This window comes from Dipteris shenzhenensis, chromosome 2 (genome assembly GCF_047967505.1).
Source record: "Dipteris shenzhenensis isolate YYH24624 ecotype China chromosome 2, Dip_SZ_1.0, whole genome shotgun sequence".
Taxonomy (NCBI): domain Eukaryota; kingdom Viridiplantae; phylum Streptophyta; class Polypodiopsida; order Gleicheniales; family Dipteridaceae; genus Dipteris; species Dipteris shenzhenensis.
This window is the reverse complement of record NC_141597.1, coordinates 13,807,697-13,879,785: the sequence shown is the minus strand read 5'-3', so window position 1 is coordinate 13,879,785 and position 72,089 is coordinate 13,807,697. Positions and strand designations below refer to the sequence as shown.

Sequence of the window (72,089 nt, the reverse complement as noted above, 5' to 3'; positions counted from 1 at the left end):
TTCAACGATTTTCCTATAATGGCGACGAGCAGACGCAATGATTCATCGATTCCTTGCAGCCAGGAGTTCGCCCCAACTAGGTGGATCTTCAGCTGGAAGGGCGTGGGAAATGAGTGAGAATTGGAGGAGAACAAGCTTAAGCAAGTTTTTGGAAGAAGAGGGAGAGATGGTGAAGAAGAAGAAGAAGAAGATGATGATGATGTGGCAAAAATGGGCTCAAGGGGGATCAAATGGCTCTGATACCATGTTGGAACATTGAAAGGAAAGAGTAGAGTTGACACAAAATCAGAATACTTGCTTATAGAATGAAGAAGAAAGAGGTCCTTAAGTAGGCACCTCATACAAGGTCACTGACATCACTGATGACCTCAAAGCTCCATAATCATCTCCTCAATCTGCTCCTAGATTCATTCAATCATCCTATGTGGCTTTTCCACCACCTAACTGTGCTTGTGGGCACCTAACTGTGCCTCTAGCACTCACACATAGAAACATAAGGTGTGCCTGAGGCATACACCTTGAGATATCCCAACAGAGAAGGGTGTGGACTTTGATGAGATATTTTCTCCGGTTGTGAAGATGACCACACTTAGATGCATGCTTGGACTAGTGGCAGTAGAGGATATGGAGCTTATGCAGATGGATGTCAAGACAGCTTTCTTGCATGGGGATTCGCATAAGGAAATTTACATGGTGCAGCCGAAAGGCTTTGAAGAAAAGGGCAAAGAGCATTTAGTTTGCAAGTTGAAGAAGAGTCTCTATGGTCTTAAGCAAGCACCTAGAGAATGGTATCAGAAGTTTGATGCTTTCATTCGGTCTTAGGGTTTTAGAAGGAGTGAAATTGATCACTGCCTCTATACTAAAAGGGCTAAGGATAATAGCCTGATAATCTTGGCACTATATGTGGATGATATGCTATTGGCTAGCAAGAATACTTATGAGCTAGATGCATTAAAGGCCAAGTTGCATGAAGCCTTTGATATGAAGGATTTGGGATTTGCAGGTCATATTCTTGGTATGCGCATCACGCGTGATCAGAGAAGGAAACTCCTTTGGCTTTCACAAAAAGAGTATGTTACAAAAGTATTGCAGCGTTTCAATATGGAGGGGGGGAAGGCATTGAGTACTCCATTGCCTCCATATGTGAAACTGAGTCATACAGATAGTCCCAAATCAAATGAGGAGAGAGCCATGATGGCCAAGGTTCCTTATGCATCAGCAGTTGGGAGTCTTATGTATGCTATGATAGCTACTAGACCAGACATTGCATTTGCAATGGGAGTTGTTAGCCGGTATATGGCTAATCCAGGAAAGAGGCATTGGGAGGCAATTAAGTGCATCATGAGGTACATGAAGGGTACCAAGGAGACGTGCATCTGCTTTGGTAAAGGAGACATGCGTGTACTTAGGTACACAGATTCAGACTATGTAGGGCATGTGGATAGTAGGAGATCCACTTTTGGTTATGTGTTCACCTTTGCAGGTGGTGCAGTGTCGTAAATGTCTCGCGCACAGAAGTGCGTTGCTTTGTCTACCACAGAGGCTGAGTATGTTGCAGCCACAGAGGGCTGCAAGGAGGCTATATGGCTTGATCGGCTAGTGGGAGATTTGGGGATTCATACAGGTGTACCGACATTGCATAGTGATTCCATGAGTGCTATTCAGCTAGCACGGAATCCGGTCTTTCATGCAAAGACCAAACACATTGAGGTCAGGTACCATTTCATCAGGGAGGTACTTGAGGACAAGCGCATAGAGCTTGTCAAGGTTCATACAAATGATAACCCTGCAGATATGCTGACGAAGAGTCTACCTAGTCAGCGGTTTGAGTATTGTCGTGTATTGATGGGCATTGGATAGTATGCTCACTGGTTGTTCTCCCTTAAAGGCACATTGTGGGGGTTAAAGGTCACTGTGCCTTTACCCTAGTTATGTACAATACTCAAACACATATATAAATGAATGAAAAAAGATTAGGGTGGTTCTGCACCCACCAAAACTTGTGGCTCTTTGTCTCTCTCTCTCCTCCTTTCGTTCTTGCTTCCGTTGAGAGCACTCTCATAAGACACAATAGCATTGAGTCCTCCAAGTGCGAGCACCGCCACCAGTTGTGAGATCAACTGTCGACTTCTACTAATGTGGTCTTCATCATGGAGGAGTCTGAAGTCAACAACGAGTTTTGGAATATCGGCATGTATTGGATGGACTGTGTGCAGTCTAGATATATGCAAAGGATCTTTAGAAAAGCAATAGAGGATCGAGCACATAGAAGAGGCAAGCAGTAAAAGCAGGGGTGGCACAGAGCTCCTTGGACAAGTGGTGGTAAAAGGGCTCTGCAAACGGCAACTAATGCCCTTGGGAAAAGGCTAAGAGGTAGCGTGGAAGGCAGAGGAGGAGAACCACCCTCAAAAACATGTAGCCCATCATCAGATACAAATCTAACATCGTGATACTCACATAGATTGCTCAAGTTATCATAGTGGATGAAGGAGCAATTGATATAGGTGACCCATTTATAGCTTCAATTGAAGCTAGGCCGATCTAGTCGGTAAGTTAGAATGATTGGCGATTTGTATGCTTAGTCGATGAATTGACTTAGTCATTTCCATGCAATATACCATGGGCTAAAATGCTTGCATGGCATAAAGCCATAGATCTCAAAGCAATAGCTAGGGTTCACTTTTTTGTAAAACCCTTTGTCAAGGTTAAAGGGAGCTATTTATAGCTTACTTGCCTATGCTCCCTTTCATAATAGGTCACTAAGTTGGTATGTTGAACTAACCATTAGTTAAATCACCTATTAGCACAACCATGCCAAATCGCCACAAATGCTAGCAAAGGTCCACGTAAAGATGGTTCTTATAACCTTCATGAAGCATAAAGAAGGTCCTTTACAACCTTCATGAAGGACTTCATCATTTGTGCTAGTCAGTCTCTTGCATATAAGGGTTTTTCCAACAATGTCTTAATGGAAGATATATAAAAAATGAGTATAAATCCAATGTCTAACACGTTTCGACCATCATATGATTTTCAGAAAAAAAAGGATTAAAATGGCTTCATGACTTACAAAAATAATGCCGTCACAAGCGTGTGTGTGTGTGTGTGTGTGTGTGGAAGACTTTACAAAACCCCTTTGCATAGTGAAAAGACAAAATAGCGAAGCTAGACAATGAAATAGGACTAATTGCATTAACGGAAAAGTTTGTAGGTGAATCCCCGTTTATAAAGGAAACTAGTAGTGGGCACTTTTGTAAAAATGGCTTTGTGGTGGAAACTATATGGAATTTGAGCTTGGATAAGTCCTAGCAAGCATCACTTTTATTGAAGAGGGGAGTCTGCCTACCTGCCACCATCTAACAAGCAAAATAGTGAGAACTAGTTTTAACTTTGGTTGGGAAGACATGTGTGATCAACACCCCTCCCTTATTATTGGAGTCACAATAAAAATCAATGCTTTAGCCATCCGCTTATCAATCTTAAGTAGCAAAGATAATGAACTTTTGTAAAAAAAGGGTTTAGTTTAATACAGAGTAATGTTTAGCACGATCAGTCTAAAGGTTAAGAAGTAAAAATAATGCATCTTCGTATTGAAAAAAGAGGGGTTTATACAAATTGAAATAAGTGATGGGGGGAGAGAGAAAGGGATTAATTAAAAGGAATTAATGAAATAGGGGTGGTTTGAAGGGGTTAAGAAAGGAGGAAAAGGCCGTGTAAGCAAAGAGGGAGAAAAAAATAGAGAGCAAATAAAAGGTAAAAAAGAGAGGGGGTTGCTACAAGAGAGAGAGAGAGAGAGAGAGAGAGAGAGAGAGAGGGGTTTAATGCAAGGGGTCTTATGAGGGACCATAGATTAAAAAGCCAAAGAAATTAATGAGAATTAAGGTGCCATGGAATAACAAGAGGTAGAGAAGAACAAGGCATGGAGTTTTTAGTTATAATGAGAGGGGGGATAATGTCAAATATGGAGGGGGAATTTTATATAAAGAAAGAAGGGGGTATTAGATGTAATTATATAGAAGGGGCAATTTTAAAATTGAGAGGAGGGAAAGTTAAAAGTAAATAAATAGAAAGGGGGAAAAATAAGTAAATAGAAAGGGGAAATTTTAGATACAAATATTTAGAAGGGGGAGAAAAAATTAATTAAGAAGGGGGGACTTAGATGTCGATGTGGACTGTACTTATGGAGTTATAGAAAAATATAGGGGAGGGGGAGGGGAAAGGAGAGAGAGGGGGAAAGGGGGGGGGGAGAGGGGGAAAGAGAGAGAGGGGGAGGGGGGAGTAACCATGAAAGGACTTTGGAAAGGACTCAAACAAAATTAGAACCTGAGGAATCGAGTTCTCCAAGTCTCAAGAGGTCTATTAATACCGGGGGCACATGGACATTGTGTACTTATAAAGGAGCAGCAGTGCTGCAGCGGTGTGGAGGCGACGTAGTCGATGCACAACAATCGAGGCAAAGCTAGGTACTAGGACCCAGGGAGTATTATGCCACAGTAGCAGCAATACGGGAGTGTGTATATAGTTAAGGAGATCTTAGTTCATAGGGCAGCGAAAGCAACGAGCAAGACTAAGGGAACCATAGTGGCCGGGAGTAATCGTAGCTCTATGGAGACCATAGGAATTGCAATGTAGTGTAGCCACAGGGTCTTCTTAAATAGGCTATCCAAGTGAATAGTCAGGGAGTACACAGGCTCGAGAAGTGGGTATGTGTAGGTAGAATTAACCAATCTAATATAGGAGAAATTAGAAATTTATAAGGAAATTTAATACAAAGGTGTAAATAGTTTAAGGGAAGAAGGGGGGGGGAATTAAGGGAAATTTTATCAAGGAATTTAAGAGAAGAGTGTCGTGAAAGGATCTCTATTAGTTAAGGAAAAATAAAGAAAAATAAGGAAAATTTAAGGCACGTTAAGGAAAATGAGAAAAAAAAAGGAAGCAATAAGGAAAATAGAGACAATTAAGGAAAACAAGAAATAATTAGGGAAAATAAAGGGGGATTAAGGAAAAAAGGTAACAGGAGAAATGATTAAAAATAAGAAAATTTTAAAAAAGGAAAATCTTAGGGAAAATTATTTAAAAAGGGGGGAAATTAGGGAGAAATTAAGGGGAGAATAAAGGAGTTTGAGGGAAAAGAAATCAGGGAAATGAAGGGGGGTTGTCGAGAGGAGCTCTAATCAGCAAGTGGCCAAAACCAATGGAGGAAGGGATAGTAAGTGTGTGTGTGTTAATGAAAATATTAGTTAAAGAAGGGGGGTAATCCTCATCCCTAACTAGTACTTGAGGGCCAAACAAATTAAATGGATTAAAGATGGGGGGTACTCCACTCCCATGAGAGTTTAATTTAGGAAAAAATTAAAATTAAAGTAGATAAATTAAATATTGGAAGCTTTCATTGCAAAGAGAATCCACATGGAGTTTAATCCACATGGGTTACTCTACATTAAAAATGGGGGGTAATCCTTACCCATGGCAATTAACCAGCCAAATAAAAACCCATGTTTTAAAGAGTCTAAGCAATATGAGTGCTCATAAGTGAAACAAAAAATAGGTGTAATTAAAGTAGAATGACAAAGAGAAACCATGGTTCTTGATCCACAATTCAATGTATTTAAAAAATGTAATTGAATGATGCAATTGGCAAAAAGATAAGCAATTCTTTCTAGGAATAAAATTTTCAACAAATATAAGCAACTAAGCAATGAATACACTTTAAATCAATACATGTAGACAAATGTTACGAAATAGTAAGAAGAGTTGAATGACAAAGAAAACATTAGGAGGGGACAAGAAGGTTATTTAAGGGACCCTTATAATTTTTCAACAAAGAAACCAAATGTTAGTTAAGGGGGGATAATCATAACCTTAAATAATAAGTCAAAAGGGCCAAAAAAGGCAATATACCTTTAGGAACAAAAATTAAATTAGGATGGAAAAAGAGGTCAATTAGAAGTTGATTAGCGGTCTATATATATCAGAAGTTAGAAATTAGATAAGGATGGGAAAAAAACATTAGAAGTTAACTAGAAGTCTATCTATCTATATATCTGTCTATATAGGCTTATGTTAGTCTAGAAAGATAGTAATAATAAATATAAAGAGAGAACATGTAATTTTTTTAAAAATAAGAAACATAAAAAGAAATAATAACATACATAAATATATAAGACTCACTAGAACATTAGGAGTGAATAAAATTAAATGACTTTAAAGAAAATGTATGTGAGCTCTTTAAAGTAAGTGACTAAAGGTAGCAACATATAATAAACAAAATATATATATGTGTTAAAGAGTATAAGCAGCTAAAAGAGTGAAGAAAGGACCAATAAGAACAAACATTAGAGTAAGATTGTGTAGGTCTCGACAGTGACTTATGTGTCATGGGAATGTTGAAGAGATGCGCATGGAGCCTCCACTCCAAGCAACTCCTTGTGAGAGAAATGCAAGGCACAAGCCGTCCACAAGTGCCACTCAAGTAGCAGCCTCTGGATTGTTGCAATGTGTTTCCACGAGAGAAAGAGAGAATGGGGAGAGGGGAGAAGGGAAGGAGAAGGGAAGAGGAGAGTGAAGGGGGATGGAGTGGCGAACACAAGATCACTACAATGTAAACAAGGAAACACCCAAAACACTCTCATGGAAGAGAAGAGGGAGCTTGTATTTAAACTTGTGCAAACAACAATGAAGACCAAAGTTAACACTTTGGCCTTTTATACATGTCACCATTTGAAGGGAGGGCCAACCCTTTTCCTTTTAGCACTCTCCCTCTCTTTAGAAATTAAAGGCTCTTGGGTGTGTAGGGTGCCAAAGCATATTGCTATTCTTTCTATCTCTCCCCACTAGTGGAAATAGCACTTGTGCTAACCATATAAGAGTGCTTGGGACAAACCCGACATTAGGAGGTGTTCCTTATCAACCCCCAAATAGCAATTGTGTTAGCCTCGTGCCTCCAAGGCTTAGGCTATTTGGGGCTCAAAATCCCTGAGTGCCCTCAAGTCTTAAGCCATTTGTGGTTCAAACTACGAGGCTCAAAACCTGGAGTGGCAAGGCTTAACTCCCGTGAGACACCTAACCACAACTTGCAACTGGAACATACAACCTGGCAACTGGAACCTATAACTTGGTAGATAGAACATACGATTTGTACATGTTGCCTGTGATCTTTGGCCTTGGGGTATTTGGGGCTCAAACTCCCTGAGCTTGTACTGTACTCCTTCCATGGCTGTAACTGTTGAAGTAAATCATGAAGCCTAATCACCTCTAATCACTGATTACCCTGCATTTGGCAACTGTACTCTATGGATGTTAACATGCCCCCCTTCTTGTTGTTGCTGATCCACCCTCGGGTTAGCTACGCTAGAGGAGGTGTGTGGTGAGGACTGTCTGTAGGACTGCATAGTGGTCTAGCTATCATGGAGTGAGCCGAGTGAGGTACAAGTGATACTTCCAAAAATGGGTGGCATGCATATCCTCATACATGCGGATGTGGTGTCCATGGAGATTGCGGATGCGGAGGTCCTCAAATTACGTAGGACCGATGTCGAGATTGAAGACAATCTGTTGTGTCAAATTGTGTAGGCAATCATTGATCAGGTGACGATGGGCACGCAGATCACAGAGGAGTAAGAGGAGGTGGTAGTTGAAGTGGACCACTGCTATGATGGCAAGATAGGGTACTGAGCCATACGTGCCATTGAATGACTAGAGGCGGAAGCAAAATCCCTCCTAGGTCATCTCTTTGGGGAATTTGTACTTGGGAAAGTTGTACAACATATTGGGATACTTTTGCAGGATCTCTTAGAATTTTGCCCAAGTCCATCGATGTTCCATTGGCATATATAGGGGGTGGATTCGATGATCGACGTGGGCACTGTCGTAGTATCGTAAAAATTCTCTAGCTTTAAGAAGGGAAGGCGCCAGCATGGATGTAGACCAACATCTGCATCAGTCACTGGGACTGGATCATAGGTTGTATCCTCCTCTTTTTCATAGCGATGGAAGTGGGAGCCCTTGAGTTGACGCTTCCAATGGTACATAAGCGCACTATCCAGTAGCTCTTGAAATGACTACAAGTCGAGGCACCACTGGAAATTCTCTAGTAGGGAGGAAGGAGGAGCGGATGGAGCGTCATCATCTGCATGGGCTCCGGCTCTGCTGTGCCTGTCGGCATTATCTCTTCGGCCGCCTGCACAAAATTGGTTGCAGCACTAATGATGATGCATGTTCCTGTCACACATGCTTGCACTATGCTTGCTTACCACACTTAAGCCTATGTCTCTCACTAAAATACAACTCGAGGTCCTAAGCTACACTTATACACACTACAAACAACAACACTGATATATCTATAGGTGACAAAAAGCCTCGCAACTGTGCATACTAAGAATACCTTGCTCTTGCTATACAGAAGTCGTGGAAAAGAGCCAACATTTGGTGCCCACTGTCGGGGAGACTAATGTCTCAAGTAACAAGTAAACATACACAAGTATGTGTAAAAAACAAACTACTATGAACTTTCACGAACATAACACTCAAGGGCAAGGAGGGTAAAATTTTGAAGCAGGAAAGAACCACTATACTGACCACAGGCGAGGATCCCCAGTAGCGACGGCAAGGTTAGGAGATGCGTTTGGACATGGAGTGCAAGGAAGCATGGACACTTGAGACAATTGCTTGGAATACCAAAGTAGAACTCAACACAATGCCCCAAAGAGTGTGGGATTCATTCCATTATGGGGTATTTATAGAAGTTGGAGAGCTCTCTGCATGTAGGAATTGTAAGACATTCTCTCTCTACATGTAGAACTTGCATATAGAAGTTGCATGTATAACTCGCATGTAGAACATGCATGTAGGAATCGCATGTAGGACTTGCATGTAGGACTTGCATGTAGGAGTTGCAAGTAGAAGTCGCATGTAGAACATGCATGTAGGAATCACATGTAGGAGTTGCAAGTAGAAATTGCATGTTGAGGATTCCTAAGAGAGATTATTATTCCTAGCCTTATGCAAGTAGGACTTGCATGTAGGAGTTGCAAGTAGAACTTGCATGTTGAGGATTCCTAAGAGAAATTATTATTCCTAGCCTTATGCAAGTAGGACTTGCATGTAGGAGTTGCAAGTAGAACTTGCATGTTGAGGATTCCTAAGAGAGATTATTCCTAGCATTATGCAAGTACAAGCAGAGCTTTGCCACTACTCTACACCTTGCAACCCATCCTCTCCCTCTCCTCCTCCTCCTCCTCCTCCTCCTCCTCCTCCTCCTCCTCCCTCCTCCTTCCTCCTTCTCTCTCTTCTTTCCCCTCATGCTCTTACATATTCTTCCTCTCCCACTTCTATGCTCCCCCTAAACCCTTAGTTCCTCAACCCTTAACCTCCATGATCTACGAGGGAGACAAGTTGTCCACCATGTACTCTACCCTGAACCTTGGATCCTCCTTCTAACCCTTGAACCTCTTTTGAACTTTGGAACCTCTCTCTGAACCTTGGAACCTCCTTCTAAACCCTGAACCTCCCTCTAACCCTTAAACCCCTCCTAAACATTTCAACCCCCAATGAAGGCGAAAGCGTTCATCACCCCAACCATGATGATGCACGTTCTTTTCACACATGCATGCACTATGTTTGCTTACCACACTTAAGCCTATGTCTCTCACTGGAATACGACTCGAGGTCCTAAGCTACACTTATACTACAAACGATAACACCGATATATCTATAGGTGAAAAAAAGCACAAGTTGTTGTAGTATAGTGGTGAGTATCCCCGCTTGTCATGCAGGAGACCTAGGTTCGTTCCTTGGCAGTGGCACCAAATGTTGGCTCTTTTCCACAACTTCCACAGGAAGAGTAGGGTATTCTCAGTATGCAGGGTTCCGAGGCTTTTTATCACCTACAGATATATTGATGTTGTCTTTTGTAGTATAACTATAGCTTGGGACCTTCCTCCATCCACCACCCCTCCCCTCCACCCCCCTCCCCTCCATCCCCCCCCACCCCTCCCCTCCACCCCCCCCTCTTCACCACCACCCCCCCCTCTCCACCCCCCCCCCCCCCTCCACCACCTTCCCCCCCCCCCCACCCCCCCTCCATCCCTTCCCTCCCCCCCTTGCCCTCTTCTTCCTCTCTCCCTCTCTCTCTCTCTCTCTCTCTCTCTCTCTCTCTCTCTCTCTCTTCTCCCGCCTGATGGCTCCTCTCCCTACCCTAGATCTCTAAAGGGATTAAGCCCTTGCCTTGGCTAAGGGCTGCCTTGTAGCCCATCGATGCATGCAGTGCTCGCCAAGTGCGATGTAGCCAATTGCCAATGATGGTGTGACCGGCACCTGTGCCTCATCCCGCCTCCATTGCCCTTCCTCTCCTCCTCCACCCTCCATCTCCATCCCCTCCCTACCCTCCTCCAAAGTTAGGTTAGCATAGCTTCACCCCCCTCTCCGCTCGCGACCCTCCGTCTATATCTCCACCCCCCTCTCAATGGATGTCGCCCGATAGCTACACAGTTAGGTTACGTTAATCTAAAGTAGGTTAAGGTAACTGCCTTTGTAAATGGCAGTTCCTCTAACTACCAGTAAGGTCAACTGAGCTGGGTCAGTTACTCCCCCTCAATTAGACTTAAAGCCCATTCACACCAAACTTAAGACCAAGGACCCCCCCACACCAAAAAAACCCCATTTTACCCCTACTTCAACCCTTCATATCTTGCACATTTGGGACCCAAATTAGACCCCGTTTGAACCATGATTTCACACATGGAAACACACATTATGGGGCATTTTTCCATCCCATTGCACAACCTGTTGGCATTCCTAGCACTCATTAATTTGCACCCCCATATGGGCCTCTTTTTGCATAAAATTGCTTGTATATTTCTATTGTGACCTCCAATTAACGATCCATCTGCACTAGCACATTTCCCTACACATGTGCGAAAATCCTAGGCACATTGTTAACATGATGGTCCCTACAACACTAACACATCTCTAACCCTCCTAACACAATTACATCAACACCCGCACTTGCGACAGAGACACCCGTTGCACCCGCATGCAGCTACGCTCCACCGGCCAACACCTCCGACACCAACGCTTGCCAAATCCGCATATAACTCCATTGCAACGATTGCCTTTGACAATCCTCTATCCCTATTCCCCCATGAAATTCAAGAAATCCCTTTAACTCCTCCATGACACAACATGGCGCCATCATGATGATGGGGATCTTGACCTCGATGCGGAGGGGAACAATTTTTTTAATCACAACAATTTTGGCAACAATAATAACAATTAAGGCAGGCGACCCCTGGGTGAACTCAAACTTCCCAAATATAATGGTAGGGGCGATCTAGCCTGATTTCTCCAGCATTTTGATGCCCCATGCCAAGCGGGTGGCGATCAATCCAATGAAACTAAGGTCACCTGGTTCCCCATGGCCTTAATCGATGAAGCGTCAGAATGGTACCTAGACCTCCTAGTGGAAGAAAGAGCCACAAGGACCTGCTTCAAACATAATTCAAGAGGCCCTTTCAAATGGAGAGACTACAAGATGATCCCGCCCTCCAACTTAGCAAGATCAAATTAGGTTGTCGAGAAGAGTACACACGTTCTTGGGCAAGATGAAATGCTTAATTGCCAAATGTGACCCACTCCCTAATGCTAAGTACCTCACGGCCTGGTTCATTACAGGACTAAGGAAGAAAATCTGCAGACATGAAAAAGATAAGCAGTTATGAAATGTTCAGTGCTGCTCATGCGGCTGCCATTGTTGACATCGAGGATGGCATGACCGGCTCTAACACCAGCAGTGATGATGAAAGATCCAACGCACAAGATAAGTGCTCTAAAAAGGGCAAATCCAATTCCACTATCGACATGTCTAATGAAGATTTCCTAGAGGCCATGACCATGAAGCTAAAAGAAGAAATGATGCAAGCCATGGAACAAAAGCTTCACATGTCGCCACCTCAGCCTTATCCACCATGACGAGAAAATGTATGGTGCCCACGCTGCATGTCCAATCATACAACAAATGAATGCTTGATCTTAAGAGCCAAGATCACTGCACAAGCAAATCCATTGCCAAGGTTGTGGTGCCATATCTACGTAGTCGGTGGCAATGATGAAAATAGTTGCATCTTCAACATGCGCAACAACCTGCCTCAACCTCAACAATACCAACTGGCACCCATGCTAGTGTACATGCAATCAGCACTTGCACAAGCACCCCTAGCTTTGAGGCTGAATCCTATTCCCATTCGGACATAAGTCCCACTATTACTTAGGAATCCAAATCCACGACCATATCCAAGAGCACCAAATCCAACTCCTCAGGTAGTTCCAATACAACAACAACTATAAGCTAAAGAATTGGACTTACCATTTGAGTATGAAGCCGAGTACCCATTATACTATGTAGAAGGTGCAAAAGGTCTAATACCAGTCTATGCAAATCAAGTTCAACCCAATACATATCAAGTAGCTACGGTTGTGGAGAAAATCATTGGGTCACAAAGTGCCCTCATCATGGTAGCCCCACTACTTTCCAACCACTTTGCAGAGATTGTGGCATAGGCCATGCCTGTATGGATTGCCCCATGAAAAATAAGGTCCCACAACAAAGAGAGCTTAAGCTTGACGTCCCAATCGGCATTATTGTGGTGGACCATCAAAGTCTTGGGCCGGCAAGCGTAATCTCACAACTTGTGAATGTAATTACATGCTAGCAAAAAGAGGCCATCAAGGACCCTAATATTTCAATCCAACTAAGATGCCTTCTTAAGAAGACTGCACAAGTACCTCTACATCTGCCAAGCAATGTGCCAAGCTTATCCACAACAGCTCCCGAGCCTCAAATAAAAGAAGCTCCATACCCAAGTGCAGAAGTGGAGAAGGCTCATTTTCAAGCACTTCAACAATGGGTACAAAAGGAACAAGCTCAATTTGAGGCTGAGAAGCAAGCTCAACATCCAATCCATGACTTGGCCCCACAAAGTATTGATACTCTACTCAAGACTCTATTCCAACAACAGACTCTACAACATAATGTACCACCACATCAACTTGAAGGAGCTGCACTCTCTAGCATCCTAAATTGCCTTGTGTCAATTCCCATTGGAATCCTACTACAGAATTGTCCCAATCTCTGGGAGAGTTTCAAAGGCTAGATTGAACTGGCGAATCCCCCTCCACCTATGGAAGACATCGAAGATATCCCTGTGCGAATGGGTGAGAGAGATGACATATGCAACATCACTGTGCCTTTGATCCACACGGCATATAATGTAGTCCAAGCCATAGTGGATGGTGGAGCAAGTGTAAATGCCCTATCAAAGGAGCTCTACGATGAATGGGGTCTCCCACCAATGCAAAAGGCTAATTTTAACATACATCTTGCCGATGATTCATAAGGCAAAAACCTTGGGAATAGTGAATGGCATGTCAACAAAAGTTGCAAGAGTCCACTTTTCCCTTCAATTCACAATCTTGGATCTCCGGAAGAAATCCTATCAAATCTTACTGGACATTCTTGGTTGCAGGAGACATCACTCCTCCATGATTGAGGAATTGATAGACTGACAATCCAAAATCGCAACACTATAGTAAGGGTGAATGTGGGGATAGGAGCTATAAAACCAATTGTTCCTAGAGTGTTGGATGAAACCTCTTCAATGACGATCTCAAGCAAATCAGCTCCCTTGCAACAGCATGCCATAGCAGGCGATACACAAAGCAATGTCAATAATTGGATACAAACATTGGCAACCATTGACAACTACCATTCATTAGACCCCATCTTCACACAGATAGATGCTAAGGTGATACAAATAGATCCTCAACTCACACATGAAGAACCAATAGATCTAGAGGTGCCATTCTTTATGGTTGACCTCAAGTGGGATAATGAACCTGAAGAAGGTACACATACCAATGATGAATTAGATTTTCCTTGGGGCCTTCAAACTAAGGCTGAGAATGCTAAAATTGTAGATCAAATCTTTGACAATGACTTAGCCATTTTGCATGCTCTAATGGTGGTAGTCGACCTTCCAAAAGTTGAACCTCCAAAGTTGAATAACAATAAAAAGCTGATGCTAAATTTCTAGAAGTACAGCCTCTCCTTGCCAAGGGCACAATGTTCTAGAGGGATAGCATATTACTTCACACCATCATTAATCCTCACCTCAAGGAAGTAGCACAATTTTTATCTACAATCCTGGGGGTTAATTATGGCAAGAATCAATCCCTTCCACTCCCACATTTGTTTTGCTGAGTAGGAAACTAAAGCGAGACTGGATACAGCACTTAGTCATCTTCTTCACAAAAATACTAGATGGTTCATTGGGCCAAAAATATAAAATTCCACACTTATTGGCTGTAATCATCAAAAAAGAGCTATAGGAATGAGAAATGACTCTGCTCCAGTCACCAAAACCTATTGAGGAGTCGGGTGATATGCCTACCATATTGACTCACCTAGACCTGGACTCGATGATTATGAGGAATGCAGTGTGGATGAATGCCGTGCTACAGCATAGTGTGTTAAAAGCCACGTAGAGTAAGTGTTTAGCTTGTTTTTAACCTTGGATGCCAAAGGCACATTGGCATTGTGACTAGTTGTCACAGAATGGTCCATTATCATGGGGGAAGCAAGTTCTTGTGTGACCGCCCTTGGCGTAGACCCTTGCTTTCATGAGTAGAATGGTTATTATCGGAGATGGTAGGATCGTAGTTACCCTTGAGGGTTTGCCTTAGGGTTTGCCTTTGGATTTGGAGGGAGGTTCTTGTGTAACACCCCACAGGGGAGGGGTCGGTTCTTGTGTTGCTCCCTGGTTGCCTTTGGTGATATTTGTGTTGAGTTGGACTTTTCATGGCAATAGATCATGTCTAGGACTCTGGGGCTGGTATGCTGCACTTGGTTCATCAGTAGGTTCTTGTGGTTCTACATCTCGAGTCAACACAAGTTCTTGTGTTGCTACCTTCGAAACCTTCACTATTTCAACAATCATCTTTGGCATCCAAGCGATCTTCTTGCCTCGGTCTCCCAAGTGCTTGGTGGGGACATAGCGGTTGGGGGGATGTTGTAGTGGAGGAGGTGGATCGGAGCTTGGAGTTTGAAGCGTAGGATGGCAGTGTGTTCTTTTTTCGGGCATGGATGCTTTCGAGATAAACATCTTTGGAGTGATTAGGGACTTGTGTGTTGCTTGAACCCCCTCCGGTCATTGGCTCTGGTTGAAGTAGCATTGAGCACAGAGGATAGTCACTTGTACTTGTTGTTCATGAGTCTCCTGAGTGGAGGACTATAATGGCAGTGAAATGGGCAATGGCACTAGGTTGCTAGTGCAGCTGGCCTACTTCTCCCTTTGGGATTGGACTCTTGTCAGGGGATTGGATGTGGATGGGGCTTCTGATCTGCCCTCGTGTAACTTCATTATTGTGGGGCAGTGAGGGTGGACTTAAAGGAGCAGGACTTGGTCCACACAGTGGGAATATTGCCGTTCTACCACCATCTGTGAGCAAAGTAGTTTGGGCATGCTAGTTAATTCAACAATTCACAGTGTAGCACTAGGTTCTTCCCAATATGATATGTTCGTCAGTTGCTTCTATGGGGAGAACATAAAAGCGTATTTCTACTGCCTAGTGAACAATTGTTAGACTTAAATTCACAAAACCCAAGGTCTGTATGAGTTGGTCATTGATAGCTCTTTTGGAAGCAACGATGAGAGTTAAGGGTACCTATAGCTTTTCCCATACCTCTTGGGAGATGAAGTTGTGGCTCGCTCTCAAATCCACAAGTGCTCTAATACACATGCACGAGACTTCCAATTGAACAAGCAATCTAGTTGGTTCTACAATTAGCTCATCTGTTAGCTCCACTTGTTTAGTCGTTTCCTTAAGTAGTGTCATTTGCTTACGTTGTCTAAGCTTAGCATTACGGGCTCTGGCTTCTTCAATGGCCTGGCATTTCATCGTGGCTACCTCGGCCTTGAGTTATTTTTCTCTATGGATGGCTTGGAGGGTAGAGAGTGTGAGTGGCCCATAGTATCTTTTTAATTTGATCCCATTAAGGTAGCCATCCATTTCTATCCCCTCAAGGGTGGCTATTCGGCATGCCCCTTGTGGAGTGATCTCAACCACGCAATAGGGACCCATACCTTGGTATTTGAGCTTGCACTTGGTATTGTGGATGCTTTAGAGGAGTGCTAAATCTCCCTCTGCCAGGTCCTTGTTCTTGAGGTTGTGGTCGAGCCACTTTTTGCCTGCAACCTTGTCTCTTCTAACCTTTTGAGGTCAACTACCCATTCAGCTAACACATTCTCTATAAGTCTTTCCTGAACAGTAAGGTAGAGGCTAGGCACTACATACTCCATTGGCATCACTGCCTCCACCCCAAAGGCTAGGCTGAAGGGGGTATAGTGCATGGCCACTTTATAGGATGTTCTGTAGGCCCATAACACTACTATGAGCTTATGCTCCCAGTCGGTATGACTGGCCTCTATTGTACAGGTGATGATCTTACAACAAGTTTTATTGGAGCTCTCAGCCAAGCCATTTGCCCTAGGGTAGTATAGAGTTGACTTCCTATGTATGATCATAAACTCACTAGTCAGGATTGCTATTGTTTTGTTGAGGAAATGAATTCCTCGGTCATTGTTTGCGCTGAGTAACTCCAAGGGACATCCGAACCTCGTGATGACTTGTTCATATAAGAATTTGGCAGTGGATCTCGCATCGGCCTTCACAGTGGCTCTCCCTTCTACCCACTTGGTGAAGTAATAGGTGGCCAGGATGATGTATCTAGCCCCGGTTCCCTTAGCTACTAGGTTTATGGGTCCAATAAAATTGATGCCCCATTTCTCGAAGGACTGATCGGTTAAGATTACAATCAAGGGCATCATGTCCACCTTGTCTGGGATTTGGATACGCTAGTAGGGGTCGCACCTCTATTTGAATTTGGCCACATCTCCAAAGAGATTCAACCACGAAAGGCCAGCTTGCAGCACCTTACGTGCTGTAACATCAGCGGCAAAATGACCTCCTACAATTCCCAAGTGGGCTTCCTCAAACACATCGATGTATTCGTGCTCGCACGCACATCGTCACAAGATGCCATCCTTGCCTTTGCGGTATATTTGGCTTGCTATCAACTGATATGGTGCTGCGTCCTTAATGGATTTGTGGTCTCTATCCTTCTTAAGGCCTAGCCAAGGGGTAGGCCATTGGCCAGGTAGTGATCGATCTCAGTGGCCCATTCAAGGATGATGTCGAGGAAGAAGAGAGAGGCATCAGGGAGGTCATCTTCGACTCCCATTGGGGCTTCACCATTTGGGGTTCTTGATAAGTGGTCAGCCAGGACATGCGTTTTCCCTTTATGTACAACAACTATGAAGTAGAACTCCAAAAGGATTAGCATCCACCTAGTGATGCATCCCATCGTGCAGGGCTTGTTGACCAAGTATAACAATGCTTGGTGGTCCACGAAGAAGACAAACTTGTTAGCCAACAAGTAGTGCCTGAACTTCTTGACTGCATAGACCATGACTAGAACTTCCCTCTCAGTTGTGGTGTAGTTAACCTCAGCCTTGTTTAGTTGGCAGCCTTCAAAGTATATCGGGTAGTCCAGGTTATGCTCCCCTAGTTGTGGCTAACACACACCTGATAGCAAAGTTGGAGGTGTCAATATAGACATGGAATATTAGATTCTAGTCAGGTGATCTCAACACCGGTGTGGTGGCTAGAACTAGTTTGAGGGTTTCGAAGGACTTTTGGCATCCCTCGATCCACTCAAAGGATACTAGCAGTTTGTATAATGGGCAGGCGATGTTCGCATAGAATAAGATGAACCTCCTGTAATAGCCCATGTGGTTAGTAAATCATTGGACTCCCTTGGCGTTGGTGGGGGGTTGGTAACTCCAAGATGAGTATGATTTTGTTGTGGTTTGTAGAGATTCCATTCCAGGGCACTATGTGGCCAAGAATGACACCATGTTTGACCCAGAAGTGGCACTTAAGAGGATTCAAGGATATGCGGTATAAGTGGCACTTGTGGAGGATGAGCTTGAGGTACTTTAGGTGGTCATCCCACGTTGAGTTCACATAGATGTCATCCAAGAAGACTTCCACAATGTCTCTCAAATATTCTTTGAATATCGTGATCATCATTCGTTGGAAGGTGGCAGGGGCATTGGTTAATCCAAATATCATCACCCTAGCCACATACACACCCCACTCACTTTTGCAAAGGCCATTTTATGTTGGTCTTGCTGGGCAATAGACACTAAGTTGTGACCCGAAAATCCATCTAGGAAGCTATAGGCTTCTTTTGCGGCTAACCTTTATAGAACATGTTTTGTGAATGGCAAGGGGTAGTGGTCACATCTAGTGGCAGCGTTAACTTTTTTCAAATCCACGCATACTCTAATTTTTCCATTTTTCTTTAGGACTATCACGATCAGTGATACCCAGTCCGTATGCTCAATCTCATAGATGAATCTCGCATCTATGAGTTTATGGATTTACTCCCTTAATATGAGTACGTAGTGGGATTCATAGAGTAGGGGCGTTGATGTACTGGCTTGACATCGTCTAGTTTGGGGATTGTGTGATGCACTACTTTGGTAGGCACCCCTTTCATGTCGGTGTACTTCCAAGCCATGTAGTCTTTGTACTCTTGTAGGAGAGCTATTAAAGCATTCTCCTCATTGGGGGTGAGATCATCAATGATGAATACGGGTTGGGGGTCTTGCCCTTTCAAGGCTAGGTTTACCTCCTTGACTGGGGCTAGCCTGTCGCACTCTTGGGAGCACCCGTCTTCCCAAGAGCTTTTGGCCTGTTGGTATAAGATCTTGCAATCCTCAATCGTGTAGGCCTTGTAATGGCTTTGTGCCTGTCGTAGGTCCTCTTTTTCTTCAACCACCTCCTTTATTTCTATCAGAGCAGTGGTCCTTTTGGCCTTAGTTGAGCTTTTGGATATAGGGAGTTTTGGACCTAAAGGGGGCTCTTCCATGGCGCTTATAGAGCTGACGGGGAAGTAGGATTGATCACCATTAGGTGATCATGTAGCTTTGAGTCTACCAATCTGATGAGGAAGTGGGGCAACAGTTGTTCATTGCTCATCCGCTCATATGGTTCAGAGTGAGCATTGAGGTGCTTAATCCTAGCAATGTGATCCTTAAGGGATTCCTTGTTGTTCTGCTTTACCTCATACAATTGATTAATTGGGCTCCATCTATGGCTGCTAGGGGTGAACCCCACAATGAAGGCCTTTCTCAATGTCTCCCTGTTGACTTTCTCATCTTGGTTGAGAGCCCTATACCATTGGCCTGCTTTGCCATCCAAGCTGAGACCAAAGGCATTGGCCATTTCTAGGTCCCCGGGAGCACCAAAAGCTTTGCAAATTTGCTCAAATCACTCCAGGTGGGAGACCGGGTCTCCTTCTCCAAGGAATTTGGTCATGAACTTGGAGATAGCTATGGGTCAGCTCCTCGAGGGACTCGCAACCCCTACAGGAAACAGTGGGGTGGGTGGAGGTGGTGTGGCCCCCCTTCCTAGGGCGTTTACCAACATGCACATTGCCTCATTAGTTAACACTATTTGAGTAGTTGGTGGGGTTGGTGTTGCTGTGGGCCTAACGAGATGCAGGGTGGGCCTTAAGCCTGGCCCTCATGGTGGTATCCACATAGTTGCTGGTACCGGCATTAGAATGGATGTGCCAAGGCTTGCATTCATTGGTGCAATGGGTATGGATGGAAATGGACATACTATTGGAGGAGATGGGTCCTAGGGCATGGGAATGGTGGTTCCATGCAATTGGCGATAAGGTGGGAACTGTGGTGTCCCATAGTTCATGAAAGTTGGTGGCACATGGGCTATTGGGGGTTCATAAGGCACCCCTCCTTGGAAGTTCCTCGCATCCCCCCGGTTGGGATCTTGCCCTCAGAATTCCCTCATCCATGGATCTTCATCATCCATGCATTCCCATTGGGGAGGTCTTGCAAAGGACAGTCCTGGGTTTGCGAAGGTAGTTTTTGTCCTGGTCGATGGTTTGGGAGTTGGATGTTGCTGACCTTCCCTTCTTGCAAACATGCCAATGAAAGGGTTCTCCATGTTTGTCGACTCTATTCGGCCTAAATGCCCAAACATGTTGGAGAATGTATCTCTTAGCGTGGATGCAACAAAGGTGTGTGAGAGTTGGGAGAGGTCACACTAGTGAACTGGGCTTCGAAAGCCCTTGGACCTGAGGGTTCTTGCATTACTTGTTGAGATATCGAGCTCCACTTGTGATATGCCAGGGTGACCATTGTGCATTTATGTCACCAACTTGTTAGCTACAGATGCGGTTGGTACACCGCCCATGAATAATAGTTGTGGATGATAGCTATCTTTACATACTCTAGTTAGTGGCTCAATTAGTATGCCACCTTAGTTAGCTGAGTTTGGTTTGAGACCCACATATTAGGGTTCACCTATTACTTTTGTACTAAGAGAGAGAGTTCTTTTGGCTTTCACAACTAAGAAGAGGAAAACTATTTTCAGCCTCCACCTTTGTGTGTATTCCCCCATTGTGTATGTGAGAAAGCTTCAAGTGAGACTCCTTACTTCTCTCCCACTCTCTTCACATGGTATCAGAGCTTGGTTCGTGGTAACGAGCTCAAGGAAGCAAACCAAGTTCACGGTGTCTTGGTAAGAGGATCAGTGTTGCTTTCCTTTTTCGAGTTTGGGAGCAAATCTCTGCAGGTAGCACAGCTGGAAAGTGCAAGAGTGCACTGTCTCAGATTGGGATGCCCTTTGCAGTGCGGCGAGAGGGCAATATATACTACAAGAGTGGGCGAAGCCCTTGGTGACATTATTTTTTTGATTGGAGGCCATTTCAGGCACTCAAAAAGGTGCCCTATTTTTGCTGTGCAACCACTATTCCATAGGTCAGTGAAACGTTGACGCAGAAATTGCATCATATGCCTGTGCGCATAGATATTGGGAGTGACAGATTCATTCTTATTGCCTATTGATGCATAATCGTCACTAGGAAGTGACTGTGTGGTCAAATACCACTTTCGTCAGTTTTGCAGATTTGCCCTTGTGAGGCAGAAGTTGTGTTTTTTATAGTGACAGAATATTTTTGCAGTGTTATGTAATGGCGTCTGATGCTCTCTCACATATAGTCACTGAAAAGCTTGACAAGAACAACTTCCCAGCATGGAAGTTTAGAATGCTGAATTTCTTTACGAGAAAAGGCTATTGGGAGTTCATTACTGGAGCTGAACAAGAACTAGTTATTCCTAATGTTCCCAATCAACAAGAGTTATTCCTAATGTTCCCAATCAACAAGAGTTGCATTTAAAGGCTAGCATGAGAGAGCGAGGAAAGTTATGTACTGGCTCTCTATCAGTATTTCATATTCTATGATTGTGCATATTCAAGTGTAGAGAAATGGTGGTGCATCTTCTTCAGGAGGAACTTCAAAAGAAACTGTCTTCTACTCAAATGCTGGAAGAGGTACTGGCAGAGGTAGAGCAGGCCGATCTGGAGGCCATGGCAAAAATTAGAATATGTAGCAAATTCAAGAAAACCACTCCTATGGAGGAGGACATGGTAACTTTAGAGGCAGGGGGAGCCAAAGAGGTCGTGGTGCATGGCAGAGAGGCCAAAATGCAAACAGCAATGTTGAATGCTACTACTATGGTAAAATGGGTCATATGGCTAAAGACTACTACATAAAGTAGAATGATATCATGAATGGAAAATTGCAGCAAGGCAATTATCCATCCTCTAGTAGACAGGGTGATGACAGAAATGAGCATTTGTTTATGGTGCAGCACATGAACAATCCTGTGACAAGTGTAGAAGAAGGCAATGATGTGTGGTATGTTGACTCAGGTGCGTCAAACCACATGACAGGTCATGCAGAATGGATGCAGGATGCGAGGAAAATGGAAAGACCAAGATATGTGGAGACTGGTGATGATACTGCTCATCCTATTGTGCAGATTGGTAAAATTCCTTTGTCTATGTAGGATGGAAAAAAGAAATACCTGTCTAATGTATTTGATGTCCCGAATATCACCAAGAACCTGGTTTCTATTGGTGAAATGGTTGAATAAGGCCTACAGGTTAGATTTAATCCTCATGGATGCTTTGTTAAGGATATGAAAAATAAAGGTCGCTTGATAGCGAAAGGGAAGAAGAAGGGCAGGATGTTTACGTTAGATACGCACATGCCTGAATTGAGTGTAGCAATGTTTGCACATGGGACCGATGTAGTTGCAGATATTGATATCTCGCATAAACGCATTGGTCATGTTGATGTACAGTGACTTAAATTAATGCAGGCCCAAAATATTATTGCAAGATTGCCTAAGTTCAAGGTTGCAGAAATGCATAAGGTATGTGAAGCCTGTCAATTTGGAAAACAGTCAAGCAAACCATTTCCTAGACATGTTCAAGAGAGTAAGAGGCCATTGGAATTAATCCACTCTGATGTCTGGACTACTAAAGCTGCATCTATCGGAGGCTATCATTATTTTGTCACTTTTATTGATGACTACAACAAAAAAGTTTGAGTATATTTTATGAAAAAGAAAAGTGAAGTGTTTGTGCATTTCAAAGCTTTTAAAGCTATGGAGGGGGAGAGTACCTCTAAAATGAGTTTGCAAGGTTCCTGCAAGAGCATGGCATAAAGCATCAATATTCATGTAGTCATACCCCGTAGCAAAATGGACATGCAGAAAGGAAAAGACAGGCATATTGGAGAGGTATCTCGTGCCATGCTCAACAAAAAAGACCTGCCAGATTATTATTGGGTTGAAGCAGTTGCTACAGTAGTCTACATAATGAATAGGACTCCCACTGCAGCAATACATGGCATGATGCTAGAGGAGAGGTAAACTGGTAGGAAACTAGATATTTCTCATTTGAAAGTTTTTGGTTGCATTGCCTATGTTCATGTGCCAGATGAATTGAGATCCAAGTTGGATCCAAAAGCTGAGAAGTGCATCTTTATTGGTTATTTTCTGTAGCAAAAAGGGTAGAGATTCTATAACCCTTCTACTCGTAAGTTTAGAGTGAGCACAGATGTTGTTTTTGATGAGATGAGCAATTGGTATAAACTAGTAAATGTGATTGATGATGTAGATGCACAAAATGGTAATGTTGCATAGAATTCACAGCAGCAATCACAAAATATTAGTGGACTTGTACTGTCCTCTACGAGTGGTTCACATACTTCGCCATGGACAGGCAGATTGAGATCAGGAGGATCTCCTCAAAGCAATGCAGATAGTGGTATGCTAGTCTCACGAAAGGGAAAAGAGAAAGTAGATCAGCCCATGGTTGATGTGAATGCAGGTCACTCATATGTGGATGGTGAATCCAGTGGCTCAGAACAGAGCCTTGATGATGAGTTGGGTATTCCTTCTTCTATTACACTTGGAGTAAGGAAGACAAGGGATGTTTTGAGAGCACCTGGTAGTGAGCCTTTTTTGCACAGGTCTACTAGAGTTATCCTGTGGATAGGCTGAAATATGATGGATTTACAGCCATTCACTATGCCTATATGGTCAAAGTGATACATGGACCAAAACCCACTTCTTTTGAGCAAGCCATGGGAAAAGAAAAATGGGAGAAAGCCATGGATGAAGAAATGGATGCCTTGGAAGTAAATGCTACATGGGAATTGGTGCCTTTGCCTAAAGATAAGAATGCAATTGGTTGCAAGTGGGTTTATAAGGTGAAGCACAATGTAGATGGTTCTGTGAGTAGATACAAGGCAAGATTAGTTGCCAAGGGGTATACCTATACATATGGCATTGATTATGAAGAAACATTTAGTCCGGTTGTAAGGATGGCAACTATAAGAGAAGTCATTGCTAAGGCTGCATTAAAGGGATTGGCGGCCCAATGGAAGCAAGTGCATTTGCAATTGTCTTCACCTTCATGTGGTAGTCATTGATGCTCATATTTTCTCTCCACATTATGCAACTCCTGCTTGTGAGCTGCATTTTCTTGGCTTGTGTATTTGTGCCGTACATTTTTGTCAAAGTATCCCACGCCTCCTCCGGCGTGCTTGCATCCTGAATATGCACAATCATAGAATCTCAAATACTGATAGACAGCCAATACATAACTTTTCTAGCTCTCTCATGCCATCCTTTAAATGCCTGCAACTCTTGTTGATTGGGAACATTAGGAATAACTGGTTCTTGTTCAGCTCTAGTAATGAACTCCCAATAGCCTTTTCCCTTGAGGAAATTTGTCATTCTAAACTTCCATGCTTGGAAGTTGTTCTTGTTAAGCTTTTCAGTGACAATCTGTGAAAGAGCATCAGACGCCATTACAGAACACTACAAAATATTCTGTCACTGTAAAAAACACAACTTCGGCCTCACAAGGGCAAATTTGCAAAACTAACGAAAGTGATATTTGACCACATAGTCACTTCCTAGTGATGATTTTGCATCAACAGGCAATAAGAATGATTCTGTCACTCCCAATATCTCTGCGCATAGGCATACAATGCAATTTCTGCGTCAACTTTTCTCTAACCTGCGGAACAATGGCGGCACGGCAAAAACATGGCACTTTTTTGAGCGCCTACAGAAACTTCCGCCACCAAAATGGGCCTCGAAATGGCAGCATATACTGCCCTCTCGCCGCACCGCAAAGGGCATCCCAATCCAGTGCACTCTTGCACTTTCCAGCTATGCTACCTACAGAGATTTGCTCCCAAACTCGAAAAAGGAAAGCAACACTGATCCTCTTACCAAGACACCGTGAACTTGGTTTGCTTCCTTGAGCTCCTTACCACGAACCGAGCTTTGATACCATGTGAAGAGAGTGGGAGAGAAGTAAGGAGTCTTACTTGCAACTTTCTTGCATACAGAATGGGGCAATACACACAAAGGTGGAGGTTGAAAACAGTTTTCCTCTTCTTAGTTGTGAAAGCAAAAAGAACTCTCTCGTAGTACAAAAGGAATGGATGAACCCTATATGTGGGTCTCAAACCAAACTCAGCTAACCTAGGTGGCATACTAATTGAGCCACTAACTAGAGTACATAAAGATAGCTGTCATCCAGCTATTATTCATGGGCAGTGTACCAACCGCATCTGTAGCTGACAAGTTGGTGACATAAATGCACAACGGTCACCTTGGCATATCACAAGTGGAGCTCAATATCTCAACAAATACCTACCTTTAGCTAAAGGTCATAGAGGTCTAGGCAAAGTTTACAAACAAGGTCTCCCTTATTTTTGGAGAGTTTGTCAACAATGCAACCAATTGCAGGCCTTGGAAGAGGAGCCCCTATAACACCTAACAAAGTCCATTGGAGCTCTCTCAACTGATACCATAAAGAAGGATGATAAGGACCTCAATTTGGGAGTCCAATGGGCTTCAACAACAATGATGACCCAAGAGTATCACCAATTGAGACCAACCCCACATATAAACATTAATGAGCACTAAACCAAGCCAAGAAGGGGAATGTTAGAAGTAAAAAAATGCAGGCAACTAAGCCATTGAAGGAGTTGCTCATTGGGTAGCAATGAATTTTGAAGCTTGAAGAGCAAGAATCAAATTGGGTGATTGATCTTACAAAATAACCCTCGAGTAGGGGTAAAATTTTCAAGAAAATTTAATAAGACTCATGAAATTTTATATGCTCCTATAAAAATAAGAGCTTGGTACATTCTCCAAGGTTTGAAACCAAGTAGAAAAATAGAGGCTAAGCAACTAGGTAGAAAAAAAGAGGCTAAGCTTAGCCTAAAATTATATAAAGATCGCATGAAAATTTGTTGAAGTTTTATAGACTTAATATATTTTGTTCAAAATTTTCCCAATATAGAAAATTCAAGCATATAAAGATTTATAAATTTAAGCATAAAAAGAGACTTGCATGTATAAAAAAGACGTTCAATCTTTTTCCAATACCAATAGTAATATATGATCTTTTTCCACTCCACTAACATTTAAATCCCATCCCCACCAATGGTAGATATTGAGCTACTTGTAGTAAATATTAAAGACTTAAGGGTCAACTCTTCCAAGTTAGTCCTTAGTAGTTTGCACATAGGATTTTAGGGGCAAAAGTCTCTACAAAGGTGGCTTCTAATAACAGACTTGCTATTGACATAGTAGCTAGGTATAAGTTTGAAAATAAAACTAAGTTCTACATCCAAAGCATGCATCTACCATGCTAGAAGATACTAGTCTCAGCTCTATCCTCCTATTTCTCTCTTAGTTAGGTATAAGTTTGAAAATAAAACTAAGTTCTACATCCAAAGCATGCATCTACCATGCTAGAAGATATCAGTCTCTGAATCCCTTAAGCTCTATCCTCCTATTTCTCTTAGGCCAAAATCAGAGCACAAACTTCAAACTCTTCCATTGGGGAGTTTGCTTCGAACTATTGTCTTGAAGTACTACTCTCTTTTGCAAACTGTTGGAGCGTCTCAGTTTCGTATGTTATTTTTTGGAAAATAACCTAGGGTTATCGTGGAGCTACTCTTAGGAGTAGGATGTGTTTATAACTTATGCGGTTTCAAATAACAAAAGCAACCGATGTACATTTACAATGAATGGATGAATGCAAGTAAAGTGAAAAAGAAAAGACAATTGCTCAAGAGGAATGGATTGTGCTTAGCCTCCTCCTCTTCCTCCGCTCTTCTTTCTCAACCTCCCCGCCTCTCTTTTCCCCCAGTCTTCTCCCTCTTCCTCCGCTCTTCTCTCTTAGCTCCTCCTCTATCCCCCCCCCCTCCCCTTCACTCCCGGCTGCCCTACTTCTGTCAATGCTTGCCTTGCTCTTGCCGTGGTGCTAGGTGAAGGTTAGGTTATCTTAGTTAAGGTTTTACATTAGGTTAGATTAAGTTTGGATTATAGGTTATGTTGGGTACTTTTGTTAATCAATATTGCCCTAAGCTTAACAAAGCTCCACCTAGCCAATTATTTTTTTGGAAATTTAATGCGAATTAGTTGTTTAGCATGTGAACTTTCTACGCATAAAATTAAAACTATTGGTGTGTGAATCATGGTGAAAGAGTATTTTGGAAGTTATTGAGTATTTAGGAAACAGTAGCCCTTACAAACTAAATTCGAAGATAGACTTAAAAATCTTCAAAACATTGGTACATAATCATTCACGCAACAACTTATTTGTTGGGTACATGATTGTTCATGCTGCCATCCCCAAAAAAGTCATGGAAGTACTACATAACTGCTTGTTAATGAGGCTGATCATTTCCTTTTCTCTCTTGAATAACTCTTGTTAATGAGGCATGATCATATCCCTTTCTAATGAGTCATGAAGTACTATATAACTGCTTGTTAATGCCTTTCTCTTTTGCAATAAAATTTTGATTCCGAAAAAAAAAAAGACCCCGAATTATTTTATTAGTGTATCCCCGCCCCCCTTAAAACAAAAAAAGAGAGTAAATCTAAGCTAATACCCCAGCGAAGCCCCGTCTAAGAACCGTTCGAAGTGGCCCATGCATTTGCAGAGCGATTGATCGATCGAACCGCAAAAGAGCAACGAGAGTTTGCAAAGGAGCAACGAGAGTTTCTTGGGGCAGCGTTTGGCACTGATGCTTGGACGGCATTGATAAACACGGGCTTGTCTTTGCTGCAAATATAGGACAGGTCTGTTGCTGGTTTATAGGTAGCATTGTTGCTGATTGTCATATGCAAACGGTCGTGTTGGTAGTTGGGAAGCGTGGACAGCTAGAGGGATGCAAATTCGAGGAGTATAGACAAGTTCATCTATGAGCACATCATTGTCAGATTTGGTGCCATTAAGAGTGAATAAGCTGCTCAAGACAAACTTAACCTAATAGCAAGATCAAAGTCTAGGGCTGATATGATAGTAAACAACCCAAAAAGAAACAGCAGTTAACCAGGGAGAGCCGAGTAGTTTGATAGGGAACAATCTTTGCAATATCTCCCTATTGCCAAGCTGAGGTGTTATGGAAGCCTTGGAAGGTCATGAAAGGGATGGAGACCCACTTTCAAGAGTATGATAGATGACATAGTGGGTGAAAAAGGATGCAGATTCTTTCTGTACTTGATTTAACTAACAAAAGGATAACGTTATAGATGGTTTACAGTACCAATAAAGGTTGGACCATCAGGATGAGATAGTATCCGACGAGACTATTGAATCTTCAAAATCAGTCATGCTAAAGATGTGTCAAGTCAAATGTATGACATAAATTCTAACAAAGCTGAAGATTATCTGTGACAAGTCGGCTGCTATTGGCCTATGAATTCACTTTCCTTGATCGTTCTCAACAAGCTTTGATGGAGTATTTATGATGTTAATTAACACAAGGAAACAACGTGAAGTTTCAGCAGTTGAATTCTAAGCATTACATGAGGAGTTGTGCTTGGGGGGGGGGCGAAGAGAGAGAGAGAGAGAGAGAGAGAGAGAGAGAGAGAGAGGTAGGTCTGCCATTTAATGTGTATTGTTTGCCATTGTCATACTGTTTTAATCTTGCAATTATTTGTCTAAGTTCAACATACTTGAAGCTTATGCTATACTGACATACCCAAATTGATATTTCAGCTAAGCAAAAAAGTTATAATCAGGTAAAAGAGATATATTGTGCCAACACATCTATCAAGACGGAAGTTCAGTGAATTCTCATCGTCATGGAAAACACCGAGGATACAGGCAGTGGTGGCTTTGACATCCCAAAAGATGCTAAATGTGAAAACATTGAGAGTACAAGCTCTCCAAAAGGAGAGTTAATACTACGGGCTCAACGGTATGCCAACATTGTGCTTTTGTGACATTTATTTTACTTACAGCATTTCTTTATGTTTGTAGTGGAAGGAGAGCTAAAGTTTGATATCTTGAGATTGACATTTCCAGTTGTAAGCATAAGTAAAACATCTCTGTAGAGCCTCTGTGAAGCACTATAGTCTTTTGTGTGTCTATAGGAAGATTTGCTATTCAGGCCCCAGGGCAGCCCTCTAGCTCCTGTGCGCTCACTGCTAAGGTGGGCAGTGCATGTCTCCCCAGACACATTGCTTTATATTTGAGAATTGTAGTGCTCAAAGTTTCTTTGCTGGTTTTGCTTAACCTTGAAGGCAAAGATTTTGATGAGGTAGTTAATAAAATTATAGGTGCCAATAAAAACAATTGTCTCATCCATATGTGAGAGTGCAGTGGAAACTTAACAGAAAAGAGAGAGCAAACCACACCACACAAACTGAATTGAAAGGAGAGAGAGAGACCTCAAGGGATCTCAGGGAAAAGCCCTCTGAACTGCTGGGCAAAATCTCCAATGCGAGATGCATACAACAGAGGCAGGGCCTATAGATAGCCTCACCCCCTCCCCTAGTCGGCTAAACAAACATGCCGACAACCTGCCTCTAGTGGGCCGACCCACATGCCCTAGAAGAGCCAACTGCCTGCTCTAGATTGGCCCCCCAGGCATAGCCATAAAAGGGGCTGACCCCCCTGGGCTGCCAAGCAGCCTAGGTGGCTGACCAGCAGGTTGGCCCACCTCTGCCAGCCACCCCACTGCTGGGGCTTGGTAACCTGACCAGCAGGTCAGGTCTGCTGCCCTAAAGAGTGGCCATATAGGCCCCCTATGCTGGCCTAACTAGGGTGCCTCCACAGGGGCTGCCATGTGGCACATAAACAGGCTGCATGAGCCCTGAACTGCCCTGTACATGGCAGGACAAACCTGCGTCAGACCCGCCTAGGTATGCCAAGGCACCGTAACAGCCAGGATCTGCCACAATGGCCTGCCCATGCACATAGCCCTATCCTACACTACCCTCAAGGGCGGGCACACCCACAACCAAGGCCCTTTCTCTAACCTAACCTAACCATGGTACATCAGGGGATGCTGTACTCCAACGCCCCCTCTCAGCTCCTGGATGTAACATCATCTCATCTCTAGGGGCTGGGTATGCCACCGGAGCATCTGTAGGGGTCCATCGTGTGAACCTCAGTCGCTGAAGATCGCCACAGGTGCTGTCGAAGAAGCCCCTTTTGGCATGAACTGTCTCAGCACGATCACTGGAAATCGAAACTGCTGCCAGGCTGTTGGGTACAAGGCAACTCCTGGTCTGGTACTGTACTGGTACAACAATCCAACTTATGCTACCACTGCTGCAAGATCTGCTATCCTGCATGGCCATGGCATCACTGAGCTACACAGCCCCCTCTGAAGACCCCTCTCAGGTCCAAACCGGTAGACTGAACCACCGAGCTCCGGAATCAATGAGGCATGCAACTGCTTACCAACATACTGCTGTGTCTGGATTCCTGCATTGGCAATCATCTGACCCATCCAGATCTCCAGTAGCTCATCAAACAATAGCTGCGGCAGAACCCCAGGAAACCCCTCTAGGTCTGCTAGGTGATGACATCCAAACAAATACATACTGGTATACATATAGCCACCTGAGTCAGCGGGAACAACTTCTCGTGGCTCGAGGTCCTTCCTTGAACAAAAGATTTATCCACCACTGCAGCTGTTCGGCAGGTCCCATTGCCACACCCCCTCCATCTGGAACCCGTGCTCCTAGAAGGCGGGAACAATTGAAGTGACGGCTGCGGAGTTTGCTCCAGCCTTATGTGTCCGCACCCGAACAGTCCACACCTCCGTGCACTCTTGTTTGAAACACCTCTCTCTGATACCATGTGAGAATGCTGCGGAAACTGAACGGAAAAAGAGAGTAAACTACACCACACAAACTGAACTGGAAGGAGAGAGAGAAAAGAAAGAAAGAAAGAAAGTTTATTAGTGTCTTTGGAAGACCAATGGGTCCATGAGATTGTGAAAATCCTGGTACAAACGAGCTGTGAGGGTGGAGATACTAAACGAGCATCCACACCAATGCAGAATGCAAAAAATGCAGAATGGTAGTACTAAGTAGTCATGTCGGTGGCCGACTACATAGTACTAAGTACTAAGTATAACATAGTCATGTCGGTAGCCGACTACATATCAATCTCATCATGATCATCATCATGTGACAGGTCAAAGCTGGATTCCAAGAGCTGGAAGTGCACCTTTGTCGAATATAGTGAAGAATCTAAGGCATACCGCCTCTTCGACCCAGTACGGACGTGATCTTTGAGGAAGTGGTGTCCTAGGCAGATGAGGAGGTCATTAAAGTTCCCAGAGTTCCTGCACCCAAGTTGACCATTATAGAAGTGGAGAAGACTGAAGATTTCGAGGAGCCAAAGGAAGAGCCAGGCCATGATTGGCATAGTATCATTGGAACATGACTTCTAGTAAGCTGCTCAACAGAGGCTAGTTTTAGGGAAAAACTATGAACTGTTTAAAAATGACAGGAAGGGAAGTAGCAGCTCCCACATGGGATGCGTTAATTTTACGAGCAAAAACCTATGAGCAGGTTTATCCGAGCGTGTTTTTCAAGAGATTTTTAAAAATGTTTTTCTTTAGGAAACATGGTTTTTACACTTTTATTTTCACTAGAACTAGATCCCTTTATCATAAAAATATACAGACTAGTCACTCATTCATTTTTACACAACATAATTTTCTTATTTAGAGACATCCCTTTGTACCCCTGTTATTACCTTAAAAAAGTGTTGATTCCTTTAAGAAACATTCCTCATAATCACTCTCAATGTAATAATACTATGCATATATAATTACTTATTAACACATTTATATCATATGGCAATATCTTTTTAGTGTTTTTATAGCATATTTATGGACATGTTTCTAAAGAAGTTTAAATTACTATAAATAAGTATTAACTTAGGCTTATATATCACTCTCATAAAATACATGTAATATTTAATACTATATATGAAAGATTTTCCAAAATATAACTCCATAGATGTGCTCAAATGGGATGTTCCGATCAATTTGAGTGGTTGAATGACTATATTTGGACATTGGATATGAAAGTTATGTCACTTTTAAAAGTGTTGTCCAAGGTAGTTTCGCCAGCGAAACTACCTTGGGAGACTTGCTTCAAAGGGGTTTCGCTGGCGAAACTACCTGAATGGCTTGCTTCAATGAGTTTTCTTTGAAGAAACTCTTTCATGAAGATAGGTTGAGAGAGGGTTTTTAATCTCACCTCCTATTAAGTAAAAGTTGTAAGAAGGATCATAAGGGAATTTTCATAGAGAAGTCTACTCTACATGTGGGTTTCTTCAAAAGCCATCCCATTATGCTCTCACCATTCCTACAGATTCACCTAAAGATTTTTGTATAAAATAGGCATTGCTATAATACTTTGCATATTTCTAAGTGAAACTATGTTTTCTTCTAATCGATTTTTGCCATATTTATGCATAGTTGGAAGCTTTTTTTTTCCTTCGCTCGGACGCTCGGAAGATTTCGCTCAAAAAATGCTCGTCCCCCTCCCACGTGGATGATACAGCTGATTGAATGGAAGAGTGTCGTACTTTGGGCTGTCATGAGCAGGAAAGACTTCAGGGACCCTTTATTTTGGCTATCAGGGCCCATTAACTAGCTGTCTGCTACCCTAGCATTCACTACTGTTACAATCCCCTCCTTACAGAAATTTTGTCCTTAAATGAATACAAATGATACAACTGATAGAAAGGAAGAGTGTATGGTACTTTGGGCTGTCATGAGCAGGAAAGACTTCAGTTCAGCTCAGTAGATATGGAAATTCCTGCAAAATGCTCTCAGTCTGCCATGTGGAGTTCTCCTCTGGTAATACTTTCCACTTAATGTAGAATTCCAGCAAAACCTCATTTCTGAGGATTTATCTCTATAGCCCAATATCCTTTTTGTTGCTTGGTCATCCTATCCACAACCACAAAATTACTATTCCATCCCTTTGCTGTAGCGGGCAGACCAGTAATAAAATCCATGCTGATGTGTGCCCATTTACCCTTAGGAATAGGTAAGGGATGTAAGAGACCTGCAGGATGAGTGTTCTCAGTTCTGTTTTGGTTATCCTATCCACAACCACAAAATTACTATTCCATCCCTTTGCTGTAGCGGGCAGACCAGTAATAAAATCCATGCTGATGTGTGCCCATTTAGGAATAGGTAAGGGATGTAAGAGACCTGCAGGATGAGTGTTCTCAGTTCTGTTTTGCTTCTCTCACATAAGGGTGTAACTGATTGTAGTCCAAGACTTGTTGAGACAGCAATTCACCTCTCTTGAGGGATGCTTGATATACTTTGAAAAATCTAGGCACACCATTAGGGTCTGTTCCAACTTCCACAAGTTGGAATATATTCTGAACCACCAGAATGAGTTGTGTTTTATGAAGGTTTAGGCTTGGGAGATTGTTGTGGATGCACCCTTCTGGCTTCAGCTTGGATTCATTCCAGCCTAACCTAAATCTATAGGCCTCTTAGGTTGCTCATCCCTGGCAATCTTCTTTCTTTTTGGCTCAATACTGCTTCTTACCAAGTTCACATCACTCCTAATAGTTCTTAGCTGAGTGAAGGCATTATCAAACGTAGTCTTGTAGTCTCTTTTTCACCTTCAACCCTCTGCTATAGCACTGAAATTGAGCTGTCCAACTTGGTCAAATAACTTCTGCTGTTGGTCCACAAGTTGCTGCATCAACTTGCTTTGTTTCTCCATCACGTGTTCTTGCTGTTCCAGCATAATAGCCATGAAACCTTCAAAATCAAGCGTGGTCATGGGGTGAGGGGACTTAGAATGTGGTTGGTTTTGAGATCTTGAAGGACTGTCTCCTCATGCTCATGATCACTGGCTTGATCATCATCTATAGGTGCCAAAGCCTTTGCCTGACCCATTAGTTGATCTTCCTCATACTACATTTCAGGTCTGAGATCCCTTGATAGCTTACCCTTCTTGGAATTAGTGCCAGAATTAGGAGCAAATTTACTTAGCTGTATGCCATCAGAATTAGGAGCACATTTACTTGGAGCCATCAGAATTAGGAGCAAGTTGACTTAGCTGTATGTGAAATTTCCCCGATTTCAAGGCCTCCTTGAGGGCAGCCCTATAATTCAAATCAATTGGCAACCAAAACACTGTCTGCAACTGTCAGAACACTGTTTGGACAGTATATTCACTATGTAGAACACTGTTTGAACAGAAATTCACTGTTTAAAACACTGTTTTTGCCCTGTTTAGAACATTGTGTAGAGAAGCACTGTGTGAACAGTGAATGCTCTGTCAACACACTGTGTAGGAGCACGGTGGAATCACTGTTTGGAGCGATTCATCCTGCTCCTTAGAAGCCCTTTGATGAAATCCATGGTGAAGGAGGAGAATCTTGTTGGAATGGTCACCTCCCCCATCTGTAAGCCCCCATATGAGGAGAGCATGGGGGGGGGGGGGGGGGGTGAACCTAGGCAGAAAAGATAAGGGAGGGGGCTGCTACATGGGCAGCACCTCGTAGGGAATGGACAGCACATCAGCCTGTCAAAGGTGCCTCAAGGGCTGTCTGTATGGGCTGGAACAGGCCCCGAATAGTGGCGGACAGGTGGTGCAACTGTACGGCTGCAGTACGGCTGCATGGCGGGGGTCTATGGGCAGGCATAAGGCCTGCAAACAGGCCTGCAATAGGTGCAGGAATGGGCAAAGGTAGCAGCCCAAAAGGGGCTGCCAAAGGCCCTTATAAAGGGCTGGTTGGACCAGCCAACCAGGTCGGCCAGCAAGCAGACTGGTCGGCCAGGATGAGGCTGGTCGGTTCATTCAAGGGGGGCCTTGTGCCCTATAAAAGGAGGGCCTCCATGCCCTCATTCATCATCACTTGGAGCAGCAGTTGGGGAGCAGACAGCAGCAGCAGCAAGCCCACCCTTGGACCTACACATAGGAGGAGAAGGAGGCTGACATAGGGCTGCAGAATGAGCTCAAGGTGCTGCCCACCTAGGCTGGCTTCCGGAGAGCAAGGTGGAAGGGATCTAGACAGAGAGTCTACATATGCTTGAGGTGGAGCACGTGGGCTCAGAGATCTAGAAGTGCTTGACATCTAGTAGGAGAACTTGTTGGTATTGTATCTTGTCCTGACGGAAGTATAAAGTGTTGCTTCTATATTTGTCTCTGAGCATTGTCTATTTACTGGCTTGCACATCTATGCACATTAAGTAAAGAAGTTTGTGATTTCACACCCCACACGCACACTGTGTGAGCTCATGGGCATTACTATTAGTCTTCCATTGTGCGTACCCTCTGTTGGGTAATTTATAACAAATCTGAACTGAAAAGACAAGGGGCACAAAATGAGAGGCAAGAATAAGTTTTTATTGATGGTAATAGAAGCCCACACAATCATTGTGGGCTATCAGTGAGGAGCCCAAGATACACAATGATCGATCCACGAATCTTGAGAGCTAAGCCACTTACATAGCCATAGCTCCTAAATCTGTATTTAGCAGGGATTTATTTAGTCACCTTGACCTCTCCTTATACGCTTGCCACAATGTCCCTAACCATTAGAGTTATTAATCCTTGCTAATGCCTCCTACGCTTATGTGAGAGACGCACGCAAGCTAGGTACAAACCAACTTTGGTTAGTTCGGGATGTAACAGTATTCATTTAATTATAATAAAGTATAAATCAATTCACTTCACATTGAAGCAGTCAAGTGCTTCCAATGGACGAGCTTCTTTTTTCCTTGGCCAAGGCATCACTGGATGGAGAACAATGTATGTGTCCATTGTTGGAATGGTCACCTCCCCATCTGTGAGCCCCCAAATGAGGAGAGCATGGGGGAGGTAGACCAAGGAATGAGCTGCTACATGGGCAGCACAAAGAAGACCTTGTGCAGGAAAGATAGTGGGGGCATGTAGCTCTAGATCTGGCCTGGCAAGACAAAGCTTCATGGCAGGCGTACGGCCTGCAACATATCCCTATGAAAGGTGCAATTACTCAGCAGGATGTACGGAGCTGTATGGCGCTAAAGAAGGGGCTGGCAGAAGCGCAACATGGCGGGAGTTACCAGAAGTTTGGTCGGCCAAGGGTATTCAGCAACTAAACAATCCCCAATTTATGGGGCAATCTAACAGCTCACAGGCCAGCCAAAAGGCCAGCCATCTCAGCCAAACAAGTGGCCAGAAAGACCAGCTGGTCTGGCCGACTAGAACTGGCCGACCAGTTGGCTGACCAGCTGGTAGGCCCACCGACCAGCTGGCCGACCAGCTGGCAGGCCCACTGACCAGCTGGCCGACCAGCTAGGTCTGGCCTATAAAAGGCATCTGCCCCCACACTCCTTGTGACAGAACAGGACCTGCAGCTGCTCTTTATCTCCACCATCTTTTGCTGCAGGCCCGCCTGCTCCATCTACCTCTCCTCTTCAGATTTGCCTTCTCTGCTGCCTTCTCTCTGCCTCTCCTTCCTGCCTCCTGGCTGCTCCATCTTCTCCTCCAGATCTGCCCCATCTTGCTCCAGATCTGCTCCTTTGCTCCTTCTGCTCCAGATCTGCCCCATCCTTCTCCAGATCTGCTCCTCTGCTCCTTCTGCTCCAGATCTGCCACCCCTGCTACAGATCTGCTCCTTTTCTTCATCATGTTGCTATTCCAGATAGCCTGAAGGTTCCTTCCTCAGAGCATGCTGGTTTTCAGCCATTTCCTAGGGCAGCTCTAGCCCTTCATCTTCTTCGTCATCATCGAGCTACACAGAGGACTGCGCTTCGCTCCCTCTACTGCTATCTTTTCTACAGTTTCTCTACATGGAATCATCTTTCTAATTCACCTCAGCCATGGTCCTTAAGACACGACGGCTTGAGGTTCTTGTATTCATTTTTCATATTACCGACAGGCACTATGTTTTCTGAGTTCCGTTCTTCAGTTGTGTCTGAGTATTGTCTATTTTCTGATCGCTCCACTGCAAACCCTATCGTTTCTCTATATGGTATCAGAGCCATGGTGATCTAAAGACCCCAGATCTCTGGTGATCTAAAGATCCTGCTTCTTCAAGGAGGCCATAGGTACGGGGAGCATCACTCCTATGAACATATCAGTTTCCTCTTCATTCCGCTGTGCACTAAGGGAGAGAACTCCATCTTCTACTCCCATCCCTCCCTCCCTTTCAGAACTCCATCTTCTCCTACCATCCCTCCCTCCCTTTCTTACCTCCATCTTCTACAACCATCCCTCCCTCCCTTTTCGGTTTCAGGCTTGACACTCCCCATTCCTTCAAACAAGGAGGTCATGATCCTTCACCTCTACCAGATCTCCATCGGCATCAACTTCGAGGATCTACAAGTTCTCCCTACGCGGGACCCTTTCTGTTCAGATGTGTCTTGATGACTGTTGTTTCGAATTCTTCTACTTTCATGGAGGCGGGGATAGACTTCTCTCTCCCAAGGTTCAAGATCGGGCACACACTGGATCACTGTTCAGCTACGACATTTTCCTTTGGTGAAATCCCACCTCTCTGGATTATCAGTGCTGCTACGATAAATTTGTTCTTGCTCTTTCCTCCACCTTTCGGCGTTAAGAGGGGGTGGCTTATTCTCTCAAGCTTCACAGTGTTCTTATTTCTATCTGGTATCATACGTGTAACTTCGAGACTTGAGGAAGTGAACAATTCCCTTGCAAGGGCACTCCTTTTGTGATCTCCTCTTGGGCATTTCACAGGGATAGCCAGCACCACCATCGACATCCTTACATGAAGCTCCAAGCACACAATGTCTGCCCCTACAAATTGGCAATTGAGAGGGGGTATTCAGCAACTAAACAATCCCCAATTTATGGGGCAATCTAACAGCTCATAGGCCAGCCATCTCAGCCAAACAAGTGGCCAGAAAGACCAGCTGGTTTGGCCGACCAGAACTGGCCGACCAGTTGGCCGACCAGCTGGCCGGCCCACCGACCAGCTGGCCGACCAGCTAGGTCTGGCCTATAAAAGGCATCTGCCCCCACACTCCTTGTGACAGAACAGGACCTGCAGCTGCTCTTCATCTCTGCCATCTTTTGCTGCAGGCCCGCCTGCTCCATCTACCTCTCCTCTTCAGATCTGCCTTCTCTGCTGTCTTCTCTCTGCCTCTCCTTCCTGCCTCTTGGCTGTTCCATCTTCTCCTCCAGATCTGCCCCATCTTGCTTCAGATCTGCTCCTCTGCTCCTTCTGCTCCAGATCTGCCCCATCCTTCTCCAGATCTGCTCCTTTGCTCCTTCTGCTCCAGATCTGCCACCCCTGCTACAGATCTGCTCCTTTTCTTCATCATGTTGCTATTCGAGATAGCCTGAAGGTTCCTTCCTCAGAGCATGCTGGTTTTCAGCCATTTCCTAGGGCAGCTCTAGCCCTTCATCTTCTTCGTCATCATCGAGCTACACAGAGGACTGCGCTTCGCTCCCTCTACTGCTATCTTTTCTACAGTTTCTCTACATGGAATCATCTTTCTGATTCACCTCAGCCACGGTCCTTAAGACACGACGGCTTGAGGTTCTTGTATTCATTTTTCATATTACCGACAGGCACTATGTTTTCTGAGTTCCGTTCTTCAGTTGTGTCTGAGTATTGTCTATTTTCTAATCGCTCCACTGCAAACCCTATCGTTTCTCTATAAGGGGTAGGGCTGGTTCCAGCCAGCCTACCATGCCTAGAAAATGTCAGGGCAGAAGGGGGCTGGACCCTGCATATATAAGAGGGCATCAGCCCTTGAAGTGAGGGCCAAAGCCCTAGTTTTGTGGGCCAGGGGCCCTGGTTAAGTGAGCATTTTTAGGCAGTTTTATAGCAGCCTGGTCGGCCTGATTGGGTCGGCCAGATTCAGGCTGCTGGTCGGTTTTTTCCATGCAGGCCCTGGGCCTATAAAAGAGGACCATTCAGTCCTCATTCACTCATCATTTGGAGCAGCCCTCAGGACAGCAGATAGGAGCAGCAAAGGGGGGGGCTAACTTTTTTCGTATTGCTCATTGCTATACTATATCTTGTAATATTATGTTCGACGCTTGCTTGATAGTAAACATGAGCTTTGTTATGTTTCAATATTACAAATTCTCAACTCTTTGTTTGTGGTCTTAACAGGGATGCGCTTGAACTAGTTCGAGTGTTAACAGATATGGTAAGCGGGCTGGATGAAGTTCGAAGCAAATTGGACCCATTTTTAACCAAGGTGAGCTTATACTTAGTTTTCAAGCCTTCAATGATTTACTTACAAAGATTAACTTAAGGAGTAGTCACCAAAATTGATGCTAGGATCCGGTGAAGGATCAACGAACTGTCCATCCTTTAATTGAATGAGTAGGCTGGCGCTCTCTAAGGCTATATAATGTGCCTTCAAGCCACTACCTCCCATGAGAGCAAGGTGAAGAAGCTCCTTCCTCTTATACGGGTAGGTTTGGTACCCCATTGTGACCATTACACCCTAAACATTCACTTAGGAACCAAACCGGATCATAGGTACAATCATAGTACCACTCTTTGATGGTAGTGTCAAATCTCGTCATGAACATGTTGGGAACCTTAAGACACCTAGGTACAATCATAAGGCCCATCCAATTGTCACTCCCCGAAGCTAGGAACATATCAGACCCTAGAAAGTACCAAGTATCTTCCTCCTTTCTTTTTGCTATGTTGGACATTTGTCTTGTTTTTGCCTTCCAATGTCGTGCTTTCTAAGATGTGTATAAATCCACCCAACAAATCTTGAACAGCAGTGACACACTGGCTACATTGACAAGAGCATAATAGTTCCCTAATAGGAGATTTTGTGGTATGCTGTGACCCCTTGTCCAGGGACAGTCAGGCACAATCAGTCTCTCAGCCTTAGGTCAGGTCAGAATATCAATCCTTGTTCACTAGTACCCACTGGAGAACCATAGGGTAGGGTTTCCGTCTTAGGTTTAGGGATAGGTTTAGGTCCAACCTAGGATAGGAGCCCTTCTGGGCCCCCTCAGGGCTGGAAAAAGTGAAGAGAATGGCATGGGAAGGGCTGCCTTTATAGGCTACCCTGCACCTCTCCCCAGGGCTGCCTTTATGGGGCCAGCCAACCAGCCCCAAAAGCCCTATAAATAGGGGGCCTCCAGGCCCTCTCTCCTCATTCAGTTCTCCCAGCACTTCAGCCTCCTACAGCTCCTCCTCAGCCCCCTTTGAACAGGCTGACACTCATCCCCAGTGGCCCTTTGACCAGCCTCAGCCTTTGGCATCAGTTCAGCGCCCTCTGGGAAGGTGTTCATGCAGCGCATCAGACGGGGAGTCGGGACAGCGAGCGGAGTAAGGTTTGGGGTCTGTTTCAGCAGCTCTTTTCAGTTACCTTTTGCAGTTTTACACAGCTCATTCTCAACTGTTTATTTCAGTCATCTCTCAGCTCTCTTATAGGATCTATCACTCCTAGCTTTCACTCTCCTACTCACGCAGTAATTCTACATTCCGGTGGACAGCACAAGCCTCTCCCTTGCCTTGCAGAAGCATCCTACATTGTCAGTGTGGACAGCATCAAGGTATTGGTCGGCGTTGCCTCTCAGATCTTTGTCTGCTATACGTGTGCACAGTGAGCTCTTCAGAAGCGCGTTTTCGTGCTCTCTCGAAGAGTGTTCTTTGTATTTCTCAGTTCTCCAAGTATAAAGCAAATTCTCCCCTGATTAGGGGAGGGGGCCCTCAGTGGGTACAGGGATCCAATCGGTTGTCGACTCTACTCTATCTCTATCCTTATCTTCTTTCTCTCTCTATGGTATACATCGCTAATTCCTCGCTAAAGGTTTAAAGAAGGTTTTCCTGTGAATTACACGATTAGATTACCGTTGCATGTTACATTGGTATTAGAGCTTCAGTCTGTATCCAGCTTGACTACCGCAAGTGTATAATTGTGTTGAGATCCGGAAAGGACACACAATCAAGTGCCATGGAAGGGTCAGGAAAAGGAATCAACCTTGAAGACTTTGAAGAGGAGAAAGACTACCAACAAGATACGCTTCCGCCAAGTGCTCAAGAAGTGATGGCGAACCTTCTAGAGCAGAATCGGGTCCTCCTACAGCAACTCGAAGAACATTCATCCCTGCTAGAAGAAAGCAGAAGACAACTGGACTAGACAAAACAACATCTGGAGGAAAAAGAAGTAGAAAAGCCGCTGGAAGAAAGAGAAACCACAGATTTCGAAAAACTGCTCTTGTTGATGCGTGAGGAACGCAAAAATGTGTTGGGGTAAAGGCTCTATGGCCACCCAAGTACAGTTAAGTACACTTAGTACTTTATTTGTTAAGTACACTAAGTACACCGTACTTAGTGTTGTAACCTTATCCCTTTATATAAAAGCTTCACTGTGTGCTAGGGAATGTACACACATACATTTTATCCCCACACTTCTTGTTGCTTATCCTGCTTGTGTGTGTGTGTGTGCTCTCACACTCTCCCTTCCACAACTGGTATCAGAGCCTATTCGTGGGTGTGCCCAAACGTGGGTCTTACTAGCAACCAAGGAGCACCGCCGGCCATCGCTAGGCAGCATCGACAGCCTGCAAGAAACTTGCCCGTACTAGCTTCGTCGATAGCTGCTCCTGCTCTCCTCGCCTACCAGCCTCGTCGGTCAGCCATCGCTAGGCACAGCCATCGCTAGGCTCAGTGCCACGCCGTCAGCCAGCAGCCATCGGCGCCTTCAGCTGCTAGCGCTGCGCTAGCAGCTCTTTGAGGCTGTGCGCCAGCCAGGGCCAAGGGCCACTGGCCACGCAGCGCCAGCCAGGGCCAAGGGCCACCAGCCACCGGCGCCAGCGGCCAACAGGCCACCACCAGCCAGCGGCGCCAGCCAGCGACGCCGTCGGCGCCACCAGCAGCCACCGACGGCCAGCGGCCAACAGCCAGCCAGCGACGCCAGCCCGGGCCAAGGCTACCAGCAAACTCACCGTTAGAGCCATACGTGGCCACAGGTTCAAGTCATCACCATCTCCATCGCTGGAGAGCTCGGGGACAGGTTGTTTTGGTTCACGATTGTACAGAAGCTCGCTTCACCTATTTTTTTTTTTTTTTTGTTCCTTCTGGTGTCAGTGAGGTAGATCTGCAGATCTACGCCTCCAATGTGAGAGAAATTCTCATTACTAAACTGTGGAATCAAGGGGCTTTTGCAGCCACAGCCAAGCATTGGCTTCTACACGCACTTATTTGCGTATATCCTCCAGATTGGAGTTGATTTGTGCAAGGATTTGATGCATTTTATGACTTACGGGACATTGGCAGATGCATATGAATTGGGGCTTTTGACATTGTTATGCATATCAGTGTTGGGGGAAACACCTGGATGCTTTATGTGATCAGTGGAGCTTTGGGAAAGCTGTGTATGCACTAAAATCTTCAAAATTGGCTTCTAGTCAAGGGGCTTTTGACTCATTCAAGTTCTAAACTGTGTAACACAGTTATAGAGGCAAGAGCGAGTCTAACTCTGACAGTGTTGGACAGTTATACAGTCAATTTCTGTTGCTGTACTAACAAGTACAGTCGGGTACTGTCCGGAGTCAATTTTGGGACTGTAAACAGTCACTTTACTGAAGTTTAAAGTGCATAAAACAGTGCTGTTTTCACTGTTACAGCAGGGACATACATTGTGTCAAATCAAGGTACTGCTGTACTGTACTACAGAGCCTCAATTAATGCATTAAGTATTATTTTTCTGGATCTGCAGCTGGCAGGAAACAAACAGTATTTACTGTTAAGTGGGAGAAAATTGCAGGAATTAACTTTTGAGCACAACTACAAGTGCATCTGTGCACTTAGTTTGCAGGGAGTCAGGCACCCAAGTGTGGGTTATATTTCTTGCTGATTGTAATGGCTTCATCCTCGGAATCTTCTCTTCTCAATATTAAAAAGTTACAGGGTGCTGCTAACTACCCAATGTGGAAAAAGATGGTCCTGAATGTTCTAATTCTCAGGCAGTTTCATGCTCCTATTATACACAAAGGTGTGAAGCCCACTGGCACATCTGATGATGCTTGGGCACTAGCTGATGTGTCAGCAAAGTCCATAATTGAATTGTCACTCCATGAGAGTGTTGTTTGGAATGTGGATGGTGAGAAAACAGCCTGGGGTGTGTGGAAAAAGCTACAGGACACATATGAGCAGCAGAGTGTAGCTACAAAGATATATTGGCTGCGCAAGTTCTTCAATCTGAAGATGAAGGAAGGGACCTCCATGGATGCACATCTCAATGAGTTTAATTCAATTGTCACTCAACTTGCAAATCAAAAATATGTGGTGGATGAGGAAACCAAGGGTATGGCACTCTTGATTTCTCTTCCTGAAAGTTGGGATACATTCACCACAGCTGTAACAAATGCAAACACTTTCATAAGTTTTTCAGATATCACAGGGCTGATTTTGCAAGAAGAGCAGAAGCTGAAAGCTCAAGATGCAGTAAAGCCTAACAATGCCTTAAATGCAAGGGGGAGAAGTCAGCAAAGAGGCAAATCTCAGGAAAGGGGAAAAGGTAGGAGCAAGTCCCGCTCCAACAAAGATGTTGAGTGCTACTACTGTGGCAAAAAGGGACATACTAAAAAGCAGTGCTTTAAACTGAAAAATGATAAGAGAGACAAAGCCAAAAACACTGATGCATCAGATGCAAAAGCAATTGTACCAGTAAGCAATGGCAAGAGCAGTGTGAAGATTGAAGAGCTTCATTCTACACACGGTTATGACAGTGAGGGAGAGGTTCTATTTCTCTCTACTTTGGATGCTCATTCTCTCCATGCAGGAGATCTTGCAGACATGCACTCTTGGATCATTGACTCAGGTGCCTCATTCCATGTTACACCTTACAAAGAATTGTTTGTAAGATATGCAGCAGGCAGTAATGGAGTCGTTTTTCTAGGGGATAATCATGCATGTAGTATTGTTGGTATTGGAGATGTCAGGCTTGTATTTGCTGATGGTACTCAGCTTATGCTTCACAATGTTAGGCATGTACCCAAAGTCAAGAAAAATCTGATTTCTACTGGCATGTTGGATGATGAAGGCTTTGTGACCAGCTTTGGTCATGGTTTCTGGAAGGTCACCAAAGGTGCCCTGGTTGTTGCCAGAGGCTCTAAGGTAGACACAATGTATACTCTTCATGCTAAAGTATGTAATCATGCTGATATTCATGCCACCGAGCTGCCGAATATTTCTGTGTGGCATAGCCGGATGGGACATATGAGCATAAGTGGAATGGAGCAATTGGCTCGCCTTGCTTGATCCTAAGTCTCTTAAATGCATTTTTCTTGGATATGGTGACAGTGGTGAGATGGGTTACCGCCTATGGGATCCTGTGAATAAGAAGCTAATACGGAGTAATGATGTCTTATTTGATGAGTCATGTATGTTTAAGGCAGCAGATAAGCCTTCTGATGCTTCAGAGGTTGACATTGATGACTCGGGACATCCTGTACAGTTCAGGCAGGCTGCAAATCAGCCACAACAGCAGCGTAATCAGCCAATGCATGATGCTGCAGCAGGTCCAAATGGACAGCCCGCAGTGGCGGAAGATGTACTACGGGACATGCCACCTTTGGAAGACCTCCCAGGCATAATTCTGCAGCCTGATCTACTAGAACAGCAACCTGTTTTAGGTGAGCAGCAAGTTGGACAGCAAGACCAATGGGTCCGAAGGTCCACTAGACAAATGAAACCGCCAGACAGATTTGTTCCAGGAGCAGATTTTATTATGCTTACAGATTGTGGAGAACCTTCCTGTTACAAGGAAGCCGTGCAAATGCATGATAAAAGGCTATGGGAACTAGCCATGAAGTCTGAAATGGACAGTCTCCATAAAAATGGTACTTGGAATTGGTGCAGTTGCCTAAGGGCATGAAAGTACTGCCATGCAAGTGGGTGTATAGATTGAAAGTCACACCTGGAGCTAAGCCAAGGTATAAAGCCAGGTTGGTTGCCAAGGGCTTTAAGCAGGAGTATGGTGTTGATTTTGATGAGATCTTTTCTCCAGTGGTTAAGATGACCACACTCAGGATTGTACTTGCTTTGGTTGCATGTGAGAATTTGGAATTATGCCAAATGGATGTGAAGACAGTCTTTCTTCACGGTGATCTTCATGAGGAGATCTACATGCAGCAGCTAGAAGGATTTGCAGTCAAGGGCAAGGAGTCACTTGTATGCAAGCTTAAAAAGAGCCTTTACGGGCTGAAACAGGCACCAAGGGAATGGTATAAGAAATTTGATACCTTCATGAAGTCCCAAGGCTTCAGGAGAAGTGATGACGATCACTGCTTATATACCAAAAGGGCTGCAAATGGCAGCTTAATCATTCTCATTTTATATGTGGATGACATGCTTATTGCTGGTATAGCTCGTAAGGAGCTTGATGACCTTAAGAAAAGACTGCATGAGGCCTTAGATATGAAGGACCTTGGTGATGCAAATCACATACTGGGAATGCGGATACAGAGAGATAGGGGACAGCGTTTGTTGTATCTGTCTCAGACCGAATATATTGGCAAAGTATTGCATAGGTTTCATATGGAAGGGGGGAAAACCCTTAGTTCTCCATTGCCTCCGTATGTGAAACTCAGTGCAATGGACAGCCCACACTCAGATGCTGATAGGGCTGAAATGGCCAAGATTCCGTATGCTTCAGCTTGTGGCAGTCTCATGTATGCCATGGTTGCTACCAGACCTGATATTGCGTTTGCAGTGGGAGTGGTGAGCAGGTGTATGGCAAATCTTGGCAAAAAGCATTGGAATGCAGTGAAAGGTATCATGAGATACTTGAAGGGCACACAGGAGTTGTGCATATGCTTTGGCAAGCGAGATGCAAAGGTGCAGGGTTATGTGGATTCAGATTTTGCTGGTCATCCCGATAACCGGAAATCTACTACCGGTTATGTTTATACATTCACTGGAGGTGCAGTGTCATGGATGTCAAGGATGCAGCAGTGCATAGCCTTGTCTACTACGGAAGCTGAATATATTGCAGCCACAGAGGCATGCAAAGAGGCCTTATGGTTATCTCGGCTAGTGGGAGATTTGGGCATTACAGGTGATATTCCATTGTTGCATTGTGACAGTCAGAGTGCTATTCAGTTGGCACACAATCCTGTTTTTCATGCAAAGACAAAGCACATTGATGTGAAGTATCACTTCATTAGAGAAGTGATAGATGATAAGCTGATTCAGCTTGTCAAGATTCACACAGATGATAATCCAGCAGATCTGTTGACAAAAGGCTTGCCTGCAGAGCGGTTTGCACATTGCCGACAATTGATGGGTATAGGTTGAGCCTCATTTATTTTTTACTTGAGGGCATATTGCCTTTAAGTGGGAGGTTGTTGGGGTAAAGGCTCTATGGCCACCCAAGTACAGTTAAGTACACTTAGTACTTTATTTGTTAAGTACACTAAGTACACCGTACTTAGTGTTGTAACCTTATCCCTTTATATAAAAGCTTCACTGTGTGCTAGGGAATGTACACACATACCTTTTATCCCCACACTTCTTGTTGCTTATCCTGCTTGTGTGTGTGTGTGTGCTTTCACACTCTCCCTTCCACAAAATGAGGAGGCACTGCGACGCACAAAGCTCGCCCAGGTAGAGAGGCAACAAAAGCTAGACCGAGAGGCGATGCTTCTCCAACACAAACAGATGTTAGCCGCAATGCAGGCAAGTTTGAGTGCAGCAGTCATCACCACCACAGCTTTCGTCATTGACAAAGGTAACACTACTCACTTGGTCCACTCCAAATTTTGATAAGTATGATGGTAAGTGTGACCATTTAACAATTTTGCAATTTATTCATCAGTTTGTAGCTCATTTTCCGTTAGCGCGGATTCAAGATGAGCAAGACAAAGTCCACCTCACAGCCTCTCATCTTACGGGTGATGCGGTGACCTGGTGGCAACATTGGGCTAGTAAACATACTGACCCAACAACGTTTAAGACGAATTTCATTTGGGCAATGTTTGTGGCCGACCTCAAAGCCCGTTTTCTCCCACCCCAATATGTGCTTACCCTGAAGGATGAGTTTTCTCGTCTCTCCCAGAATGGTTTGCCTTTGTTGACATATAATAACAAGGTCATCACGATGGCGCAGTAGTTGGGCGTGACGGAGAGCGCCAAGATGAAGCAATTCATTCAAGGATTGAACACCAGCATTTGTTATACCCATTCGGAACTTCGACCCGCCAGAGTACGAGCGAGCGCTGACTCTCGCACAGAATCAGGAGATGATGCTGAACGGGGGAAAGCCCAAGCAGGTTCAGAAAGATTTCAAATCCCTGTAGCAGTCAAACAACACAGTGGGTAAGGATCAGAAGAAGGACAACCAGTTCCAAAAGAAAGACGGCCAGGTTTCTGGTCAAAAGAAGGAGTCCAAGCCCAAGATGACCCCAGATGAGAAGACTAAAGCGGGCATTACGGGAGGCTATTACAGCACGACGAGTAGAAGCGGCACCACCAAGAACATCGCTGCTTCCATTGCTACCACATCGCTGGGCATGGCAAGAAGGATTGTCCGAAGTGGCTTGCCGAGAAGGCTGCGAAAGCACCTACTTTGTCCGTCGCAATGTATTGGCACTTCTAGCCCTGCCTTCATCCTTAGCTATACGAATGCCGTCTTCCTTGCTTTGAACGCCGTTTCCACGACGGTCTTTCAAGGTAAGAAGGAGGGTAATTTCTCAAATCAAAAGAAGGCGCTCATTCGAGTGTACGGCACAACTAACGGGCATCAGTTTATTGTCCTATTCAATATGGGGAGTTCAGAAGATGCCATCTCCCCTCAGCTTGCCAAGACCGTGGGGTGCACCTTGGTGTCTCACGAGCTTGTAGTGGACGGGTTCACGCTCGGCTTGCGCACACACATCACGCATAAGGCCATCCATTTCACTTTTTCAGTTCAGAAGGCCATCTTTACGCGGGATTTTGTTTTGACTCTTTTGATGGGGTGTGATATGATCCTCGGGATTCAGTGGTTCTGTGAGCATGTACCGACACCTGATTGGTGGCAGGACACCTTCACTATTGTGGAAGGTTGACCTGAGCCTGCCGTGATACGCGGCGATCAAAGCATATACAGCTCCTCCTCAGCCCCCTCTGAACAGGCTGACACTCCCCTCCAGTGGCCCTCTGACCAGCCTCGGCCTTTGGCATCAATTCAGCCCCCTAGGAAGGTGTTCACGCAATGCATCAGACGGAAAGTCGGGACAGCGAACGAAGTAAGGTTTGGGGTCTATTTCAGCAGCTCTTTTCAGTTATCTTTTACAGTTTTACATAGCTCATTCTCAGCTCTTTATTTCAGTCATCTCTCAGCTCTCTTATAGGATCTATCACTCCTAGCTTTCACTCTCTCACTCATGCAGTAACCCTGCATTCCGGTGGATGGCACAAGCCTCTCCCTTGCCTTGCAGAAGCATCCTACATTGTCAGTGTGGACAGCATCAAGGTCCCAATATCGGTCGGCGTTGCCTCTCAGGTCTATGGGTCTGCTATACGTGTGCACAGTGAGCTCTTTAGTAGTGGGTACAGGGACCCAATCGGTGGTTGACTCTACTCTCTCTCTACCCTCATCTCCTTTCTCTCTCTATGGTGTACAATGCTAATTCCTCGCTAAAGGTTTAAAGGTCTTGCTGTGAATTACGATCAGATTACCGTTGCATGCTACATTGGTATCAGAGCCTTGCACTTGGGTGCAAAGTGACACACTGGCTACATCGACAAGTGCGTAATAGTTCTGTAATAGGAGATTTTTTTGTATGCTGTGACCCCTTTGTGAGCCCTTGTCTAGGGACAGTGAGGCACAAGCTACGTAAGCCCGTCTCTCAGCCTTAGGTCAAGTCAAAATATCAGTCCTTGTTCACTAGTATCCACTAGAGAACCATAGGGTAGTGTTTCCGTCTTAGGTTTAGGGATAGGTTTAGGTCGAGCCTAGGCTCCTACAGCTCCTCCTTGACACTCACCCCTAGTGGCCCTCTGACCAGCCTCAGCCTTTGGCATTAGTTCAGCCCTCTGGGAAGTGTTCACGCAGCGCATCAGACGGGGAGTCGGGACAGCGAACATATTAAGGTTTGGGGTATGTTTCAGCAGCTCTTTTCAGTTATCTTTCACAGTTTTACACAGCTCATTCTCAGCTGTTTATTTCAGTCATCTCTCAGCTCTCTTATAGGATCTATCACTCCTAGCTTTCACTCTCTCACTCATGTAGTAACCATGCATTCCGCGGTGGACAGCACAAGCCTCTCCCTTGCCTTGCAGAAGCGTCCTACATCGTCAGTGTGGATAGCATCAAGGTCTCGGTATTGGTCGGCGTTGCCTCTCATGTCTTTGGGTCTGCTATACGTGTGCACAGTGAGCTCTTCAGAAGCGCGTTTTCCATGCTCTCTCGAAGAGTGTTCTTTGTATTTCTCAGTTCTTCGAGTATAAAGCAAATTCTCCCCTGATTGGGGGAGGGGGCCTTTAGTGGGTATAGGGACCTAATCGGTTGTTGACTCTACTCTCTCTCTACCCTCATCTCCTTTCTCTCTCTATGGTGTACAACACTAATTCCTCGCTAAAGGTTTAAAGAAGGTCTTGCTGTGAATTACATGATCAGATTACCATTGCAGGTTACAACAGGGTACTGTAGTCAACATAAATGCATAGAGGTTACGTCTCCTGGCCTTCGTTTTGTTATTGCTTGCCATCAAAACTAGTTGGGTGCCTTCTATAAGTATCCCCGTTATCACATCTATGAAACACTCCAGTCAGTGCCAGTCACGAACTCACACTCTTGCCATTGGATGGCCATTTTTGTTCTTATACTCTTCGTGAACATGGCCTTGTTCTTAGCATCACTTGATTTGTGTTGTGCTCCAACTTTACCGAAGATCTTGTAACTTCGATCATTGCTTGACATCAGACGTGAGCATTGTCACATTGTGATCCCATATCTAATATTAAGGCTACTCAAGGTAACCAATAGTGGCAATTCTTTTTCTCTCTCGCTCTCCTTATCAAAAGGATCTCATTCTTGGAAGCGTTATTCTTTCTTCCTTTTGGATTTTCCTTTCTCGTGCTTGCCCTTATCTTTACCTTTAACATTGGTGGTACCATTAAATGCCTTCTCATTGCCATCTTCCTCAAACAGATTCTGGCTGGTACATGATTCATGTCAACAGTACTATGTCTAATGGGTACTGTGATTCCGAGTAGGTTGGAGATACGGATGCCAACTGTGGTGAGATACTTCAAGATAGATTTTCTTGTTGGAATCATCTAGCATCAAGATGTGGGGTTGTTCGACAGACCTCAAAGCGACATCATCATGTGCCTCTGATCGGTCAGCCAAAATGGTCTGTGGTCATGACAGAGTGGATTCCCATTGACGTGTGTTTGGCTAGCTTGCTATAGCCTAACTTGTGCAACAAAAATGCTGCTAGAGATCACTAAAAGTGGCCAACTGATTATTGTCCACCTTTTGACGATATCGTCCAATTGATCCCTTAAAACTATCAGTTGATGAGATGTTCATGTACCTGGTTAGCCCATCTTCAAGACAAACAACTAATTTTGGAGGGACAATAAGTGCCGTATTATTTGTCTCATATACGTTGTGTAGAATCATCAAAGCCTTGAACGTGGACAGCACCAACAGTGTGTGTGGGAGCATTTAATCCGTGGTCATTCCTATGATCATGGAGAGTGCCTTAGCATCTTTGAGTGACCTCACTATGATCATATTTGAACCTGCAGTCTTGAGAATCTTGTGTGTTGTAATCCTTGGATTTGCAAGCTTCTTGTCCACTCCTTCAGTGATCCCCCACAATGCACATGCAACCAAGTGGCTCTAGATCTTAATTTTCCAGATCGGATAGGTGGTCTCATCCAACACACCTACCTCACCAAGATTTGGAATCAACATGCGGGATGCCATACTGCACTGTGAGATTTAACAGTGAAAGCCTCCCATGTAGACAAAGGGTGATCTCTCATTGCAGAGGCTTTCGACGCCTGCTGCAAGATTGTCCTTCAGATTAGCAACAAAGCCTCTGAAAAGTTCAAGTTGCAGATCAATGGAGGTGTTCAAGAGGCTTCTCCAGAAGGCCCAGTTGCATGATGCTGGAAGGACCAGACGACTATCTTGTCAAAGCCTTTATGGTGGAGACGAAGGATGTGTAAGATCCGGGTTACTTCAGAATTGGCTGGAGGGATTCCTACCAATGGCAATCTACGTGGACCAAGATCGCATTGTGCGAGGCATCAAGGATCAAGACACGGATGGCACCAGTGGTATGTCGGATTCAAACAGACCTCGGATCTTTGGTACCTTGCAGGGTTTGGTTGGGCCCTATAGTGTTCTTGGTGCCTTGGGTTACCAAAGAGACCAGAGTATTTGTAACTTTGACCAATATTCCAGACTTGGCCTATTCGAGAGCAATGCAGGAGGTGTGGGAATTATGACTAGATCAAGAAGACAGCCTCGACATATTCTTGAGTGCTTTTGCAAAGGAGCTATGGAGCAATTCTTTGACAAAGTTGGTGCTGGGCCACAGTGTTTCATTGAGAGGGGTGTTGGAGAAATTGGGTCAATGCCCACCCTATGAGCCCCCAAATGAGGACAGCTCAAGGGGTTGACACCTTAGCATACTATGGGCGGAAGAGGTGAGGCTGCCACGTGGGCAGCAATATGCGGCCACAAGGGCAGCACCTGGGTCCATTGCCAGTCTTGAATGCTGCAACTGGTACAGTAAGTAACAAAAGGACAGCAGGCACAGGTTGGGGCTGGAATAGTGTGAAGGAGCATATATGGAAGCTGGAGTGGAAGCTACATCAAGGAATAGCAGATTGCCCAGGCATTGCAGAGGGCCAAGCCCAGCAGAGGAGCGTGCAACAGGCCCAGCACCAAGCCTATTTATAGGCGCAAACAACAGCAACAGACTCAGCAATGGCCAGTCTGTAGTCCACCTGTTTCCAGGGGAATAAACCTGGTCAGGTCACCTGATCTGGTTGGCCAGGACCAAGTTGGGCTGTTTCAGAGGGGCATACTGCCCTATATAAAGTACCCCTGGCTAGGGGCCAAAATCATTCTTTAGAGCATGTAGTGGGCTGTATCCAGAGCAGCCAGGAGAATCCTAAAGAGTCTACTCAGCCTGCAGGTCACCTCGCAATAGTGAAGAGCAGTGGCAGTACCATCTACACAGGAGTGTTCCTGCGGGGAAGAAGTCCAGAAGTCTGCAGCATCCCTAGATGCTGGGCAGAAGTGCAGCATCCCTAGGTGCACACCTACACACTGTAGCACTGTTTTGGCTGTACATCTGAGCTCTCTTTCAGATCTGATTGTCCTCTTTTAGATTTAAGTAAAGCACACGTATTTGAGTTCTGTTCATTCTGTCCTTGTGACCTTGGGTTCATCTTCCGCTGCGGAGTAGTGTTGGCCCTAAGCACGCAACCTACCTCTAGTTTTCTAACAGCTGAGGCCAGTCGGCCAGATTAGGGGGTGGGGGCAGACTAGCCCCTCGCCTATATAAAGGGAGCACTTGAGGCCCTTGCCTACGCATTTGCAGAGGAGCTACACGCAGGTTGAGAGCACTTGTGTGAGGTCCTACATTTTGGTGCAATACATATATTGAGTTATCTTGCTATCCTTCACTGCTGTTCACTATCTCAACTTTGCATGTCCTTGAGAGACTTCTTCGCACCCGTGTCTAGTGTGTACTTCCATTTGGTTCAAAATCTCTTCCTTTGGTTTACATTTCTTCCATTGCACAAGGTGTGTTCCAGCATGCTATCAAGGTCAAGAATGGTACATGCAGAGATTCTCACATGATAACAGATTCAGGCATGCAAGACAGCCAAGGATCTAGAGGGAAACGAGATCCAAATCCAGGAGGTGTACGTCTTGGTGATCGAGCCATCCAACCTAGAGATCAAGTTCCAGAAAAAAAGAGGAAGGCGACTTCTACTTAGACAGGTGAGACACAAGGCCAATTTGCTTGTGAATTGAAATTCTCTTTCCACTCTCCATTATCAGTCTGTTGATGTGTGCTATTGGCGCAAGCCAAGTATCTCTGAGAAGTACCATCTTCATCCTTGCCTTTGTTTAAGTCTCTGCAGGTGCTCCCCTCAGTGACTTCAAGCTCAATTTCTGAGTGAGGTACTGGGCTTTTCCTCAGATCCCATGGTTGAGCAACACCTTCCATCCTTCACCACAAAGTCAAGCTTTGTGCTCCACTCCTTGATGTCTATCATGATAGTGTCATTGCTAGATATGCAAAATCTATCTCAGTGGGACATGGTGGTGTTGCAAATAGCTTCTCTTTCCATATTGGCTAATGCCGGCTCCGATTGATCCTCCCTCTTCGCTTGGCCTGCCTTATTGTTGCTGCGATCCTTAGAAGTCTCCTGGGGGGTGTCGCAGTAGAAGCACTTCTTTTGGCTCTTTCTCTTTTTTTTTGTTTTCACCATTAGAAGCGTCCCCTGCCTCGCCCTGGGCATCTTTCTTTTTCTGTGGTTTCCATTTGCCACCTTTGCATGTGGCTATGAAAGCCTTCTCGTCGCCATCATCCTCATCCCTCCCGTTGTACAACTTTTGAGCTTCTTCCCGAAGCAACAACAGATCCAGGTCCTCAAATGTGAGCGGCCTTGTTCGTTCTCCAGTGGCAAGAGTCGTCACCAACCCTCTAAAGCTCCTTGGAGTTTTACTGACTAGGAGCATGGCATTACTATCCACCCTGTGACCCATTGCTCCAAGCTGATCTTTGAGAATCTTTACCTTCACTAGGAAGTTGTGGGCTGACTCTTTTCGTCAGTATGTAGGTTGACCAGTTGGTTCCGAAGCATTATAATCCTCCATGTGTTCGTGCTCTTGTAGAGATCCTGCAGGGTCTTCCATACATCGTGCCCTGTGTCCATCAGCTGGATGTGTGTATCACAGAGTCCAACTCCATCTCTTAAGATCCACTCCTTCAATCTGTCTAGGTCTGCCGGTGTAGTTGATCTTCCCCAAGGTATCCAACACATCAACTGGTTTTGGCTCTGTATACAAGAGAGAGATGTAGAAACAGCAAATAATATTTCTGTCCAATGTGGACACAATACAAAAGCTATGTCCAATGTACCACCCTCTATCAGCATAGTGCTGATTAGATGTGGACCCCTGTACATACAAGTTGTTCTCCTACCTCTTTGGTACTTACAAAACACTCAGCCTGCGGTGCTCTCGTAGAGCTTTTGTGGACCTCGTAAGATGTACCCACAATCACACCTCCCTGCTGCTCTTTTAGACAGCCAATGATGAGTTAGTTCTTGCTATGGATCGTTGACCTCCCTATTGCTCTGAATGCAGCCAAAAAGGAGGCACAAGTCTCCTGCATGATCCTGTCTTCCTTGTTGCTTTGAGGGCAACCAATGGTGAAGACCCTTGAGCTCTTTGTTTCCTGCAGCATCAGTCACTTCCCTTGCTATATAGGGCAGTATGCCCCTCAAAAGCAGGCTGACCTGTTCTGGATCGAGCTGACCTGACCCGGTACATTCCCTTGGTAACAGACGGACTACAGGCTGGCATTTGTTGATTAGTTTGTTGCTGTTGTTGCGCCTATAAACAGGCTTGGTGCTTGGGCCTGTTGCAGGCTCCTCTGCTGGACCTCTGCAATTCCTGTGCAATCTGCTGCTCCTTGGTGTAGCTTCCACTCCAACTTCCATACCTGCTGCTTTGTTTTATGCCAGCTCCAACCGGTACCTGTTGTAACTTCTGTTGTGCTGTACCAGTCGCAGCATTCAAGCCCTGGCAATGGACATAGGTGCTGCCCATGGGCCAGCCATATTGCTGCCCACATGGCAGCCTCACCCCTTCCCCCTACAGGTCCTTCTATCCTCATGTATGCTAAATTGTCAACCCCCTGAGCTCTCCTCATTTTGGGGCGGTGGAGCACTGATCCAATTTCTCCAACACTGACCTGGTGTTAATAGGCTGACCAGACTGCAAATCTACCACATAGCAAGCTTACTGGTTAGGCCCTATATCTGGCTCCGCCGACTGCTATTTGGCCACCCTGTAGATTATGGCTTGGGTCTGTAAATTCCCTAGCCTAGCCACTCTTTGTGTCCGCATGTTGGGTCATATACTGCCAACGCACGAGCCCATCTTTTTTTTCCCTCTGCTGATCTATTTCCACAGCACATGTTGGCTGATCTCCTTCTTCATCAGGCCCACCTTCGTCTGCAGATGTTCTAGCCTCTTCTTTTGCAGTCACAGATGCCTCTGTTGTAACTCATCTTCTTTTCTCTTTTGCTGGAGTCTTTGCAGCCTACGTGGCATTCCTTCCACTTTCCATGTGGTAGTCCTATGAGTTACTACCTTTTCTTCTTCATGCTGCCCTATTGACAACTATTTAATCATATCTATTTGGGCTTGAGTCTGAAAGCTGTTGGGTGCGGGGAGCAATGGAATGGAAATGGAGTGCAAGGGAGCAAACAGCAGCTGAGGGAACTCAAGTGTACTTGCAAATGCATTATGAAGAAAGTACACAAGTGGCCAATATATGGCCTCAAATTTAACTAGTTGACCAAGTCAACTAGTTCATTGATTGGGACTAGTCCTAACTAGCCTACAAGGCCATACCAGGCCTAACTAGCCTACAAGGCCATGCCAGGGCTAAGTGCTAAAAAACCGCCCTCCATGGTATGGCTGAAGTATCATGGATACATCTTAGGTATACCTAGAAACTAGATCATGGTTGCACGTATTCGTCGAAGATGGATATAGCAACCTATGATGGTACTGGGAGATCAACATCACGTAACAAATGGTACCAATTGTAAGGCATGCCGAAAAGCCTCAAACTTTGGTTGTGGTGGAGCCTTTGTGAAGATATTTGCTAAGTTATCCTCCGTGGGAACGTAGGGCAATTGTATATCTCTAGCTAGCAATCATTTTGGAACATAATGATAATGGACCTCAATGTGGTTTGTACACGCATGAAAATATAGGATTACGTGCAACGGACAAATCACTTTGGTTCTCAGTGTAGATGACAATTGAAGTGCTTTGAATGACATGAAGATCTGAAAGTAACTCGCGTAGCCAAACACACTCTATTGGAGTTGTGAAGGCTGTCTTATATTGAGCTTCACAACTTGAAGTAGCAACTGTAGGCTGCTTCTTGCCGAACCAAGAGATGCATCAAGAGCCAAGCATGAAACAATTGCCACTGTGTGACCCATTTCACTACCTACTGATGCTGTGTGTTGGGCTTGTGCGTGTACCTTCTTAACTTGGGAATGTGCAGATTAGGCCTGGTATGGCATAAGTAAATGAGGCAACAGTCCATAGCCTGCCGCTAAAGAGTGGCATCAGATGGTGCACTCCCATCTTCAGAGGAGAAACGGAAGCCAGGTTCCAATGAACTAGAAACCTGAACTAGAAACCGGCTTCAAACCTCAAATTGGAAGCGCTACAAGAGCTGTCCAATATATTTGGATTCACTCATGATTATGCTCCGCTCAACAATAGCAAACTAGATGCCCAAATAGTAGTGCAACCTGCGCATATCTGACATTGCAAATGCTTGCTGCAAATCTGCCTTGAAATCTGCAATTTTCTGCATGTCGGGCCCCGTCATAAGCATGTCATCCACATAAAGAATTAATATCAGAAATTCTGATTCACTCTTCCAGACATAAAGAGCGGCCTTTGTAGGGCTGTTTGAAATCCAAGGCATAGCGAAAAAGGATGTATCTTGGCATACCACACGTGCGGTGCTTGCTTCAAACCATAGAGGGCCTTTTTCAGCCAGCATACCTGATTTTCAGAACCTACAACCTCAAATCCTAAAGGTTGGGTGACATAGACCTCTTCCAGTAAATTCCCATGAAGGAAAGTGGTCTTGATGTCCAACTGGTGGACCTCTTAATGCTTGTGGGATGCAAGAGCAATGAACACTGAATGGTCGTGATGTGTGAAGTGGGAGCGAGTGTTTCCTCAAAGTCAATGCCATGTTGTTGGGCATAGCCTTATGCAACAAGGAGGGCTTTGTAATAGTCAACATTGCCATCAGCTTTGTGTTTCAACTTATACACCCACTTAGGGCCTATGGCACACTTGCTTGCCAGCAAGTCACACAACTCCCAAATTACGTTAGCATGAATGGAATCAAGTTCAGCTCTCATGGCTTGCATCCATTCATTGCTTGCAAATGCATCTCCGTGACATAGAGGTTCCTCATGACAACAAACAGTGGTGATTGATGCAACATCAAGCTCAACAAATTGCCATGCATCTATCTTTGTGCACCTTTGGTGTGGGCAGCCAAGGGCTCAACTTGATTTGCGAGATGCTTGGGAGTCCCTGCAAATACCAAAGGATTAAGTGCATTACGAACAGGGTTGGTAGAAAAGCTATCCCCTAGGATTGTGGAGCCTTCTTAATCTTTCATGTCAATTAGAGTGAAAGAGGCGCTCGGGGCTTGAGACAGTCTCATTTTGCCCCAACAACTTGTGGAAGTTGAGGGTTTGACCTATATTACACATGAACCTGATTTCAGAGAAAAAAACTTGGGAATAAGTTGATTCCGGAGTTCAAAGTTATGTGGAAGGATAGGTTGGAGGAGCACTCAACTCGGGAGTCGATTGTTAGTTTGCTGAAGAACTTTCTCAGGTCTGTTTAAGAGTAAATGCTTAAAGAGGAGAACAATGTTATGTAAGTGGATGCTAATCCTTGGATTAGTGCACTTAATCCAGCAAGGATAGGGGTAACCTGAGGATTAAGGGAAGCAGGCTAACGTGGGACTATAGGACTTGAACACACTAGCAAAGGGCCAGGTGGCTATGTTTAGCCAAGACGTTTTCTATAAAGTGGGGATGCTCTTTCTATATAAGAATGGTGATGCCTATTGTGTCAGTATGCAACCACGGGATGGTTTGGTCTAGATCTTGAGACTAGACTCCTGCCTTCTACATGGCGGATCACAAGATACTAGTTGATGGTTCCTTCGGACGGGTTTGGTGGTATGGGACGCCAAAGCTATGGGCATAGGCTTGTGGGAGTCTACTCTTGGCGGGTGAGTTGTGTGCTGATCTTTATTATGTTTTGTTGATTGTGTTTAAAGATCCTTGCGAGGATTCAACACTTCCTTCAGCTGGGTCTGCCCCCATGTGACAGCCATACTTCATGCCCACATTGCAGTATCTCATTTCTCCCATTCCGTATAGTTACCATGTCCCTTTGCACTCTTCATATGGGGGTTTACATGCGGGACTATATTTCAACAACGTTATCTATGTAATGCCCAGGGATCTGTTGGTAATCCATAATGCAGTAAATATTTGTAATACATACATGTAACATGTACAATAACTATACGTACATATTTTTGGTTCTGCCAGTGGTAAATCGTAAGGTGCTCCTTGAGCTCCTCAAAATGAATGAAATGTGAAAGAGGTCTTGTCAGGAGCTGTATCTACTTGCAGTAGAAGTCATGAAAACGTTGTGATTTAGGTCTAATTAAGTGGCACATTTAAATCAGTTTGGGCTTAACTAGAAGATGCTGGCCTCATGAATACACTTTTTTTTGGGTGGGGGGGGTGGATAAAATGACGTTTTTATCTGATCTTTTTTTGGAAAAGTTTTCTGGTCTGTCTATATTTGTAGCTACAGGAAGGTGAGAGGTAGAAACCTCACTGGCAATTGTTGCTGATAGCAAGACGTATTCTGGGATTGCAGGTCAAAGCAGGAGAGTATGCGACAAACAATGGAATAAGTTACTTGGAAACAAAGCATATTCTCCTAATGTTCTATTGCCAGTGTATTGTGTTCTATATTTTCTTAAAGGCACAAGGGAAATCCGTACAAAATCACCCTGTTGTTGCAAGGCTTATTGAGATTCGGATGTTTCTGGATAAGGTGAATGAGATTCAATTTTTATGCTCATTTGTAATTTCAGCGTTTATTATTGAGTGCCCATTGTGGTTATATAAGTGCAAGCTATTCTGTGTGCACAGATTCGACCCATAGACAAGAAACTGCATTATCAGATTGAAAAGCTCCTCAAACTCGCAACAGGTCCTTCCCTTGGAGCCATAAGTGAACAAAGTGTTGGGTATACAGATCAACAGGATGCGCTGATGTACAAGCCAAATCCAGACATGCTTGTTTCGAAGGCTGAGGACACTGTTATGGTATACCTCTTTTATTGACATGTTTGGGGAGTAAAATCTTCCAAACTCATGCAATCACTTCAGGGGGTTCTCGTGCCAGCCTTCGTCGTTGTTGGTGTAGCCATTGAACTCTGAGAGGGGGATTTTTATATGTGTAACACGAACCCAATAATTGGCATAGATCTTGTTTCTAACTTGCAATTGCATGGACTATACATGGCTGAATTGTTTGAGGATTTGTGCGTTCACTCCCTTCTTATCACGACACTTCTTGTCTTTTGTGAAATTGCTAGAGGCATCAAAGCCTATTTTAGGTTTTTACAGTTCCAATAATTGTCCAGGGAAAAGAGGGCATATATCGACCTCCCATGATAGCTCCAGCAGCTATGAATGAAGACCGAAGTTTGAAGAATGCGAAATCTGAATCAAGGGCACAGAAGGAGGCTTTGCGGAAGGCTTCGCGCAGTGCATTGATCAAGGATCTTGCAAATGAGTTGGAAGGGAAACCTGAAGAGGTAAGTGACATTATTTCTGCCCTTTCTGGAGGGCATAATGTGTGTCTTTATTTGCTGAATATGTCCCTGGATTTCTGCAGATAAAGGAATATGTTGGATCAGAGAGCAAAGAAATGTCGAGAGAAATATCGAGGCTGGAAGCTCGTGCACAGCAGGAAGAAAATCTATTTGCACGCATCCCGCTCTCCAAAGTTGAAAAGAAGAAAATGAAGCACCTAAAGAGATCTAGAAATGGGTAAAGTTGTGCATATGAGCATTTTGTAATAGATGTTAAACAGTTGCATGTTTTTTTCTTAAGATTCACTTTCTTCCTCCAGGTTGATGGGAATGCTGGATGATTTCAATGATGATATTGCTAATTTGGTGGATATGGAGGAGAACAATCCTTCTGGTGCTAAAAAACTGGAACCTTCAGAGTCCGAACGGTTTTATCAACCTTTCAATCAGGCTGGAAAAGAATCATGGAATCCCAAGGTATTTCCATGGAATTAACAGTTTCAATGATGTTTGGGCAACTCCATGCGCATTAGGTAGTCCAGATTTTGTTTCCATCTTGGGCTAAATTTCTAGTTCTTAATTCACAGGAAGAAAGAAAGTCTAAACGACGAAAGAATGTGAAGGGGGGGAGATTTCAGTAGGGTTTGAAGGACAACAAAGACCATCAGGGGAAGCAGATCAGACCTTGGGACAAGAAACAATGAGCAGCATTTGTTCATAAAGAACCACTTCCTCGTCGTGAACAGAGAATGAAGAAAAAGTAAGCGGTCAAAATATCTGAAAAGCATGTGTTTGGTTGGAGTTATGGCTTAGTCCAGTGGAGGTTAATTGATTGCTGCAGCATGCTGGATGAAGTAAATGTCACTCGTGATGCTTACAAACTGCTTTTTAAGTATATGGCTATTAGAGCCTTACATCAATTTTTTGAGGTTTGGGCCTAATGCACTTCTGCTTTACATACGTGCTCTACGTCATGTTTCATGCATGGCTTAGGAGCTGGAGTCTGGGATTGTGCACAGCTATAACCAAAGTTGTAAGGATTGATTAAATAGCGTGAATCCTTTTAGCTTTCTTGCCTTATGAAAAGGCCAGCCTTAGCAATTTTAGGATACCTTGGAGCTGTTGCAGGCATTGTAAAATACTTAAGGTTAATGATATCATGGTGCAATTCTCTGTGATAATTCTGAAGTAGCTGTTTTGCTAGTCCAGAAGAAACTGCCTTTCAGTAAATGTTCTGCCGACACTTGAATAGATTGAGACAGTAAATTGCGTACATAGACAGAAATTTTGAAAAAACACTCCGTAATGTATTTTGTTCTCAGAGCAGGATTGCCATTATTGAAGAGAGTGATTCCCTATTCTTTACAAGACGGGGCTGGTTGGGACCATGATCTAGATCCAGGTCTCTCAGATCTTCTACATCAAAGGGATATATATTTTTTCACCATTGTCTATTACATTTATATGCTGCATCATGCGTTTGTTTTTTTGTATTGATGTGTTGTGTGTGATAGATGCATAGCATATGTTGTGCGTGTGATACAGTTTAGCACATAGGATGGAAATTAATGTAGGATCTTGACGATTGCATCTATGTGTTGTGTGTCTGGTATATGTAAAGGCATGGCACACTAGAACTGTTTTGCAAATGTGAGTAGTTATCAAAGCATCAAGTAAGGGTGTGCCAAGATAGTACCATATGTTAGCTATAATACGTATGGCATGAGTGTATTGTATGGGGAAAAAGTTTAAGGTATGTCAGGTTCACTCCCTAATATGTATTTGAGAGAGAGAGAGAGAGAGAGAGAGAGAGAGAGAGTATTCAAGTGCCCAATCACTACATGGTACATTGATGGATAGGCTAATATTTGATGTAAGAACATCATTACTCAGACACATTGATGATTCCACGAGAGAGAAAAAGTTCCAACTTTAGGAGAATTGAAGCTAAAACTAGTTTTAATCTAGAATTTATAATTGAAGTTTATAGTTTCATCAGCAAGTTGTTAAGTTGAAACATAAGTGAATCTGTGATTCAAAAATGATGTGCGATGTGTTATGTATCTTGTCAAATTTGTCATGTCATGAGTCACAAAGTAAAACCTCAAAACTCATGAATCAAGACTCCCTTTTTTCTACCGCAGGGAAGATATGGAGGTGAAACCTCCCATAGTGATAGTATTATCATCATCATTCATGGGTCTCTCAATTTTGTTCAACTTGCTCACCATCACCTTTTAAGAGTGCATCCTTGGGTAGAGGTGCCTAATGTAGCTCCTATCGAGGAACTCACATCCCTTGGTGTTATCTTTGCCATTGTTTTGTACTTGTAATGAATTCACTATGTGATCCGACACAAGCTGGACTCCTCATTATTTGTTTGTTAGTGCAGTCAGCTTGTGATATGGGAGAGCATCTAATGCCTTCTTCTCATCATTGGCAACAACGTACGTAGGTGCTTTGTCCATCTATAGAGCCTAAGAAATACTTAATCAATGACAATTATATAGCAATTAAATACTTGTGACACATAAACTCATAGTATGGAAGCCATTATATCCTCAAACTCGTTGCATTAGCATGTCGCTTTCGTGATAATACAATATCTTCTCACATTGCTTTGTGTTGATCTTGTTTCTAATCTGCATGTGGATATATGGATTACAATTTCTCTTACAGGCATAGACAAACAATTTAATGGAGATTCAAGAAAGAATCAATCCATGGAACAAACTAGATGACTGTTACGGGATCAATTATGTAAAAGTGCTTGCCATGGTGTGGAAACCACCAAAGAGTCAATTGTAAAATTATTGGAGAAAACATGTGTAAGAAAGTTTTTTGCAAGGCTAAATCACCACAAAATCATGGTAAATCAATTCTCATCATTTGATTGAGCAACAAGGAGTCTTGTGCTTTAATCAGCGAAGTGCAAAATGGCAAGTCCTTCCCTCTTAGATTTCTCGATCAAGATATGTCACTTTACAAGATACGTCACTTTGGGCTGCTAAAGAAATTAATCATGTATGGAAAAGGGAACTTGGCAAATATCAATGGCTATGTTCTACATGTCTCACAGGTTATGGGTCTTTGGGCCTACATATTTGGCTCTAGAATTCCCTTTATAAACAATGTTTCCCTCTTGCAGATAAGTCCTCTGCTTTCTAGGTGACTCAATGATATGGGCTTGTCTTCATGGATCAATTTATGGGAGAAGCATTGGAATCACTAGATGAAGGTCCATGTTTTGTCTAGTTGTTTTTAGCTATTTATTAGAGAGCAAAGTTCATTCAATCAACACTCTCAAGGCTTAGACCCTGCTAGCCAACAAACTCAATTCTAGATCGGCCTTATAATTTACAAGTTGCTTAGGGGAATATTTTTTCACCACATTAATATTCAGGCCAAGTTCAACCAAGTAGTTCAATCTGGGATTTTGGGCATTTTAGATCACTTTTTTAGAATTCAATGTAGCTCTTAAAGCTCTCAAGGATGTACAGTAGCATAAGTTGATCCAGACGTATTATTCTTATTTCCTTTTTTCTTTTGAATATGAATCTCCTTGTTTCCTTTTTTCTTCGTAATATGAATCTTCTTTGTTTGTGCAAAAAAATTTGAAAACAAAGAAGAGGAGATGTTTCCTAATCATAGAACAATGGAATTTGCTTCCCTTGGGCGTGGAGACTGGCATGATGAATCACCCTAGATTCATGTTAGCATGTATTGTTTTTTGAGACTCCAATAAGTGCTCACACATATCTGCCTGCCACATTTAAGTATTTCATGAAGTGGAATCTTAGAAATTTTCAAGCACACCTAAACAAGGCAGTGATTATGGAGCAACAATGTGATTATGGAGCAACAATGTGAGAAGTGAAATGTGTAAAATAAATAAATACAGAAAGCACACAGAATGGAAGAGAAAGATAGACACCAATATACGTGGTTCACCCAGTGTGGGCTACGACCATGGAGAAACAGCTAGTCTTATGTTTTCTTATCCTGTTAATGAGAGGATACAAGATACAAGTAGTATATCCATTGCTCTCATGCTATGTGAGCCATACCCTTATTTTACAAAAATTTGGACAAACAACGCATGCATCAAATTTCATTTTTTAAGGCTTGGGACCCCTTGGCAACAGTAGTAGGGGGGGTGTTGCCCTCCCTACACCCCTCCTTCATAGAGTGGCTATAAACATGCCTGGGTCCAAAGCATATCTGAAAATAACCTTTGAAAAAGAATCAGGCTCCACATGCAACAATGGTTAAATTCATGTAGCACCTCCATCCTAGCTTACACTTGACAGAGTCAACTCTTATCATACCTAAGAGCTGAGAGCGATCCTAGTTGACCAACATTGCCTGCTCATGTAGTAACTTGCAAAGACTACTATCCTTGGCCTACCATTCTCTACTATCTAATTCTTCCTAGATCCTTGTTCAATAAATATATCATATGCAACCAAATTGCCTTAAGCATCATCAACATGTTCAACATTTTCACAAACATACTTTCCTTTGAGGGCTTGGAAGAAAATATGAGCTAAAAAAAGTTTTATCTTGTACTATATACAAAAATCTTTACAAAAAACAACTTGGTTCAAACTTCCTTACTGAGAGGCTAATACAAAACACATCCATACTAACAAAAGTAGTAAGACCTGGTTGACTATCTACTAGAGCAACAATAAGCTCTGGAAAAGAGAAAGTGGGTATAGCAACTCTAAAAGAGTCATCACTGGAGTAGTCATCATTGAGTAAGTCACCATTGAACAAGTCACCTTTGGAACATAAAAACCATGCTGCATGTCCAAAGGGAAAGGTTTTACAACTATTAAGTCACATATTCTCTCATTTGACTTGAAGGCAAAGCAATGAGGTGTCCTGGCTGTCCAACCTTGGGCCATTGAGCATTTTACACTCCTTCTCATAGTCTCCTATTTCCTTTTGGAGCTGTTGGTTCATGTCATTGAAGCTCAAGCTTTCTCTTCTAAGACAACCCTCTTACTATAGTATCAACATCTTTTGATTAAGATGTTTATTAAAAAAAAAGAAAAGAGAAAAAGGCATCCCTCTTCCTATAGTATTAGCATCCTTTAATTGAGATGCAATCTGGGGCTTAGGGAAAGGGACTATGAGGAACCTTCCTTAATTTTTATAGAGTGTTGGGTATGAGGAACAGATGGTAGAGCTTGCTTGGCCTCCTACATATCTATTGGGTGTTGTTCCATAGCCTGTGTGGAGTATTGCTCCATAGCTGCTGATAGATGTCCCTTGGATGGCACGTAAAAATGGACTACCATCACATACCTTTCCAATATAAACATATTGGTCTTTTTCCTACATCTTAGGTTGGGAGATGAAAGAAAGGTGCATGCAAGAAAGATCTTCATGGACAACATTCCAAAGTGAGCGTCACCTTACAAATGCAGCCATAGCTCAAATCAATGGTGGCAATTTACCATAACTTAGGTCTGTAAACTACAAGGACAGTTATTAGTGGTTCCCAGGTCCTTGTCTAAGTAGAGTGGATTCATCTCTCGGAGATACTCATTATGGTGATGCTCACTCAAGATGCCTTTGGTGCATCAACTTCAAGAAACAAATCAGAGCTTCTAACCTTTGTTGAGGAAGCATTAAGTAGTGAGCATGAGCAAATAGACCAAGACAACCAAGGTAGAGGTCACAACAAGGTGGCACTGATGCTAGACAAAAATGTAGAGGTGGGCAACAAGGTAATCTAGATGGTGGATAGGAAAATATGGAGGTATTCAACATGGAGGTCAAGATAGAGGTCCTAATGGTGGACAACAAGGTGGACAAGGAGAAGGTAAGTGAAATGTGATTAAACTAGTAATGGAGTTCTTTTTAACACTAAAAACCTCTCTGTTTGTGTATGCTTTTCAACTTTGTTGTATAATATTTAATTCTGTTTAATCAAGGAAAGCAACATGTTATTTTTTCAATACCAAAGGACTTTCCATGTGTATGTTTTTCTCGTCCATTTAGAGATTGTATGTGCCTTAGATGGACATCAAGGCTCAAAATTAAATGCCTTAGTGAGTTTGAGCCTCTACAGGTTATCTGAGCTCTTGGCACAATTGGACAAGTCATGCAAGCCTAAAATCATGTTTTTCCAAACTTGGTGGCCTTTATCCACAAGACATGGTCACACTTTCCCTTCATCCAATGTTTTGGATGAGAGATTTCTCTATCAATGCACGATCGCCATGTCCCTTGAGACTTGAAATTCATGTTTACTCCTTAAATACCATCCTCTTGAGGCTCAAAATCAAGAGGTGAGGTTATTTCACAAAATAGCTATATGTATGTGTCTTAAATGACCATGGAGGCTCAAACTTGAGCCTCAAGAGGTGAGGCTTCAAAAAATAGCTATATGTATATGTCTTAAATGGCCATGGAGGCTCGAGCCTCTATAGGTTGTTTGAGATATTGGCACAAATGGAGAAGTCATGCAAGACTCCCAGTTTATGTTTTGTACTCAAGGGATTATTTGTGGCTAAATGTCATGCCTCTCGAGGCTAAAACCCAAGTTTGAGCATCAAGAGGCTACATTTTATTGAAGTCCATTTCCCTTGAGGTTAAAACCTTAAGAGGCATGGCTATTCCACAAAATAGCTATATGTATGTGCCTTAAAGTTTGGGCCTCTACAGGTTATCTAAGCGATTGCTGAGATGGTTGGAACTTGCCCTTTATCTAATGTTTTGGATGAGAGGCCTCTTTATTAGTTTGGCATTGCCATGTACCTTGAAACTAAAATTCATGTTTGGTCCTCAAGAGGCTATGTGTGACTACATGACATCCCTCTTGAGGCTCAAGTTTGAGCATCAAGAGGCGTGGTTGTTTCACAAAATAGTTACACGTATGTGCCTTAAATTTAGCCATTGACGTTCAAACTTAAATTTGAGCCTCTACAGGTTATCTGAGCAGGTTATCTGAGCTATTGGAATAATACTTAGGTGGCCTCTACTCCACAAAACATGGTCGCACTTGCTCTTTATCCAATGTTTTGGATGAGACACCTCTCTATTAATGTAGCATTACCATGTCTCTTGAAATTCAAATTCATATTTGGTCATCAAGAGGCTATTCGTAGCTAAATGCCATGTATCTCAAGGCTGAAACTCAAATTTAAGCCTCAAGAGGGTACTTGTGACTGAAGCCCACTTCTCTTGAAGCTCAAACTCAAGTTTGAACCTCAAGAGGCAAGGCTTCTTCACAAAATAGCTACACGTATGTGCCTTAAAGAGGCATGGAGGCTCAAACTTGAGTTTGAGACTCTATAGGCTACTTGAGCTATTGAGACAAGTGGAGAAATCACACAAGCATCAAAATCATCTTTGTGCAATAATTATGTGGCCGTTCTCCACAAGACATGGTGACACTTGCCCTTAATGTAGCATTGCCATGTCTCTTGAATCTCAATTTATGTTTGGTCCTCAAAGGACTAAATGACATGCCTCCTGAGGCTCAAAATCAAGTTTGAGCATAAAGAGTCTACTTGTGACCAAAATACACTTCTCTTGAGGGTCCAAAAAACAAGTTTGAGCCTCAAGAGGCAAGGTTGCTTAACAAAATAGCTATATATGCATGTGCCCTAAATGGCCATGGAAGCTCAAACTTGAGGTTGAGACTCTATAGGTTATTCAAGCTATTGGCACAAATGGAGAAGTCATGCAAGCCTCAAATTCATGTTTGGTCATCAAGAGGCTATTTGTGACTAAATGCTATGCCCCTCAAGGTGTGGTTGTTTCACAAAACAACAATATGTATGTGCTTGTCATGGAGGCTTAAACTCGAGTTTGAGACTCTATAAGTTATCTGATCTATTGGCACAAATAGAGTACTCATGCAAGCCTCAAAATCATGCTCAGCATGAGATTATGGAAGCTTGGTCATGCATGTTATTTTTTTGGTCATGAAGTCTGTTACTCCTATGTGGTTTTCCCACTCTACATCAGTAAACTCTATTGCTAAGAAGACACCCTATTTCAAAACTATTACACTATTTCAAAACTATAGAGAAAATTTTAGGCATATGTATAATTGCAATGAAATTTTCTTTTAGGTTTACAACTCTACAACTGGTGCACACAAAACCACCCTATCCATTGGATGCTAACAACAAATTTGGTCGTATTATTATGCGGGTTTCCCATTCACACATACTCTACTCACATTAATCTATCAAGAATCTACCAAAGGATATTGAGTTTCTTTTTTGCAAGGAAACCAAGGATTGGATGCAAAAAATGGCAAGAACCATTGCTATGTGTGGGTGTGACTAAATGACGAAAAAAAGATTGTTGATAAGTTGAGCTTCCACTATCTAGGCTGTATTAGCATACAAAGAATTTGATAGAAACAATTGATGACTTATAATAATAGATATCATGTCTTGGGGGCGAGGAATTGTGGGAAATAAACATAGGAAGAAGGCAAATCCATATACAAGACCTGGTGGTAATGCCATGATTCGATTGAGTGAAGGGTTAGAGCATTGTAATAGGAGGAGAGGTTGTCAAAGATAGTGTCATAGGAGAGGCTATCCTAGAAGGAGAGGTTGCAAAGATGGTGGAGGAGGAGAGGCTATCAAAGAGGGGGACCATGGGAGAGGCTATCAAAGGAGGAGAAGCTAGGAAGAGGAGAGGCTATCAAAGATGGTGGCTAGAGAGGTGTGGCAAGGTAGAGGAGGAGGATTAGGGGTGGAAGCAATAGCCAAAAAAGGAAGGGAGGCAAAAGGGGTATGATCTATTAGGCAGAAGAGAGACTCTAAAGACAATAGTAGAGAGTTTGGCAAGGTAGGGGAGGAGGGTTTGGGGTGAAAGGGGATGAAGTAGCAATAGAAAAAGGAAGGCTTGAGGTGAAGGGATAGGAAAAAAATGAGAGTAGAAACCATGTGAGAGGAGGGAAAGGGTAAGGGGTGGTTCAAGAGAGGAAGGAGGGGGAGGGTTAGGGGGTGAAAGGGGAGGAAGAAGCAATGAGGGAGAGAAGTGTGGTGAAGGAGATTCTGTCAAAAGCAAAAATAGGGGCAAGAAGGGTGGTAGAGGAGGAGGGTTAGGGGGAAAAGGGGAGGAAGAAACAACAAGGGCAAGAAGGGTGGTAAAGGAAGAGGCAAGAAGGGTAGTGGAGGAAGCAATAGTGGAGAAGATGGTGGCAACTGCAATGGAGGAGGTTGAAGGGGAGGAAGCACAACACAATAGAAATAGAGGTGGAGAAGTAGGGTTGCCCTCCTCCATTGTTGTTGCTAGCTCCCCCTTTTTTATGGGAGAGAGGCAAGTGGCAATGGTGGGGGATGTGAGTGGCAGTTGTCCTATGTCAAAATGCTCTATCAAAACGCTTGCTATTTGCTCCTCTTTTCTCAATTTTAAGCTAGGACATGTGCTAACGTTGGACTTTTGGGTGATGTTAAGAGTGATCACAGGGGATGCTTTAGGCTGAACCAAGTTGTAGGGGATGCTTTAAGCTAAACCAAGTTGTAGGAAAACCATTGCTCACATTTCTTGACAAGAACACGTAGAAACCATGGAGTGGAAGGATCCAAATATAGTGGAACAATGAAAGCTATAGTGAAAGGATGCAGACATATTGGAAGAATACAGACACAGTGGAACAATGATAGCTATTGCATCAGCATGTAACAACCTCCATTACATGAAAAATTGATGATTTTGGTAGCATATGCTCAAATTTAAAATCCATGCCACTTAGGGAGAACCGAGTGACTGCAAAACTTAGGCAAGGTGAATGGCTGTAAATCCATCATATTTCAGCCTATCCACAGGATACTTAGCTCTGGTAGACCTGCACAAAATAGGCTCACAACCAGGTGCTCTCAAAACATCCCTTGTCTTCCTTACTCTAGGTGTAACAACATAAGGAATACCTAACTCATCATTAAGGCTCTGTTCTGAGCCACTGGATTCACCATCCACATAAGAGTGACCTGCATTCACATCAACCATGGGCTGATCTACTTTCTCTTTTCCTTTTCGTGATACTTGCATACCACTATCTGCATTGCTTTGAGGAGATCCTCCTGATCTCAATCTGCCATTCCATGGTGAAGTATGTGATCCACTACTAGAGGACACTATAGGTCCACTAATATTTTGTGATTGCTGCTGTGAATTCTGTGCAGCATTACCATTTTGTGCATCTACATCATCAATCACATTTACTAGTTTATACCAGCTGCTCATCTCATCAAATACAACATCTCTGCTTACTATAAACTTACGAGTAGAAGGGTTATAGCATCTATACCCTTTCTGCTGTAGAGAATAACCAATAAAGATGCATTTCTTAGCTTTTGGATCCAACTTGGATCTCAACTCATCTGGCACATGAACATAGGCAATGCAACCAAAAACTTTCAAATGAGAAATATATGGTTTCCTACCACTATACCTCTCCTCTGGTGACATGCCATGTATTGCTGCAGTGGGAGCCCTGTTCATTATGTAGACTACTATAGCAACTGCTTCTGCCCAATAATAATATGGTAGGTCTTTTTCGTTGAGCATGGCATGAGATACCTCTCCAATATGCCTGTTTTTCCTTTCTGCAAGTCCATTTTGCTGTGGGGTATGACTGCATGAATATTGCTACTTTATGCCATGCTCCTGCAGGAACCTTGCAAACTCATTTGAGAAGTACTCTCCCCCTTCATCTAACCTTAGGCATTTTATTTGCAAGCCTGTTTCTTTTTCAACCATAGCTTTAAAAGCTCTCAAATGCCCAAAAACTTCACTTTTCTTTTTCATAAAATACACCCAAACTTTTTTGCTATAGTCATCAATAAAAGTGACAAAATAATGACAGTCTCCAATAGATGCAGCCTTAGTAGTCCACACATCAGAGTGGATTAATTCCAATGGCCTCTTACTCTCTTGAACATGTCTAGGAAATGGTTTCCTTGCCTGTTTTCCAAATTGACAGGCTTTACATACCTTATGCATTTCTGCAACCTTGAACTTAGGCAATCCTGCAACAATATTTTGGGCTTGCATTCATTTAAGTCATTGTACATTAACATGACCAATGCGTTTATGCTAGATATCAATATCTGCAACTACAATGGTCCCATGTGCAAACATGGCTGCACTCAATTCAAGCATGTCCACATCCAATGTAAACATCATGCCTTTCTTCTGCCCTTTTGCTATCAAACAACCTTTATTTTTCATATCCTCAACAAAGCATCCATGAGGATTAAATTTGACCCGCAAGCCCTACTCAACCATTTGACCAACAAAAACCAGGTTCTTGGTGATATGTAGGACATGAAATACATCAAACAAGTATTTCTTTTTCCCATCTTGCATAGACAAAGGAATTTTACCAATTTGCACAATAGGATGTGTAGTATCATCACTAGTCTCCACAAATCCTAGTCTTTCCATTTTCCTTATCCATTCTGCATGACCTATCATGTGGTTTGACACACTTGAGTCAACATACGACACATCATTGCTTTCTTCTGCACTTGTCACATAATTGGTCATGTGCTACACCATAAACAAATGCTCATTTCTATCATCACCCTATCTACTAGAGGATGCATATTTGCCTTGCTGTCATAATATCATTCTGCTTTTTATAGCAGTCTTTATCCATATGACCCATTTTACCACAATAGTAGCATTCAACATTGCTGTTTGCATTTTGGCCTCTCTGCCATCCACCACGACATTTTTGGCTCCCCTTGCCTCTAAAGTTACCACGTCCTCCTCCATAGGACTTGTTTTCTTGAATTTGCTACATGTTCAGATTTTTGCCATGGCCTCCAAATCAGCCTGCTCTACCTCTGCCTCTACTCTTCTAGCATTTGAGTAGAAGACAGTTTCTTTTGAAGTTCCTCCTGTAGAAGATGCACCACCATTTCTCTGCTCTTCAAAAATTAGAAGAGCAATCAACTCCCCAAAATTAGGAAAATTCTCACGGACGGTAATGGATGTCCAGAATTGTGCATAATTCTTTCCTAGACTGTTCAAGGTCACAGAAAGTAAATCATCGTCTTCCACTGGTGACCCAATAGAAGCAAGTGCATTTGTAATCTTCTTCACCTTCATGTGGTAGTCATTGATGCTCATATTTTCTCTCTGCACATTATGCAACTCTTGCTTGAGCTGCATTTTCCTGGCTTGTGTATTTGTGCTATATATTTTTGTCAAAGTATTGCATGCCTCCTTCAGCGTGCTTGCATCTTGAATATGCACAATCATAGAATCTGTAATACTGATAGACAGCTAGTAGATAACTTTTCTGGTTCTCTCATGCCAGCCTTTAAATGCCTGTAACTCTTGTTGATTAGGAACATTAGGAATAACTGGTTCTTGTTCAGCTCCAGTAATGAACTCCCAATAGCCTTTTCCCTTAAGGAAATTCGTCATTCTAAACTTCCATGCTTAGTTGTTCTTGTCAAGCTTTTCAGTGACTATCTGTGAAAAAGCATCAGACACCATTATAGAACACTGCAAAAATATTCTGTCACTACAAAAAACACAACTTCTGCATTACAAGGGCAAATCTGCAAAACAGACAAAAGTGGTATTTGACCACATAGTCACTTCCTAGTGATGATTTTACATCAACAGGTAATAAGAATGATTCTATCACTCCCAATATCTTTGCACACAGGCATAGGATGC

At 43.6% G+C, this 72,089-nt stretch overlaps 1 protein-coding gene across 2 annotated transcripts; it reads left to right on the top strand.

The window, feature by feature from the left end:
- The first annotated feature begins 27,408 nt into the window (after window positions 1–27,408).
- LOC147904357 (Sas10/Utp3/C1D family) lies at window positions 27,409–60,100 on the top strand. Of its 2 annotated transcripts, none has more exons than XM_087394838.1 (9): window positions 27,409–27,611; window positions 28,557–28,735; window positions 38,893–38,980; window positions 58,466–58,645; window positions 58,744–58,920; window positions 59,241–59,414; window positions 59,495–59,649; window positions 59,732–59,888; window positions 59,999–60,100. In XM_087394838.1, exons 2-9 carry the CDS (start codon window positions 28,620–28,622, stop codon window positions 60,050–60,052), a joined length of 1,101 nt encoding a protein of 366 aa, XP_087250964.1. In that variant the 5' UTR covers window positions 27,409–27,611; window positions 28,557–28,619; the 3' UTR covers window positions 60,053–60,100. The 2 variants fall into 2 exon arrangements, with proteins under 2 accessions (XP_087250964.1, XP_087250957.1); XM_087394831.1 differs by having other exon boundaries at window positions 28,534–28,735.
- Window positions 60,101–72,089: the final 11,989 nt, after the last annotated feature.

Bases quoted from the DNA above. Each gene is read 5' to 3' on its own strand.
- LOC147904357 (XM_087394838.1), top strand. From the start codon at position 28,620: ATGGAAAACACCGAGGATACAGGCAGTGGTGGCTTTGACATCCCAAAA. The intron at 58,921-59,240 runs GTATACCTCTTT...ATAATTGTCCAG, and splicing joins AGGCTGAGGACACTGTTATG to GGAAAAGAGGGCATATATCG. The intron at 59,889-59,998 runs GTATTTCCATGG...CTTAATTCACAG, and splicing joins AAGAATCATGGAATCCCAAG to GAAGAAAGAAAGTCTAAACG.